General features: G+C 34.4%; 5 protein-coding genes and 1 non-coding gene across 6 annotated transcripts; 5 read left to right on the forward strand and 1 right to left on the reverse strand.

Annotated features, from left to right (window-relative positions):
• Positions 1–11155: 11155 nt before the first annotated feature.
• On the forward strand, positions 11156–11262 carry LOC133792881 (small nucleolar RNA R71). The gene has a single exon (XR_009874352.1). It is a non-coding gene; the product is annotated as a small nucleolar RNA R71 (small nucleolar RNA).
• Positions 11263–20287: 9025 nt separating this feature from the next.
• LOC133789411 (germin-like protein subfamily 1 member 17) lies at positions 20288–21839 on the reverse strand. The gene is made up of 2 exons (XM_062227252.1): positions 21646–21839; positions 20288–20977 (listed from the first exon to the last, which is right to left on the reverse strand). The coding sequence occupies exons 1-2, from the start codon at positions 21767–21769 to the stop codon at positions 20421–20423; spliced, it is 681 nt and encodes a 226-aa protein (XP_062083236.1). The 5' UTR covers positions 21770–21839; the 3' UTR covers positions 20288–20420.
• A 6201-nt stretch (positions 21840–28040) lies between these two features.
• Positions 28041–29306, forward strand: LOC133791333 (uncharacterized). Its single transcript, XM_062229258.1, has 4 exons — positions 28041–28661; positions 28744–28881; positions 28969–29175; positions 29283–29306. The coding sequence occupies exons 1-4, from the start codon at positions 28056–28058 to the stop codon at positions 29304–29306; spliced, it is 975 nt and encodes a 324-aa protein (XP_062085242.1). The 5' UTR covers positions 28041–28055.
• LOC133789412 (uncharacterized) lies at positions 29276–30659 on the forward strand. The gene is made up of 4 exons (XM_062227253.1): positions 29276–29906; positions 30027–30111; positions 30242–30346; positions 30433–30659. The coding sequence occupies exons 1-4, from the start codon at positions 29317–29319 to the stop codon at positions 30568–30570; spliced, it is 918 nt and encodes a 305-aa protein (XP_062083237.1). The 5' UTR covers positions 29276–29316; the 3' UTR covers positions 30571–30659.
• On the forward strand, positions 30630–31162 carry LOC133791334 (uncharacterized). The gene is made up of 3 exons (XM_062229259.1): positions 30630–30758; positions 30838–31026; positions 31136–31162. Exons 1-3 carry the CDS (start codon positions 30630–30632, stop codon positions 31160–31162), a joined length of 345 nt encoding a protein of 114 aa, XP_062085243.1.
• An 8515-nt stretch (positions 31163–39677) lies between these two features.
• Positions 39678–41987, forward strand: LOC133791335 (protein FAR1-RELATED SEQUENCE 5-like). The gene has a single exon (XM_062229260.1). It carries the CDS (start codon positions 39678–39680, stop codon positions 41985–41987), a length of 2310 nt encoding a protein of 769 aa, XP_062085244.1.
• Positions 41988–72089: the final 30102 nt, after the last annotated feature.

The following is a 72089-nucleotide window of genomic DNA, read 5'->3' on the forward strand; positions in this document are numbered from 1 at the left end:
ATCACTGAAGTCAAACTCGACTCATGGCTTGGTAACTATTTGTGTAGTTATGTGTATATATGCTTAAATATAGTATATATGCTTTACCTGTGTGCATGAGACACCACGTTAAACCTGTGCCTTGAAATATTATATCCTCAGTAACTGTGTGCTAATTAGTACTGAGATTGTTGGAACATACTTATTAGTATGGTTGTTTGTGAACTATTATGTGATACATGCTAAGTGCTAAATGCTATAAACATGTATCTGTTTGTATAATTGTATGACTGTGGAATATGATAATTGTCTGCTTGTTCTTGGACCATAAGGCAGCAAGAGGTTTAGTTATTACTACCTGACTGGTCGTATTGATCATTGTTTTAGCAAGGTATAACAGATAAGAATGAATCCAGAGCAGACAGATACTTCAGCTGGCCAGAGTGACCAAGGCCAGAATAATAATAGTCAGGGTCAGGAGAATGACCAGTCTCAGATTCCACAGCCAGCTCCTGTAAACTGGTAGCAATTAGTTAGTGATCTACAGGCAACAGTGTTGAGACAGGGGGAAGAGCTTCATCTCCTGAAATAGCAGCAAGCCCCTGCAGTGGCCAGTGTATCAGAGGCACCTCCTGTGTCGGTGCCAGCAGTAGAGCAGCTGCCTGAGGTTGGAAATAAATGGGAACCTCTCTATGAAAGGTTCAGGAAGCAGCAACCTCCAATTTTTGAGGGCAGTGCAGATCCTGCCAAGGCAGAGCAATAGATGAGTATGATTACCACTATCCTTGATTTCGTGAGGGTAACTGGTAATGAAAGGGTGGCATGTGCCACTTATATGTTTCAGGAGGATGCCCAGATTTGGTGGGAGGTTATTACCCAGACCAATAATGTTAATGCCTTGAGTTAGGAAGAGTTTCAAACTCTGTTTAACGAGAAATACTACAATGATGCCATCAGGGCAACTAAAGCTGAGGAATTCATTAGGCTACTTCAGGGAAGTTTGTCAGTCACTGAGTATGCCTTAAAGTTTGATCGTTTGACAAAATTTGCCATGGAGCTGGTGCCCATTGATGAGACCAGAAGAGAGAGATTTCTTCAGGGGTTACAACCCAGATTAGCTTGTGATGTACGTATTACCACTGTGGCTGGGGTTACTACCTATGCACAGGTGGTTGAGAAGGCACTCATAACTAAGAGTGTAGAGAACAAGATCTGGCGAGATAGTGCAGTGATTAGTGGTGAAAAATACACATTTATTGATTTTAATAGTCAAAATAAATTAAGTTTTAATTAGTATTTTCATAGAATTAATATGATTTATTTTATAAATGAAAATATTTGATTATGATTTAATTTATTGTTATTTTGTAGGAATTAAAAGTTGTATTTTGACACTTTGAAATGAAAAAAAAGGAAACAATTAAATCTGAAACACAAAGAGAAAAGAAATGGCATTCTTGATAAATTGTTGCTCTGAATTTGGCCCAAGACCCATCATTCCATCAGCCCTGCATTGACCCACATATATGCATATTATGTATAACGTGACCACTCATCACAGGCCCAAGAAAGCTGAGGCCCAAGAAGGCCTTGCCTTCTTTTGCAACTCCATCCAATACAGCTGAAGCTTCCCCAACGCCAAAGCCAGACCTCCTCAACAGCCTTGCTCCTTTCAACGCCCCAACAGACCAAGCAAGGCCCAATTTAGCTGAAGCATATATGAATCTCCTCCCAGCCAGCGCCTACGTGGCGTACTCCCATTGGCTGGGGGAGGGTCAATGGACCAGCTGCACCAGCCACTTTCTAGCCCAACTTTTGATGCATTTTGGGCCTTGCAAATTACCACTTTGAGCTTTAAAGCTCATCTTTTTTGGTGTTTTTGAAAAAGGGCATTTTGACCATACACCAAAATAACTAGGTTAATATTTATAATAAGATTTGATTTTTCAAAATCATATTTTATTATTAATATTTCAGATTTATTTTGTAAACCCCAAATTGTTGTTTAATTTCTTTTTAGTCCTTTTCTCCATCTATAAATAGGGACTCTCATTTCACATTATGTATGTAATTTTTAGGTAGCAAAACTCTACCAAATTTTAGTCTCATTTCTCATATTTTCTCTCTAGAATTTCATGAGAATGTCTAGCATAATAGGCTAACCTTCTTAGGAAGGTTAGGATGATCCTATATGCACTATGACTTTATTTGGTATTTTTGATTCACCATGTGCTTAAAGTTTATATATTTTAGTGATTTATTTTCTTTCATCTCTACTTTTTCATCTTATTATCTATATTTATGTTTACTAATAGTATATAGATTTTGTCATGCACTTTCTATGTATTATCAAATTAGTGAAAATAATATAGATAATATCTTTATCATTTTCTCCATCTCACTCATATATATGTACTTTTGCTAAAATCTATATAGAATTAGTCATGCTCTTTCTATGTATTTTATAAATAGTAAAAGCAATATTTGTGTTAGGTTTTATGTCCAATCTTTTATTGCATTATTGCCAATGGTATAATGTCATTTTTAGATTTCTCATAAGATTTATCTCATCATTCCATGGTAAAGAATAATAATCACTTGAATACATTTTTGTAAAATATATTTGTGCATCAATGTCAAATCTTCCAAATGAATAGTTGGGATGTGAACTTCTTATTTGTGTAACTTTTGTGAATCAAAGATCCAAATAAATAAGTATGCATATTGGTGATTCTTGATCATTCCTACTTGTTACCTATTGTTACATCACATTTTAATCTATCTTTATTTCTAATATTTAAATTTAAAAAACAACAAAAATATCACTTGTTCTATTTTCTTCATATTATTTATCTCTAACATTTATTTATTGATTAACTTGTTTCTTTACCTCCTTGTGGAATCGACCGCCCATCTATACTACGACAACCGCTAAGTGGAAGTCACGTTTGGGCGTTAAACATGCAGCCAGAAAGGATTTCAGGAGGACAAGTTCCCCATTTGTGGGTTCTGGTAGGGGTATAGGCCCCATTGAGCAGAAGAGGAAGGTTCCTGACACCTTCCCAGTTCCAGGTCTTGATAGGTGGCCCCGTGGTATCTCAATGGGTCGTCTAGGTGGTAATGAAGCCTGGAAGTCTTACCCTGAATGCCCTAGATTCAAGAGGCGTCATTTGGGAGAGTGTAAGGTAAGGGTCTGCTTCTCTTGTGGTGTAGTGGGTCGTCTTAAAAAGGATTGCCCTAAGGAAAGAAAAGAAGAACCCAGGAAAGAGGAGAGGTGGACAACGAGAGAGCGAATGCAACACCCTGGATAGCAAAGACCGTTACACTGTGTGTTTATAAAGGTGCAAGACTTGCTAATCAAGTCATTTAGGTAGAAACGTGTTACTGAAACTATATTTGAACTAGGGTTAAAAGATTTTGGTTACAAAAGTTACATTTCACATAATTTAACATTTTGTACATGAGATCTCAAAAGAAATAGAGTTTAAAAGACAGTTTACAAAAATTCCAGGTTATTGTTTACCCAAAATGGCTGCGGATGACATGGCAGGAATTTTGTACATGAGGGTAACACTTGTCAGCGTCATTAAGAAGGGGTGTTGTTCGTCTGTCGACCAGCTCCTCGATGCTTCATCAAAGCTTAGTTATTAGACACGACCAGGATGGTCGTATGATTCAGTTTATTTCCTTAAACGATTGTAATCTTGTAATAACTACGTTGATTATTTCCTCTTTATTACCTTGATACGCGGATATTAAGGAGAGTTAAGGCCCATTGGCCCATGTAACCCCCCTTGAGCCTATAAATATACATGAAATAGCTCAAGGAGGGGACTTTTGATCTCTAATCTTTTTCCTGAATATTTAGAGAGAGAGCTATAGTGTGATTATCCATCGTTTTATTGTAATTCTCCCAAGGTTTGTGAAACTCAAGAACCCTAATTCTTTGATCACAGCTTTGAGATTCGATATCAATAATAGCACTAAGTGGATGTAGGTCATTACCATTCGTTGGGGCCGAACCACTATAAATCGTTGGTGTTTTCTTCTTTACCATTAGATTAAACTCTTAATTGTCGTCTCATTTTCTGTCGTTTTCTTTGACTCCGTGTCATTGGGCAAATCGAGGGTCAATAGTTATAAAAATGTATTGGCCACTCTAAGGGAAAATCAGACATTTAGGCTTCTCCCGTCTTGTATCACTCCTCGGCCGTGGCGGCCGATTAGCTGACTATGTACATTCAGCCTCAAAGCTCTCTAACTCGGGTCTTCACCTTGCCCTTGCCTTTATCTGCACCACGTAGCACCCGTGAGCCGAGGCCCAGCAAGAAAACCAGATAACAGAGCATAATCATCAATCAATCAATCAGATAACTTATAGAGCATAGTCATATATTCAGCAATCTATAATATTCACATAATCAAGCATTCATCATACCAAGTTCATCAAATTAACATTAATAACCAATTCATATATTAACCAGGGTCGACGCCCTTAGGTCGCATCCCCTTTTTATCCCACTGACTCTGGCCACCGAGCTCAGTGAATATTAAGCTGTCCTTAGCTACCAGTGGCCGAGCCGCGCCCTATGCGCAAATATTGATTCTGACACTCTTAGGCCGTTTATCACATGTCCCCATGGCATAATACCATCTCATGACATCACATATAAATATAGGGAACCCTTAGTCCCAACATAATCACATAACCGGGTGCAGTTTTCTTACTTTTAGATTCCGATAGCTTGATTAGTGAAACCGAACCTCAAGCACGATCCCATCTGAGCCCTGGCGTACACCTAGTCATAGCCATGAATTAGAACCATCACTAAACTTCAATTCCATAACCTAACCTCGGGACCAATCCCGAGCCCTCGGGAAGTCCTAATTCCACCAAACGGGGTGGTGGAATCAAACCCCGAGACCTCGGGCAAAAACCCTAAGAAATGATCCAAAAATCCACTTTTGAAGGTAGGGTAGCGCTACAGCACCACAGAGTGGGCGCTATAGCGCTACAAGTAGAGCCAAAAGCCCCCCAAAAACCCAAGCCTAGAACTGTAGCGCCCAAAGGCTAGCGCTATAGCGCTAGTCACAGAACCTTCAGCATTATGATTTTCTTCCTTCGATTTTCCTCGAGCCAAACCTTTATAGAACCCCTCCAAAACTCAAACATACACCAATTTTAGCCTACCAACAACCTAAAACTTAGCCACATGCACCATCAAACAAAGAAATCAAGAATTGAACTCAAAAACTCATAAACTCATCAACATAATCCAGAACTAACCCAGCAACTTAGATGATCAAGCTCATAATTTTCTCATCTTTGATGGGGAATTCGACCCTAGGCTATCCTCCAAACCTTCCTAGCTTTTAACTCCTCAATTCTTCAAGCTTAGTTTCCTCAACTTCCACCAAAAACCAAGTTTCAGAAATCCATTCCAACAAAACTCAGAAACTCAAGAACAACCTTAAAACCTTACCTTAATTGGGTGAGTAACTCCTTCTAAATCCTCAAGTTTTATGAAGGACCTTAGCCCCAAGCTCCAGCCCAAGTTCTCCCTGAGTTACAGCTCCAAAACTCCTCAAGAAATGGAGAAGAATGGTCTAAACCAAGAAAGAGAAAAGACCCATGTTTTTCCTACTTTCTTTCCTCCTTATTTTCTTTTCTTTTAGCTTCTACTTGTTTCTAAACATTCCACTAAGTCTGAAAAGGCTGAATATGACTTATCCCTTTTAGACCAAATGACCATATTGCCCTCCCATTAAAATCTAAACCTTAAAACATTCAAAGGGCATTTTGGTCATTGCTCCCAATTCTCGCTAATTCTTCGAGTGTCTCTAATAATTACCGCTTAAACCCCAACACCTAACCAATCACTAATTACTTTTCCTCAATGTCAAATGGTCTCCAATATATTTCTCAGATTCCCAGAAATACCCCCGAGCTCCCCCAAGCCGGGTCTAAATCCCTGCCATGACTTTTCCGCTAATCGCTCACTAGGATCGCCTTGAGTCACAAGCTACAAATATATCCAAATAATAATGTAGTCTCAACAATTTATCACAAATACTTACATTTATGCCCTCAATGGGCCAAAAATTACGAATATACCCTTTATAACCTAATCAGGGCCTACATGCATACTAATACTCATAATCATGCATCTCATATATCCAAATAGTCATATAAGCATGCTTAACACATAATTACACATTTAATCATTTAAATTCAAACATAATACAGTTGTGCCCTCCCAACACACTAATCAAGGCTCTTAAGCCTTATTAGTAATTTTGGGTTGTTACAACGAAGTCGAACCTTTTGGGTCGATTACTTCTTCTGATTGAGCAATTCTATGCGATTTTTGGGCTTCTAATTCTCAGCAGGTGTGCCTTAGTTTTTACATTAATGTTTAATTATAAAATTACAATCGAGATTAATGAGTATTATTTTATGTTTGAAGCGTATATCGAAGAGAAATAAAGAAGCTCGAGCAAAAATGACCATACCAGGAGGACACGGTTCCAAATCCATCGTTGCCCATGTTTATGATCACGTAAATTATAATAACCTATATCTTTACATTTACGAAAATATTATAAAGGTAACAATGTTTAAATAATTTGCTTTTTTAGATGGACCCGTCTACTGGCCAGCTTCCGGGCATGATCGACACATTCGAGCACATCCACAAGAAGAAGGATAAGTGGATTAGCGATGAAGCAATGACAAAACATGTAAGTTGCCTAACGTTAACTAATTTATGATAATTTAACTTTAAAAAAGTTTAGCAAATAATTAATAAATATTAATTATTAATTGGTTGGTGTCAATTAGTAATTATTTATTAATTATTAATTAAATTTTTAACAATTAAATCTTTATAATCTATGTGCCAATATTTTTATGATTAATGATTGTGGACTAAGAAAGAAAAAAAGAGCGTAGCTAATGTTGTTCCCGTATCAGGGAGCTTGTGGGCTAAGTTAGTTTGTTCATGAAAATCCATATCTAAATCACAAACATGCAAATATTGTTGATGTATATGTTTAGAGACGTAAATACCCCATTAATGGAATTAGCTGCACTTACTGTATATATCAACAATATCTTCATTTATTGTGATTTAGATATGGATTTTCATGACCAAATTAACTTTAGCCCACTTGCTCCCTAATACAGGAACAAAATTAATTACATTCTTTTTTAATCACTGGTCTGCAGTCATTAATGATAGGATGTTGGCAGATAGATAACAAAGTTATATTTTATATGTAATTATATTAAAAATTTCTAAGTTAGGTTTTCAAATAATGTTATATTGGAATTCGAGATATGTGCTTTTATTGTGCAGACTAAGTGACCGAGCGTCGAGCATCGCAGAGTACGACCCATGTATCATCTGCTGCTTCTTGTGTCGGCGATAATGTGGCCGGTTAGTTCCCGCCTGATATGGATATTGTCACGAATGTCCTTGGGCCCCGCTCGCGTTATAAGAAATGGTTTGGGGGGTTGCATAGGTTGAGGGAAATTGGCACAAAGAGGGCAACATCTTCATCAACTTCTCAAATGTCTGGGGAATTGCCACCTGAAGTGGACACCATTTTGCAGCAAACTCAGGACATTATGGAGGAAAATAAGAACCTAAAGAAGTATACGACTAAACTTGAGAGTCGTCAACGGCGTCAAAATGTCATGCTCAGTGCTTTGTTGAAGCAGGTTAGTGTATTGGCTCCTGGTTTTACTGTCAACTTACCAGAAGAGGATCCGGACGAGGAGGATGATGCTCACGGGGGCATGGATGATGAGGTGGGCAGTACACATTTGTAGAACTTTTTTATTTATTTAAAGTTTAATTGATTAGAGATTTAATTTACTAAACTACTTTTATATTTTCATGTTTGATAGAGATAATAAACATTAATAGTTATAATTTTTTTTATTTATTTATAAAATCTTAATTTTTATTTATTTATAATTAAACAATATTACTAAAAAATTAAATAATTATTAATATATTAAAAATAAAATTAGTAATATTATCAAAATAATTTATTTAAAAAATACTTTTACTGACCCAAAATTACGTTGGTAAAAGTCTCAACCTTTACCGGCGCAAAAATGCGCCACTAAAAGCAACATCTTTTGCCGGCGCAATATTGCACCACTAAAAGAAGCATCTTTGTCGGCGCAATATTGCGCCACTAAAAGAAATATCTTTGTCGGCGCAAATTTGCGCTGCTAAAAGTGTTTTCAACGATCCCGCGACAAATTTTTCGTTGGCTTATCCTTATTTTTCTCGGCGCATTTTTTCGTCGCTAAAAGAAACAATTGCCGGCGCAGTTCATTTTACGCCGGCAAAAGTCACATTATCGACGGATGTACGCCGTCACTTTTTGCTGACGCAAAAGCGCGTCGGTAAAGCCCAGGGAGCTTCCTCCATATCTTTAACATTGCGCCGGCAAAAGTCATGTTTTTTGTAGTGGCATAAGAAGTCGATCCATGGAGACTTGGATACTTTTGTTTTGATCTGTTGGCAACATTTTCCTTTGAGTGTGCCATGAACTGTGGAGTGGTGAAAAGGTCAACTAACTTCTGCCAACTCTCGTTGTCCACGTCCTCTGGTGGATTCTTTTTAGCTGTCTCGATATCATCATACCCTCCATGTTCATCGAAGTGTCTTTTCTTGCGTCATTTTCTATCCTTGTAGCGATCGTGAAACTCTCCATCAATCCTAGTCTCTATCAGTCGCCACCCAAGGAGAGCATGGGGAAGAATGAAAAATTCCTTAAAAAAATGGTTAGATTTTTGAAATTATAAAAAAAAAACATTACATGTGAATAAGTTGATAAATTTACCTCAAGCTTTTGCATCAATCCTATCTTGTGCTCATCCGGAACACTCTGCCATAAGTCATAATATAACGGGACATGATGACCAATAAGGTTACCAATAAGTCTCATGAACAATGTCCCAAAATCACCAACTGCTTTGTAGGTTCCCCCCTTCAGATCAAATTGTAGAGCCAACAGACCTTTATTGTCGTTGACGAGCTACTACAAATTTAGGGAGTGAAAATAGGCAACCAACTCTTGACGGTTAAGTTCCCTCCCTATCCTATAGCGACGACATGTCGTCGCTCCAGACTAACATATTTCACTCTTTTTTTTCCACGAGGACTCTACAGCGATGACAAATCGTCGCTATAGGGGTGCAAATAGGCAACCAACTCTAGGCGGTTGAGTTCCCTCCATATCCTACAACGACAACACGTTGTCACTATAAACAAACATATTTTCCTCTTTTTTTTTTGAACGAAGACCCTACAGCGACGACATGTTGTTGATGTAGAGTCAGTTCTCGCCCCTTGTTCCCTCCAAATTCCTGATACCCTGTCGTCACTGTAGGGTACCAGGAATTTGGAGGACCTGGTCGTGTGTTGATGACAACCCTACAAAAACGACCCTACAACAACGACATGTTGTCGCTGTAGCTTATTTTTTTAATAAATTAAAAAAAGAATTTTTCGTGGATTTCGACTACATATAGCGACGACTTTGGAGTCATTGAAATAGATATCGTTGCTGTAAAGTCTTTTTCTTGTAGTGAAAACATACAATTAAAACCAAGAATTTTTGTTATCTACACACTTTTTATATAGAAGAGATATTAAATTAAAAAAGTAATTATATAAATCATTTTTATCAACTATTATTTTTAAGGAAAATTGTTTATATTGATCAAATCCAACTAAATAATGCTACTTATACAACACTCATATAATTAAAGAAGTGATAATGAGAAAACTCGTGGGCAATACGTTTGCATTTGGTCTGATCAGACTCTCATCATTAGGTATCCACTTTCCCATTCTAAATATTAAGAAAATAACTGATTGTATTCTTTCAACTAGTTGGTTCAAGACATAATAACATCTAAATTTCACACTAAAAAAAATGACCACTTAGAATCGTTTTAGGCAACTATCATCAAATGAATAAACACATAGAGAGCTAATGGGAGGAACTAGTAGACAGCAAATACTTGATTATAAATCCTAAAATCCATGAGTTGTTTAGATGGATTGGATGCAAATAAAGAAGTAACCAAACTTTGAGTAAGTGTAATTTTAGGTGGAGTTTTTAATTTTAAAAACCCCAAACACTACATGGGAAATTTAGGCTACTAAGTTACAAAATATTATCTCCAAGAGAAAACAGAGGCTTAAATTGGTGGAAGAAGATAAGTGTGTTAAAGGAAAATACTTCACCTGAAGTGTACATGTTAGAAGACCTCAAAACTATGTGGAAATAATAGCTAATCCCTATAAAGATAACCCTTTGTTTAAGCAAAAATCCTTGCTCAAAAACGTAGAGGCAAGTTAAGTCAAAGTCATATATATTCCATCATATATTACCACATAAACTTTGCTTTGATATTGAAGGAGTTAAAATACAGAGCTCAGTAGTGGGAACAATAATCGTAAAAAAAACGACAAGAATAAAGGAAAACGACAATAAATTAATTAAATGACATTAAATGGAAAATGACAATAATCGTAAAAATGACACTAAACTGGGAAATAGCAAATTACACTACTGAGGATGTTGGTGTGCATGTTGCTGTGGATATGGTGGTCTATTTTGGACATGTTGATATTGTGGCTAAGGTGGATGATAAGGTTGTAGAGTATTTTGATTATTGGACCAGGAAAAATTAGGATAGTTCTTCCAACCTGGGTTGTAGGACATGGAATTTGGATTATTAGGTTGTCTCGGATAATTCCCTATAGCTTGTACTTCTTCCATGGGCATGTTATTCATATCTAGAGCAGGGCATTGGTTGGGTGGATGGTTTGTACCACACAATTCACATAGGTTGTGAACTTGCATAGCTTAAGATGGGAGTGTAGTCTTTTGTAATTGCTTTGTCAAGGCTGCTACTTGAGCAGTAAGCATTGATATGGCATCCAATTCCATCATTCCAGCCACCTTCTTTTGTTGTCCACTTTCAGTTGGCCATTGGTAATTATTCATCGCCATCTCTTCTAATAGCTCATACGCCTCATTAGCACTGTTACTCATAAAAGCACCTCCTGCCGCAGCATCTATAATTGTCCTAGTTGTTCCATTCTACCCATTGTAGAAATTATGCACCAACATCAACTTTTCTATACCATGGTGTGGACACTTCCTTAATACCTCCTTATATCGCTCCCAAGAATCATACAGTGACTCTCACTCCATCTGATAAAAGTTATTGATCTATCCCCTTAGTTTTGCAGCCTTCGCTGGAGGAAAGAACTTAGCAAGGAACTTCTGAGCTAACTCCTCTCATGTAGTGATAGAATTCGCCTGTAAGGATATCAGCCAACTCTTTTCCCTATCCCTCAGTGAAAATGGGAATAGCCTCAATCTTATAGCATCATCATTCACTTCATTCATCTTGAACGTAGCACATAACTCCAGAAAATTAGCTATGTGTAAATTGGGGTCCTCCGTTGGCATACCTCCAAACTGGACAGTTGATTGGACCATTTGAAGGATTGCGGGCTTAATCTCAAAATTGTTTGCAGCAATGATTGGAGGTCTAATGCATGAATGCACTCCTGTAACAGCAGGAAGTACATAATCTCTCAATATTCGTAGTCCTTGCTCCCTTGGAACCTCTGCAGCCCCTTGACCATTATTAGCACTGTTTCCCAAATTGTCAGCCATGGTAAACTCCAATCTCCTGTTTGTTTTCTGGTTCTGTTAGCACGTTCTTTCAATTTCCAGATCTATTGGTATAATCTCCTTTTGTCTACTGCTTCGCATATACCAATGATTTATGAAGCACAATAGAACCTTGATCCAAATAAATATTAAACAGAAATAAAATAACCAAATTAGAACAAATAACAATTAATTGTGATCACTACAAAAAAACCTTACTTTTGCCGGTGCAAATTTGTGCCGGCAAAAGTCAAGAATTGCGTCGGCAAAAAGCCACGACGTACCCCCGTCGATAATGGCACTTTTGCCGACGCAAAACGTAATGCGTCGGCAATTGTATCTTTTGGCGACTAAAAAATGCGCCGGGAAAAAAATTTGTCGCGTTATTGTGGAAAACAGTTTTAGCGGCGCAAAAATGCGCCGGCAAAAGATGATTCTTTTAATGGTGCAAAATTGCGTCGGCAAAAGATGTGTCTTTTAGTGGCGTGTTTTTGCGCCGGGAAAGGTGGATATATGTAGTGACAAATTTTTGCGCCGGTAAAGGTTGAGATTTTTGCCGACGTAATTTTGCGCCGGTAAAAGTATTTTTTAAATAAATTTTTTGTTAATATTATTAATTTTATTTTCAATATATTAATATTAATTAATAAATTTTGATTTTAATATATTAATAATTATTTAATTTTTTAGTAATATTATTTAATTAGAAATAAAATTAAAATTAAAATTTTATAAATAAATAAAAAAATTACAACTATTAATATTTATTGTCTTCACCAAACATGAAAATATAAAAGTAGTTTAGTAAATTAAACTTTAAATAAATAAAAAAAAGTTCTACAAATGTGTACTGCCCTCCTCATCATCCCCGCCCCCGTGAGCATCATCGTTCTCGTCCGGATCCTGTTCTGGTAAGTCGACAGTAAAACCAGGAGCCAATACATCAACCTGCTTCAACAAAGCATTGAGCAGGACATCTTGACGCCGTTGACGACTCTCAAGTTTAGTCGTATACTTCTTTAGGTTCTGATTTTCCAGCATAATGTCCTGGGTTTGCTGCAAAATGGTGTTCACTTCAGGTGGCAATTGCCCAGACATTTGAGAAGTTGACGAAGATCCTGCCCTCTTTGCGCCAATTGCCTTCAACCTAGGCAACCCCCCAAACCCTTTCTTATAACGCGAGCGGGGTCCAAGGACATCCGTGACAATATCCATATAAGGCGGGAACTGACCGTCGGCATTATCGCCGACACAAGAAGCAGTAGATGATACAGGGGCCGTACTCTGTGATGCTCGACGCTCGATCATCTTAGTCTGCACAATAAAAATCACGTATCTCGAATTCCAATATAACATTATTTAAAAACCTAACTTATAAATTTTTAATATAACTACATATAAAATATAACTTTATTATCTATCTGCCAACATCCTATCATTAATGACGGCAGACCAGTGATTGAAAAAGAATGTAATTAATTTTGTTCCTGTATGAGGGAGCAAGTGGGCTAAAGTTAATTTGGTCATGAAAATTCATATCTAAATCACAATCATGAAGATATTGTTGATATATACAGTAAGAGCAGTTAATTCCATTAATGGGGAATTTATGTCTCTAAACATATACATCAACTATATTTGCATGTTTGTGATTTAGATATAGATTTTCATGAACAAACTAACTTAGCCCACAAGCTCCCTGATACGGGGACAACATTAGTTACATTTTTTTAATCTTAGTCCACAATCATTAATCATAAAAATATTGCACATAGATTATAAAGATTTAATTGTTAAAAATTTAATTAATAATTAATAAATAATTACTAATTGACACCAATCAATTAATAATTAATATTTATTAATTATTTACTAAACTTTTTTAAAGTTAAATGATCATAAATTAGTTAAGGTTATGCAACTTACATGTTTTGTCATTGCTGCATCACTAATCCACTTATCCTTCTTCTTGTGGAGGTGCTGGAATGTGTTGATCATGCTTGGAAGCTCGCCAGTAGACGGGTCCATCTAAAAAAGCAAATTATTTAAACATTGTTACCTTTATAATATTTTCGTAAATGTAAGGATATATGTTATTATAGATTTGCTTCAATGTTGTTTAGCAGGGTATTAGAATACAGGTGTGGGCTAAGTAAATTGATAAATAGTCTTGGTGATCGTATTGAAAATACGAGTAATTTACGTGATCATAAACATGGGCAACGATGGATTTGGAACCGTGTCCTCCTGGTATGGTAATTTTTGCTCGAGCTTCTTTATTTCTCTTCGATATACACCTCAAACAGAAAATAATACTCATTAATCTAGATTGTAATTTTATAATTAAACATTAATGTAAAATCTACGACATACCTGCTGAGAATCAGAAGCCCAAAAATCACATAGAATAGCCCAATTAGAAGAAGTAATAGACCCAAAAGGTTTTGACTTCGCTCTCTCATTATCCACCTCTCCTCCAACCTCTATACCCAGTGTTTCTTCATCGTGTGATGCCAATCAGTCAGATGCTTTTGCATTTGTCTTACCATGGCATCGTTGATTACTGGATTGTCTTGTGGATAAATAAATTTTTCCTAAAATCACAATTAAATTTGGAATTTTTTAAAATATTATGAAATAGACAAAATCTTTAATAGTGAGTTATTAAAGATGTAAAAAATGCTTACAGATAGCCTCTGCCGAATAACTTGGATATCAGCTGGTTTTACTTGTTCCCAAGCTAGTGTAGATGGGGGTACGGTGTTACGCAAATAACGAGCCATGGAATTGTTGAACCACTTGCTGTACGTTTGAATAGCTTTTCCAGTTTGTGCATCAAACTCTACTTTCAAATGACTAACTTTTTTGGTGGCCAACTTCTTCTCGATATTGGCACCATAATAAGCTCCCCTGCCCCTCTTGGAGCCATCACCTGTGTCATTACTTGGTTCAGGCATTCTACATTAAAATATTCATTAATTAACTAATTCAAATTATGTATGTCTGTTGTTTTTTGTTATAAAATTAACATTTTTTTTTACTTATGGTCTTTCTTAACCTACCCTATTTCAACCTAGTGGATCCCTTGGAGATAGTAAGCAGTCATGTACTTTTCCACATTAAACATCTTGCAAAAATGAGGAATAGTAGATGAATACATTGGCTATCCCCAAGGCATCCACTAGGTGCATGTCTATTACTTTTTATATATATATATATATATATATCAAATTAACATTTTATTACTTATGGTATTTCCAAACCTACCCTATTTCGACCTAGTGGACCCCTTAGAGATAGTAAGCAGTCATGTAGTTCTCCACATTTTTTCAAAATGTTTATCAAACATCTTGAAAAAATGAGGAGCAGTACATGAATACATTGGCTATCCCCAAGTCATCCACTAGGTGCATGTCTATTGTTTTTTGTTATAAAATTAACATTTTATTACTTATTGTCTTTCCCAACCTACCTTATTCTGACTTAGTGGATCCATTGGAAATTGTAAGCAGACATGTTCTAATACTCATTTTTTCAAGATATTTGATGAAATATCTTGAAAAAATGAGTACCAGTACATAAATACATTGACTATCCCCAAGTCATCCACTAGGTGCATGTGTACGGATATCTTATACTACCATTAATTAATGATAATAAATAAATTTTTCATTGAATTAAATAAAATTTTACATATATTTGTTCAAATTACATATCACTGTCCTCATCATCACTAACTACAACATCATTACAGACACCACTATTACTATCACTATCGACTAGAACATTGTCGTCATCCTCATCGTCTTCATACTCGGCCAACGTGTCGTCTTTAAATTCAACTTCATCATCGACAACAAATTCATCTGAACATTCGCCAACCAAATCATCGATGTTGTACACTTCAGTGGCATTGACATCAACCCGATCATACTGAAGATTATAAAAAATTGGAAGTTCTACCCACAATTGAAATGAAGAAGAATTAACTTCTTGGAATATTGGTATATCATTTGTGGTCTTAGTTTCATCAACATCAAAATTTGAGAAATCCTATACATTCCTCGGAATGTATTCATTAACGAGCCTCCAATCATCCTCATTTTTCACATCTCGAAGATAATACACCAACTTCGCTTGAGATGCGAGAACGAAATGATCATCTTTATAACATTCTTCCTTCACATATACGATCGTAAAATTGGATTCCACTTTAATTCTACTTGTATTGAACCATCTACATTTGAATAGGACAACACTGTAACCCATCAAGTAGGACAATTCAATTACTTATTCCAGAACTCCATAGTAGTTCACTCCTTCCTCACTTGACACCATTACACCGCAATTTTGTGTTTTAAGCTTCATATCACAACCCTGAATCACAAATTTCACACCATTCACTATCATACCTGGATATGAGAACACGGTGCCGCTTGATTTGTTTGCGAGAACATACAATTCATTATTCACTTCAGTAGGTGTTGACTCATGCAAACCGTTCACCTATCAATATTAACATTGAAAGTTAGTTTTGGATTGATTAAGTGGGGTTTCAGAAAAGAATTGACTAATATACATACTCTTTCTCCTTTCAAAACAGTGCACAGTCATGCTTGCAAGCATCGATGGACTCATATCCCAATCCAATACATCGCAACTTTGCCTTCGCCTCATAGTTAGACTTAGGTAAAATTGTTCCGTCAGGCATAGCGTCGACTAACAATTCCATCAAACCATCAAACTAATGGTTGCTGCACTTGTTAATAACTTTCAGATGCATCAACTTCACCAAGAAGTTCAACGCAGAATACTTTCGGCAACCCGGGTACAAGTCACTTGGCATCTCCTTAAATAAATTGTCATACTTGTCGCGATGTTGAACATCATCTTGGGGAGGATCATTATAGTTTCCAGCGAGAACATCATCTTTGGCGTAAACATCCTCCAGGATATCCGCTATCTCATCTCTATCATGATCTCGTACCACATCTGGTGGCGGCGGCAGCGCCTCTCCATGGTAATGCCACACTTTGTAGGACTGTATGATGTCATTGTTGAATAAATGCATCGAAATTGCATTTATAGGCTGGAACTTAACATTCCCACATTTCTTGCACGGACAACGAACCAAACCCCGACCGTTCACCTGATTTTTAGCGATCTCGAAGAACTCCTTAACACCATTTCTATACTCCAGAGACCAATGATTCCTCGCATTGATCCAGCTTCTGTCACTCGCCATCTTTAAGCGAAATATTTCAGAAAATATTAATAATTGTCTTAAAATGAGGGAAATGATAGTCAAAATATTTCATGACTGTTTGTCTCCCTAATTATCACTAAGTGATAATAATATCCTATCTCTGAAAAAAATAATTATTTATATTTACCAAAGAAAATGTAGCTAATTATTAATTTTTACAATTTTTTTAAATCATTTACTTATTTATTACTTTTCTTTTAAAATTAATTTAATTATACATTAATTTCATTTTGTAATTTTTTTATTAAATTCTTCAATTTGTATTTGATTATTTACTTAATTAATAACAATTTTATTATATTTATATTTTACTTAATTATATTTTATTAAATCATTTATATTTTTAACTTTTTTCAATTACAAAACATCTAATATTAATGTTAAAATTAATTATTAATTATTATGATTGGTAATTTTATTTTATTTAAATTATAGTTAAAAATTATTTTTTTGAAGTATTTTTTAATTATACTTAAACTTTTATTAATTTTACTAACTCTAATAAAATTTGGGTAGCATAATGTCTATATTTCAAACTATCCCAAAAATTTAAAAACCTACAAATTAAACACATATATAGCCAGAATATTCCCAGATCATACAAAATATATATATACATTAACAAATACATCAATTTACATATAAAAATATTTAACCACAAAAAAACATATACCAAAACTGATTTTTTTATTAATACAAAAAAAATTATTAAATACATATTTACAAACATATCACATTTAATATAAAACAATTTAAAAATATAAACATACATTATTAATCTGATTTTATTTTAAGTTCATACTTTAACTAAAATACATATATCACAAAATACAATATAATAAATATTAACAAGAAAAAATAAAAATATTATAGTGGGTAAAATGGCTCCGCTTCGGCAGTGGCTTGGGGACTCCATAGAAACAAAAAAAAAATTCAATACATAAATAAAATAAAATACAAAAATATATTATAAAACTTATAGTGGCCATGGACAACTTGGAGGAGGAGGGTGGCGGCAGTGGTGGCTCGCGGTGGGGCTAGGGTGGGGTGGCTGTCGGGGTGGGTGGGCTTGGGTGGGGTGGGGTGGCCGTCGGGGTGGGTGGGCTCGAGGTGCGACTGGTGGGGGTGGTGCGGCTGGGGGGTGGTGGAGGATTGAAGAAAGAGAGAAGAGAAGAAGAAAGAGAGAAAAAAGAAAAGGAAGAAAAAAAATGGGGAAGAAGAGCTCGGGCGGCTGCTGATATCGCTATGACTTTTGCCGGCGCATTTTGTTGCGCTAGCAAAAGTCTAAAAATGCACCGGCAAAAGTCAGTATTAAAACCCTAGGTCAAAACGACACCATTTTAATAAGTCCAACTTTTGCTGACGCAAAATTAGACTTTTGCCGGCGCAACAAAACGCGCCGACAAAAGTCCCACCCACCAACCTTCTTGAAAACGTGCATTTTGTTAAATACACGTTTGACTTTTGCCGGCGCATTAGGTGAAATGCGCCGGCAAAAGTGTTTCATTTTAAAAAAAAAAATTCGATAGACCTTTGCCAGTGCAATTCGGGGTTGCGCTGGCAAAAGTTCTTGTTTTTGCCTGTGCATTTCACTAAATGCGCTGGTAAAGGTATTTTTTGCCGACGCAATTCCGAATTGCGCCGGCAAAAGTCTTCTTTCTTGTAGTGGATATTGGAAATTAAGTCCCCGACAACGGTGCCAAAAACTTGATCTACAAAATTTAACACGCAAGTATACGTGGTCGAATCAAGTAATATATGATAAATATAGTGTCGATCCCATGAGGACTGATTTCCAAATACCACTAATTGTTCTTTAACTTTCTATTTGGTAAATTAAAATTATGATGAAAAGAATAAAATTAAAGTGAATACTCTAACTTATGAACAAAATTTAAATAACTGGAAACAAGACAATGAATAAACTAATAAAAAATCAATAATAAAAAGCCTAGGAATTAATTTCATCAACTGTTCATTCTATTAATTTTAATAATCAATTCAAAATTTCTTTTTTCTATTCTAATAGCAGGTTAATATAATCGATTCCTATTCTTTTTCAAGATATGAGATCTCAATCTATATGCATGTTTTCTACATTTCTGTGATAAACTTGAACATATAGCAGACATTAAACATGGAAACCTAATTACTACACAAGTCATACAGGTACTTTCGTCCAATATGCAACCTATGTCTATACAATGATAACATATTTAATTCTCATCTTTCGAATTTTGAATCAAAACAATTAAATCAAGTAAATAGTGATCAAGTATTTACTAGGATTAAAGAAACATCATATAAATTAGAATAGAAAAGAAGTATCAATAGAAAATCATAATAAAATTTAATAGAAATCCCATTGACTACATTAATCCCTAGATAAAAGAAATTAGTTCATAAATAACATGATGAAATTAAACTTCAAATAATTGATCATAAAAATCAACCTAATGAATTAAGATGAAACAGAAAACTAATTACAACAGCCTCTTCTAATCTAAGGTTTATGAAACTAAGACTCCTCTCAAAATCGCAGACTAATGTTCCTTAAATAGTCATCCAAGATTCCAAGTGAAAAGACCATTTTGCCCTTAAAAAAAGTGGTTTAAAATCTGAAAAATGCGTTGCTAGCGCTGTAGCGCCATGTCTTGAGCGCTGTAGCGCTATAGTCAGAGTCAAAATACCCTAAAATTATTTCACTGGCGCTATAGCGCCCTTGATGTAGCGCTGGGGCGTTGCTCTGCTGTTCTTGATAGCTCTTTGGCGCTGCCTTTGTAGCACTACTTCCAGACTCAACAACTCCTTCATGTCCTTCCTAGCGCTATGGCGCTCCTTTGATTGAGTTGTAGCGCTATTGACAGCGTCAAAACTCGCACATATCGACCCCGAAAAACACGATTTTCTTCAACTTAACTATATTTTCTTCCATTTTTACTCATTTTCACTCTTTTCACCAACTTAGTATGAAAAACCTGAAATATGAACAAACAAACATAATTCTGCAATAAAATAATCCTAAATTAACGAAAACCATCATAAAATTAGACCATAAACGAGCCTAAAACTCGTTAATCAATGATAATTTTTTGATTAACTTTGTTAAAGATTTATGCCTTTATTGTAGTGTATTCGTATGCATATATAGTAATATCAATAGAGTTAAATAATAAGTTTTGAGATTCAATATATATAAGAGAATCAATGATAATACAAACAAGACCAAAAACTCAAAACACAAACGAGAGAAAGCTCTTTCATATACATACATACATATATATATATATATATATATATATATATAAAAAGAAGTTTCTCCTTATTCAAAGACCGATAGTTACACAAAACTACATAATCAACCAAAACAACATTAACTATGATCTTATAAATAATAATCCAGCTCTTATTATTATTATTAACCTTTCCTCTTCTTTCTGACAACACAAACCATGCATCAATTACTGGACCAGAACTGCTTCTGAAGGTTTAGCACAACATTCTTGTCCAAACGGAAAGCCCTAGCAAGAAGATAAGGATTGATGGGAGGCGTGGCTCCAAACACAGCATTAGCAATGGTGATGACTCCAGGGTTTTGGCTACTAAGACCGGCAAAAGCCACCGCCGGAGTCTTTCCGATATTGAGCTGGAAATGAATCAACCCTATTGGGAACACGAACACGTCACCCTTGTTCAGGATCTTCGTGAACAGAAGGTTCTTACCGTCAGCTTGGTTCGACGTCACGAACCCCACGTACAGCGTTCCCTCCACCACCACCAGTATCTCGGAGGCGCGTGGGTGAGTGTGAGGGGGGTTCTGGCCGTACGGAGCGTAGTCTATACGCACCAGTGAGACGCCGAGGGTGTTCAGCCCCGGGAGGGTGTCCACGTTGACGGTGGTGACGTTGGATCCGACTGGGTTGGTGGTGTCTCCGGCCATGTTGAGCCCTGAGAAGAAGAAATCTTCTGGCTTCACTAGTTTTGGGTTTTTGCAGAATTTTCCATTCACGAACACTGTTCATCATCATCATCATCAACAACAATATTATATATGTGTTCTTTACTTATTTTTGGTGTAGTCTTTTGTAAACCAAAAAACAAATTCATTTTATCATATTTCATAGTTTATAGGAAATATACATATTATTTTAATGACATATTATTTTGTTTTTCCATTAAACCAGCTTACCAATATTGTAACTTTTCTCAAAAAAAAAAAAAAGAAGAAAATAAACAAAAATTATTAGTGGAAAGAGATACAATTTTGAACTACTCCATTTATATGTATTTCAATAATAGAGCTTAACTTTGTTCTATAACAAATAATAAGGTGTATCTCTAGTTTTTAAAAATTAATGAATTATAATTACATCATTTAATAATATTGATTTAATTTCTTTATTACGTATATTATAGTAAAATAAACATTGTATTAGAATATGAATATACATATTTTAGTAAAATCTCCAAAATTCCACTCCCACTTACCAAACATGATCTATGCTCATTTTTTATTTATTCATAAAAGTAACACTTTCAAAGGTCTTATTTCCTTAATTAAGTAATTAATTAATACCGAATTAGACATATTATTCATTTCCTCATTTTTAAAACACACACAGAATAATAATAATAAGAAAATAAATGTCAGCAAATAATAAAATTAATTAATAATTACTTACAGGCCTTTTTTGGATCATCTATCGCCACACAGAAGTCCTGAAGAGGGCTTGGATCATAGGCAGAGATAATGGAGGCTGCCACAGCCAATGTGGCAACCACTAGTAAGTAATGGATGCCCTTCATTTTATTTTCTCTAATAATTACAATAATGTATATATAAAGAAAATAAAATGCTATATATATATATGTGTAATTCTTGCTTTGGTTGAAGAATTATATATTGATGAGAAACAATGCACCCGAAATCGTCTATTTATAGAGATATATATTGAGTAAGAGCACTTAATTATTACTATTCTCTATTAATTAACTAATATATATAATGTGTAGCAGATAAGATAACGACACTAATTAATGGTCATTTTTTAATTAATTCAGTAGTTAATAACTATTAAGGAAACATACCATTGTTTCTTCAACCACTACACACTTACACATATATTTCTTTATATAGTTGCTCGTGCTTTGACTCTTGACTTTGATATGAGTACTATTTGAACTAACATGCATGGAATTTCAATATTATTGGTCTTTAATAATTTACTTTCTTATATATTTCTTTTAAGAGAGACCTTATATAATTAAAAGAGAGAAGGGATGATATCTTATATTTTTTAGTACTACAAATTTTTTTAGTTTTAGTCCCAATAAATTTTGTGACTAAAAACAAAAAATTTGTGACTAAAAAAAATCATCTTACTTGTGCTATCACTAAAAAGTCCGTACTTGAAAGTATTAGTCACAAAAATCATAATTTGTTGTCACTAAATGTATTTTTAGTTACAAACTTTATCACTAAAAATAATAAGTTGTGACTAAAATTACATTAGTGACAACTTGTGATTAAGTATGACTTTTTAGTCACTATTGATTTTTTTTTGTTGCTAAAAATGATATTTAGTCACACAAAATATATGGTGTGACTAAAAAGTTGTCACTAAAAGTTACTTTTTTTTTTTTTGTAATAGGGTATACTAAATCAATTTATATGAAATGAATGGTTTAAACAAGAACGACTATTATAAAAAAGAGATATATCCTCATAAAACTGGACAATAAAGCAAAAAATGTAAGAATTTGAGCTCAAACAGTCTCAGCAAATGTGTAAGAGATTTTACTTAAACACCGATATAAACCACGTACGTAAAAATAAAATAAAATTGATAAGTTATAGAAATTTGTATTCACAAAAAATATATATATTTAAACAACTATTATTTATTCCCTTCATTTAGCAAAAAGATTATTAATAATTACTAATAATAAAATAATAATGTAATTGATAAAATATGTATATAGTTATTCAAGAAGTGGAGGAATTTTTGACAATATAAGTTATTTATTTTGGATGAATAAATCCATTCTTCTTTTTGTAATACTTTCCACTTTCTATCATTATAATAATAATAATAATAATAATAATAATAATAATAATAATAATAATATAGTCTTTTCCTTAAGATTAAAAAGAAATGGAGGAAATTGTACATTACATAACTATGAATTCATGTATGGAGTAAGATGGATGCTACTCTTAACCACATTATGTTTGGTCGGAGTTAATGAAATGTAAATGAATTAATTTTTATCCCATTTTTTTTATTGCATTTTAGAGTATTTGAATGTTATTGTAATAAAATGATTTTTCTATCATTTTAGTAGAATAATTATTCTATTTGAAAATTGGAGGAAGTATCATTTCAATACAAGATTGAAAAAAATTTAATAATTTTTTTTATCAATTTTGTTTTTTATAGTAATTTTTATTCAATTTCATTATTGTTCATTTTCCCAATCTCATTCTTATTTCTTCATTTTTCTTCCCTCCAACAAAGCGTCATTTAAAAAACTCTAAAACTTCATCATAACTTGTAAAACCTAATTACTCATAAAACTTAATTAATACACTCCCATGAAAAATCCTCTCCACAATGGATCTAATGAGAATAATTAACCAAAAATACGGTTTAATAAATAGCTCTCCAATAATGACTGATATAAATATATGTATGTGGGACTTTCTTAAGTCCCTCGGTTCATTTTCAGGACTTAGTCCTGTGTTTGATTTTCAGCCTTTAGATTTTTTGTTTTATAAAATGGAGGGTGTGATTTAGTTGTTGGGTTTATTGGGTGTGAAAGTACTGTTATGGCCTTAGGGACCCCTTAGTAACCGGTGACCTTTTGTTTGTGTTTGATCGGTGATTTTGGCCGTTTAGCCATTCTTCTCCTTTGAAAAGCTAAAGTCCCTCCTAAACCAAATCATAAGTTTGGAAGGAAAATTTCCTCTCATTTAGTCCATTAGTCTCCTTGAAGAATTCGGGCTAGTTTTTTTTGTTTGGAGTAGTGAGGATTTGGATTGAGTTTGGTAAAATTTGCTACTAATTTGGAGGTGTTTTATTCTACATGCACTGTCGCTTGCGTTGAGTTTGAAGGACGGAGTGGCCAAGCATAAATCCTTGCATCTTTGTGTCGAGTTCTTCGGGTAAGTTCTTATACCACATTTACGTGATAAGTTTTGGGGATTAGCTAATTAGGCAAAAATTATGTTTGGCTTCTTTGAATTCTGGGTAATGGTGCACTCGATTATTCAGTGGCCGAGCATATATAATGGTGACCACCTTATGTTTGAATTTTAGTTTGAGAGAAATTATAATAGCAATCATATGATTGTGAAATATAACAATGCGTGATCAAATTTATATTATCAAAGTTTTTAATGCATTTGTTTAATCCAATTCTAAATTCTATTTTTATTTGTATCCGTTTTAAAAGTGCTTGCATATTGTTTGATAAAATGTCTCAGTGAAGTATTTATTGGAAAAGTTATGAATTTCTGATTGCTATAAGGTCAATTAAAGATGCAGTTGGCACTCGTCAAATATGCATATGAATTTAAGTAGAGGGTCTGGAAAAAATTAAAATAATTTACGGAAATAGACAAGGTAAGAGAATCAGTGTACTGAATAAGAGACTCGTAGAATACTCAAGTAATTTCTGACCTAGCATTGTTATGTTTAACAAGATTATGTTCACAGATGTCACTAGATGGAAGAGATATAGTCATGGTGTACTATGAATGTGTCATCATTGGAAGGTAATTGATGATAAACTGAAATAGATAACTCTGTCAAAATGAGTACAAAAAATAAAATAAAACACCATTGTGGAAAACTAAGGGCCATGCATCAGGTCCTAATCACAAGAAAAGTAGTTATTGACACTTTATTTGATAATATTGGATGCCACTTGAGATTAGCTCTAGTGGTGTGTGTGAGATTAAGGGGCAGAGTTGAAGTCTGTAAAGATATATGTTATTGAAAAAATGAGAATAAAAAATTGTTAACCTGTTTTCTGTGACCAACCAAAATGTTAGAAGTAACATATAATTGGCTTAATTGGTTTTGGCAACATAACTCACTGGTAGTTTCAGCAGTGATTGAATCATTGATAGTTTACTTTGTCACTTCTTCGATAGGTTTTAGACAAATGTAATCAGTTGATCGAAGTATTATTTTTTTCATGTTAAACAACTGATTTTGGAGGAAAATATAATCAACTAAAATGTGTTTACACCTTACTTATTGTGTTCAAGTTTTTGAGAAATTGGAGTAGATTATATTTATTTGCCAGGGGGTTGTTGTACTGAAATCTATTTTGTCTAATGCACTACCACTCCATTAACATCTTTGTTTATAAGTATTTAAAATATAAACAAATCTAAATGTTAAAGCATGACAAGTATTGTTGTAGCATGGAGTATATTAATTATAATACAAGGTATAATTTATTCTAATCACGTAGTTTGGTTTTTTATGTGTGGTGCATTTATAGTTAAACTATGTGATAACTTGAAAGGACTCGGGAGTTCCCAAGAGTTGTTTCATTTTAATTACAGAGATGGCTAGGTTGTTGACGTAAGTGCATAGGAATGTTTACTTAGCGTAATTTTTTTTTTTTTTTTGATAAGAAGAAAAATATATTCCACTAAAAAATCAACTTACAAAACCCCCTGTACCAGAAACGAATATACAGTTACAGCTTTACAAAAGTTGAATAAAATCAACCATACTCTTCTCAACAGCCTTTAGTTTAATGCTCCTAATATCAAGTAATATGGCTTTAAGACCCATAAGAATCAAAGAATTCAATTTCAAAACAGTACAAGAATAAGACTCAAAGATACACCAATTCCTATTAGACCAGATGATGTACACTGTAGCAACAAGAACAACAGCACTAATCCTTTGATGAAGCCCCCTAGGTCTCCCATCCATCCACTTCATCCACTCTGAGTATTTAGGAGGCCACATCAGATGACCCAACCAAGACCGAACCTGATACAACACCTGCTGAGAGAATGGACAACTAAAAAACAGATGATCATGCGACTCCATATCCAACTCACAAACAGGACATAAGCAAGACTCAATTTGAATATGGCATTTAATCAAGTTGTCTCGAGTAAGAAGGTGACCTAAAACCACTTGCCAAAGAATAAATATATGCTTAGGAATAGATAGCTTCCACCAAACCACCTTATTATAATGAACCTTCTCTTTCTGAACCAGATGCATATAAAGACTAGAAAAATTCAACTTGCCTTTGGAAACCGAAGGCTTTAATGAATCATGAGAGAAAGGATCTCTCAGCTTAATAAGCTTCCTCCAATACCAACTAACATCAGATTGTAGATTATAAGACCAGAAACTATGCCCTTTGAGATAGATATTAGCTACCCATTTGACCCATAAAGAGTCCTGTTTAGATTAAATAGCCCAAATATATTTGGCCATCAATAAAATATTCCATTTAGATCCTTCTTTAAAACCAATCCCACCCAAACTTTTAGGCAAACACACCTGATCCGATAATGATAAATGCACTCTACTACGGATGCCTTTAACTCCCCAAAGAAATTTCCTGCATAACCTATCAATCTCCTTAATAACTATTTGAGGGAGGAAAAATATACTCATCCAATAAGTCCTAATACCCAACAAAACAGAATGTATGAGTTGAGATCTTCCTGCAAAAGAAATATGTCTACTAGACCAAGTATGTAATCTATTTTGGATTTTTTTAAGAATTAAACCACAATCCTCAGCCTTCCATTTAGTTGGTGTTAGACACAATCCCAGATATTTAAAGGGAAGGATCCCTCCTCAATATTCAAGCTATCCAAGATTTTTTTCCTTTCATCCAAATGAACACCACCAAAGTAGATGTGAGACTTAGATAAGTTCACTGCAAGACTAGAAACCTGAGTGAATTTTCGAAAACCATAATACAGAATCTGAACTGAAATATAGGAACCCTTAGAAAAGAGAATGAGATATTATGGGCCAACGATCTTTGCTTAATGAAAGCACCCTGATTCTGATGAGTAAGAAAAGGAAGAAGAGTAGACAATCTCACACACATCATCTTCGAAATACACTTGTATAAGGTGTTACAACAAACTATTGGTCTATAATCTATTGCTGTGGAAGGAGTATCTTTTTTAGGGATAAGGGTAATAATTGATCTGTTAAGGGAATTAGGTAAGCAGCCAGAATAAAAAAAATGCAGCACAGCAGTGGCTATCTCATCCCCCAAATCTTTCCACATATACTTGAAAAACCCCGAACCAAACCCCTCAGGACCAGGACTTTTAACAGCATGAATACTAAACATGGCCATTTTTACATCCTTCTTCGAAAGAGGCCTAATCAAACTAAGTTGCTGGTGTAAACTCAAAATGTTGCCAACCTTAAAACAATCCAGTTGAATCCTAGAAGTAGCAGAGCTAGGACTGCCCAGAAAACCTTTAAAATGGTTAATAAAATGATTAAGCACATCATCATAACAATCAAGAATCTTGCCATGTTCATCCAAATAAGCAGTGATTCTATTAAAAGCTGACCTCTGTTTTAAAGTAGCATAAAAGTAAGATGTATTGTCATCTCCAAATCGCAACCAAGTAAGTTTGCTCCTTTGCCTAAGAAAACTGTCATGCATCTTTGAATAGTGTTTAAACTCTGAACATGCTACTTGTTCTGCTTGCTGTAACTCTATAGATTGAGGTTGTTGTTGCAGCAAATATTGTGGTTGTTGAAATTTTTTCTTGGCTTCTAAATATCTATCTGTGACATCTCCAACTTTCCTCTTCTTAAACTAAATCAACACTAACTTCAATCTGTTTAGTTTCTGAATAATTCCCAGCAGATCAGATCAGAACCCCTTAATACAGCAACTTTTAAGAACAATCTCTCTGAATTCCTCATGTTTTGTCCTCTGTCATTGGTAAATTTTATGATAGGCGAATGGTGTATTTATTTTTATGAGTTTGTAAATGTTAAGTCGTGTTTGACTAATAAATTTCCGTTTTTTATTTGACAGGTTAGTTTGGAGTGATTAAAATAATTAAAAAATGGCTGAAGCAAAGAAGTTAGATTATAGATGCTCACCTCGTAGGGTATTTTCTGTTATTTCCAAACTCAATGGGGATCAAAAGGAGGTAGTGAAACAAATGGGATTTGGGGCACTTTTGGGGATGAAAGATTGTGTCGTAAGAAGGAATCTAGTGACATGGTTGTTTTCTCGGTTCAACACCCAGGACGGGTCTTTGGAGGTTCATGGGAAACAATTTAAATTGAACAGTCAAATATTTGGTGCTACGATGGGTGTTAAGGATGGTGTTGAAAATTTATTTCATGGTAGCAAGAAGAAGCATTCGAAAAAGAAGGTTGAAAGCACTGCTGTGCAAGTTCTAGAGGCGAAATTGATAACAGGTCAATCGGCGGACATGTCCTTCGTTCGAGACTTCTTGCTCTTTATTGTCTCTGTATTCTTGATGCCTAATACGTCTGTAAATGTTGCTCGCGAAGTGGAGGATCCTATAAAGGCCATAAATGACATTGCAGCGGTTTGTCGTGTTAACTGGGCATCACTGTCGTACAATTATCTATGGAAGGCCCTTCGACGGCATCAGAAAAACAAAGGCATGTTTGTCGGAGGATGCATATATTTTTTACAGGTACATGTTCTTTAAACTTAGCAATTGTAATTGTTTTATGAGACACCATCGTATAACAATTTTGTTTTTGTGCATGTTGTAGTTATTTTGCTGTCATCACGTTGTTTGGAAGGAAGGATATGTTGATAGATCCCTCTGCCCTTTAAATGTGTGGTCTGACGATGATTTCAAGGCTATACTGGATTGGGTACAGGAGCATGGGGGGTTTGAATCAAATAAAGTAAGTATATGATTATGTAAATAATTATTTCTTGTTTTCGAAATATTTTGTTTGGTTGAATTAATAAAATTTTCCCATGTTTTTCAGATTCCAATGATAGAGTTGCAGGACGGTGCTGCAGCATCGAAGATGCCTGCCACGCTCACCTCTTTGTGTGATAAGGTTGAATCGATTGAGAACAAAATTATTGAAAAGGAAATAGAAATGGTAAAATTTCATGAGGATTTGAAGTTGCAAATGACCAAGGAATTCAAACGATTACGTAGGAGTTTGAGCGGCGGAATCAGTTCAAGGGTGCGTGGTGGTGGTGTTCCCAAGTATAGTAAGGGAGAGGAGCCTCGGGATTCAGCCATATTAATTAATGACCCTATCGTAGCAAACATGCAAATGGATGAGAATAGGCTATTGGAGAAGCTTTCGATTAGGAATGACCCAATGTTGTTGGAGTGCGGTATAGGATTTCGGAATGAACCTTCTTATGGAAACTACTCACCCTCCTTCAACGAAAGCAACCTGGGGGAAGTGAAGCATGACTTCATTAATTTTGAATTAACATTTTCACCACGGAAGGAGTTGTTCAATGAGGTCCCAGGAAACACTGACCCAAATGCTTTTTCCTGTGAACCATCTAATTCAGAGAATGGGAAGACCATGGTTGAAATGGACAAGGATTTCAACGAATCTCTTGCTAAAGTTAGACCTCCTGAGAAAGAAAAGAAGGAGGTGGAGAAAGGGAAGGAGAAGGATATTGTGGATGAAGTCACGACTCATGAACCTAGTATCCCGGGGATTACGGTTGATCATGTTGTACATGAAATAGAGGAAGATGATAATGAGAAGATCGATCCTCCCACTCTAAGGAGAGAGAAGGAGCTCTGCAAATTGGACAACTTGTTTCAGAATATGATTCACACATACAATGAAAGCAATTACTACCAAATTGGAGCATTCAAATTGCGGAGGCCGTTGGCCCTGGCGAGTTTCGAAATCGCACTTTTCATTTTTGACTTCAGTTTGTCTTTGACGTATGTGATACTTTCCCATCTTAAATCAACCATTTTTTATGTCTGACAGAATTTCTACATTGAAAATATTGATGTTGTTAGGTTTACTTTTTTTACATTTTTCAACCCCGTAATTTTCAGTGAGGTGTTGGTAGTAAATCCAATGGCAAAGTTGGAACGTTGGTACTTTAGGAGCCTTAGGCCTGAAGCTCATGTGGACATGAAGGTAAGTACCCAGTTTGTACATAGTTCACTTTTATTAGGATGCCCAAAGTATCTTATGAAGGGTTACGCCTTACATTTGTTGGATAAGGTGGGTTTGGATAAATGGCTTTATACTTAATTATGTTTTGCAGATTATTGATGCTTTTGCTCATGTACTACGATTTACACATAAAGAGAAGTGTGACAAAATGGAGGATATGAGAACTCTAATTTTGCCCACCTTTCATCCCAATTTGGTATGTTGTAACGTATGTTTGATTGCCTCAGTTGAACATTGATAACGTAGTTAGTAGTTGCTCATTTTCTATTAATCTAATAATAGGAAAGTGGTCATGGTCGGAACTTTTGGGAGATGGGGGATTTTGGTTTTCTTGGTGTACCTGTCGATGTTACTTTGGTTCTAAATAATGCCGAAAAGGTATTCCAAGCCTTCCTTATGCAAGTTATTTATTTTCTTTGAATAATTCACTTATCTAATCATCTGTTTTTGGGTATGAGTTAACTTAGATCCTAGTGCCTATGAAGGACATCGAATACAATCACTGGATACTGGTTGTATTGGACATTAAGAGTTCCTGTGCATCGTATTGGGACTCCATGTCCACTGCACGCGCAAAAAGGCACAGGATACATATGCTTAGCACACTGGTATGCGTGTCTTGTCAATTTAATATCATTGATGTTAAATAATGGATAAAGTATATGTACTATTTAATTCTTATTACAGTTGAAGAAGCTTGATAAGTTGCTGTTGAGGACGATGGATGATGTGCATTCTGGCCGACCTGTTTTTGAAGTTTTCAATATAGTGCCTGCCGGAAAACTCCCGCAACAGGACAATGGACATGATTGTGGTATTTTTGTCATGAGGTTTATGGAGTACATTGCATCTGGACAATCTCCTCCCTCGACCTATGTAGGTCTCTTGACCTTTTATTTTAATTTTTGGTTAAACAACCTATGCACTGTGTTTAGATTACCGCGTTACTTTCTTAAATGTATGCTTGCCTGCTTCTACTTTGCAGATAGTCGACCATAATGAGAGATTCTGATTTGCAATTGATATTGTCTTATCAGAATCCAACGGCCTATTTTGGGATGTGATGCATGATGCAACCGCTTATTATGGAGTTTGTTCAAGCAAAGGTGGTGAATCATCAACCTTAAAAGAAGGTAAGTGTCTTCCCCCAAGACGTGATGCTTCGCCTCCAACGCTTTCAACAAAAAAGTCTAGACAGCAACACTGGTCGAACCGCGGAATGAGAAAAAAGAGGAAGTCAATGAACTAAACTTGTATTTACATATTTTGTCTTCATACTACCATGCCATGTTTAGACCAATTAGCTATTACACTATTAATTTCTTTGTGACTATACAATAGTTGGGCATGCATGCTTCTCACATTAATGTGTGTTATGTGGTTTATTTTTTGATTATTCACTCTTAAATAGGAAGGCATTATTGGGACATATAATGCGAGTATCCATCAACCATATTAGTAAAAACCCGATCTCTGTTATGTGTACTGCTCAAAAATGCAAAACATAATCCTGTCCTTTATATTTGCTGGAAAGATGGTCATGTACTTGAACTGTCAATTTTCACACTCTATTTCTCGTTTTACGTGAACTTGCACTTTTCTTACGTAGCGTATCACATATATTACGTTAGTGCGAACACTTAATAGGAGCTCAGTACATTCATTTGCACTCTCTCACTACTTGAACTGAATTGCGAACACGCTCAATTTGCTAAGAGGTTTCTATACATTAGAATAGATAAATTGTATAGATTTTAACACCCGAAATCGGTGAGGACCACGATAATGGCCTGGCTTAAATGTTAAAAGTTCAGGAAACTAGCTTTTGCAGATGCAGGCTCCAAAATTAAAGTGGTAATTGATACAACCTGATTCCTAGTCTTCATTGTTCATATTTCTAATCATTTGGTTTGTATAATTACTCCAATTCATGTTTTTTTCCTTATTTCGTACCAATAATGGAACTAATTTACATATATGTTGAATGTGTAGTGCATCCACTTGCTTTGAGGACTACTTGCTGGGAATTTGAAATTGTTGTGGAGGTAAAGGCAGGCTCCAACATCCCAAAAAATACCTTGCTTGTAATTTTACTTAAATGCACTACTGCAACCATATTAAATATGGTTTGTGGTATATATCCTTCTGTATGTTGTACTGATGTTTTTGTAATATTACATAATTCTTGGGGAAACAGGTGGGTTGACTTGTACATAGCAGAGATTTAAGTTAGCTACAAAATAATTTGGCTCTTTTTTTTTTGTTTATAAATTTTTTTATTGTTACAGAACCAGAGATTACTAAGAGAATCTGACATTAGGAGAGTGAATAAGGAGGAAGTACTTCAACAAGGAAATTTTGAACGTTCTTCCATGATATACGTTAACGGTTAATAGGCTCTGGCAACATAATGATTGCTTCAAGTTCATGAGTATGGTTGTCAACTAAAATTAATGACATTCGTTGCTTATGTTATACTACTGTTTCTTTCAAAAAATCAAATTGTATCATGTAAATATTAAAATTGTTTACTAAAAAGGGGAGTACTTGAATGAATCATTAATTGAATGAATGTATTAATTTTGAATTTTATACATCTTCTTCCCTAGCAAAACACAGATACATTCATTGACTAATAATTTTTTCTTTAATTATAGTAAATCTCTATTTTCTTTGAAATGTAAACTTATTGTTTACAGTGTTATTGAAAAAAATATTAAAGAGTAAACTCATTGTTTACAGTTTACAAGAAACCAATATTTGCCTATGCAATTGTGTAAAACTAAAAGCTTGACGGTTAATGTTAATTTTAACAATTTACTTGAAAAAATACTTAATACCTTGTTTATGTATTTTTTGTTTTACGATTTCGGTTGGAAAATTTCTAAAATAGTAAACTCATTGTTTACAAATTTGTTTAAACTGATGATTAAAGACTAACTAGTTTGTGAACTTTGTGATTCAACGAAAAACAACATGTTTTTCTTTCTTTATCAAGTTAGTAATGAGGGTAGTTTTTGAATTGTCTCTTCAAAAATTAAGATTTATTTGAAAAAGGGTACACATGTTTAATCAATGTGTCAAATGGGTATTCCTGGCCATTTCTGTAAATGGTGTATGCGCCACGAGAAAAGCTGAATTACATAAAAACTATAATACCCAAATGTGGGAAAGTGATGATCTTTAAGAGTTGGTGAAGATGCAGTTAAAATATGGATTTTTGGGTTTATACGGCCGACGCTCAATTTCAATGAGTAGCACAAAAAATAAATTACAAAAAAATTATTTTTTAAAGACCACCATCATTGAGGTCGTGTGTATGAGGTAACATGATATACAAAAACCATTGAAGTCAACTTTTTTAGTAAAAACGGAACAGGTAAAACAGAGCCTTCGTACAAGATATTGGCCATTATTACAATATTTGTTTCTTTTATTCTGACATATCTTAGAAGAGCATGAGCTTAATAATACTACATCCACCCACCCTAAAAATAGACTCACCTTTCCTTCTTATGGGGTAATGTGAAGAACAGTTCTCATTATGGGCTCCCGAAATTGTCCTGTCCTATCAATATACTAGTAAACAGATACACTCAATTTCATTTCGATAGTGAAAGTAAAATATTTTCAAAGTTAATGTCAAAAAAAGTGTGATGAGTCCATAAATAACAAAGGAAAATAAAATTTAATTAAATATAATTTAGAAGGCCAACTTACAAACAAACATTTTAAAAAAATGTCAGCAACTTTGGAAATAACAGAGGCAACAAAAGATTAAAAATCGTAACTAACATTTACTTTAAGGAAACAATGAACATAACAAGTAATAGATTAAGCTACTAACTCAGGTACTGGTCATCCTCTTCCACCTCAAATTGGAGAGTTCACGGCCCACAATATTATTCAATCTCTCATCTAGGTATTCTTGGTACCTAGTAATTGACTCTGTTTTAAGTTGCAGCACTGCTTCGGAAAGCCTTTCATAATCTTCCATCCACTCGTCCTTCGAGTACGAAGCATCCCGTGTCATTTCTTGTAAATTATTTGACTTCTCGGCAAACTCTGCCTCTAGCCGCAGTATCTTCTCCTTCATTATTATGTTTCGTTCCTCCAAAACACGTTTTTCCCTATCAATATTTGAAATGTGGTTCTCCTTCTCCCCTAATGTAGTCAGGAGATCGTTAATGTAATCGACCGGATCTGCTGGGAGTGTTGTTATTTTATAGAAACTGAATTGTTCCCAATCTGGGGGGTCTGGTTGTCGTGGTGGGAGGTCATGTAGAAACTCTAAATTGCAGGAATTGATTGAAGAATTTGAATCCATGACCGAGTGCCCTTTGAAAAATTTAGTTTCAATAACTCAATATAGTCCCACCGCAGTATATCAAGAGAGATAATGATAGAGTACAGTGTAAATGACAACCCACTATCCTGTATTTTCGGTTTATGTTGATCGGTACAAGCTAATGAAAGCCTGATGAAAGTGATATAATGTGGGCCCATGACCACCAAATGTGATCCATAGTAAAATTGTGCACGCAACCTTTGGAAACAAGCTAAAATCAGAAACACAAATAGATAGTCAAACGTGTGGGGCCCTATATAATGATTTGTACTTGTGTGTGGATCCAATATTACTCCTGTACATTCTATTTACACTCTATTTACACGATACTAAAACATGAGAGTATGGCCCTCATATATACGGAGATTTTTATTTTAAATTGAAAATAATCTATGAATTATAAGTTGATATTAAGTATGGCCCACTAATAAAAGGTTTCTGATATACAAGAAAAAAAACGTGAAAATGGAAGTCAATTCCGTCTCCTTTCTTATTTTTCTCATGTACTGTGCTCCAAATAACTTCCCACGTAATAGCACTCGCAACTCACGTGACCATGACGTGCTGAAACGCAAATTCTAATTCTTCCCACATAATACGTGACTGCTTCCTTATGTTTCTAATAATGGCATACTTTATGTATTTTGACTGATGTGCAACCCTATTTTTGATAAGTGACAGTGCATTAACAACTCCACCATTTACAAAGGAATGTGTTTTCTATATGTATATATATGTGTGTAGGGATCATGTTGACCTCAATTAAATCTCCACCACCCTACTTGTATACTTGGATATCCTCTTTTTCTCTGTAAAATGGACTCCACACCTTTGCCAATGAATAACATCGTTAACTTCCCGTCGTTTGATGACAATCATCTTGAGCAAATGCAATACATTAACCGAATTGTGCATGACAACGTCAGGCTGGCCACCGAGCGGAACGAATGGGAGAGGAGATACAATGCGTCCAACATCCAGAACACTCTCCTTAAGTCTGACCTACACTCCATCAAGATGCTGGTATTAGAGCTGAAAGAGAAGTCGGTTGCAACAGAGATGGCCTGGAGAAAGGAAATGGAATTTGTGGCAGCCGCGATCGATGAGCTCCGGAGTGGCTATATCAACATGTACCCACTATACGTCCAAACTCAGAAGCCACCTAATCAATAGATATCTATTTAGTTATATCTACTCAGTTTGGTCTACACTTACTATAAATGGAATTACTAAATATGTATCTTTTCAAGTTTTAATGGCTTTACAAGTCACTTTGCTGTAAAACGGTCTTTTGGATCGTACTTTTGGAAACTCTTCTCTTTTGTGTACCCCCTACTATGATGTCTAGGCGGGTTTTATCAATGTGTAAGGGGCCCTTGCATGTGTAATGCAAACTATCCTCTATGTATATATTAAATGTTATGGTTTTAGTTTTAACAAGTCTTCTCCAGCTTACTTCGTATGTATTGTGTAACACCGAGTAATACCCTTTATGGCCGATTACTCCTAGTGTTTCTCAATTCCTATGGCTTCTAAATGAAGGTTCATTACTAGATGGCATCTACCATTAAACAAAACTATGTACTACCATTTACACATTCAAGAATAAAAATCTATATTTGTCATGTAAGAGCCCCAACAATTGTCACCATTCCCATTTCAACCCAACAAAGAGGATTCCTGTAAGTCAATCACTACACTTAACCTTTGTAATACATTAATTCGTTTTACATCGGGTAAGTAACCATTTGCTAACATGTATTTTTCCAGAGTATCATGTTGGTACAAATAATGTTCATTTGGTACAATTGAGATATTTGGTACCCTGTATTTTTAAAATGTACATATTTAGTACCATAAACTCAAATTTAATTAATAAGTTTTTACCAATTTAATCAAATTACAATAAATTTAATCATACGAGCTACATATTATAAATAACTGCTGACAATTTAGTGTTAATGGCAAAATTTTATCAATTAGGATACCAAATATTTATGTTTTCAAAATACGGGTATGTATTATTGCAAATAGAATACCGAACGATATTTTGAAAAAAAAAATAAAAGAACCAAATGAGTAAATTCCATTTTACATCTACCACCCCATATTTTTAATGCATTTACTGTGATGTCACCTTCTATTGATTGTTTGAGTGTTTATTAATTAACAAATTATAATTATGGAATAACATGAATGTTTGTTCATTTAATGTATGGATGAAATGACACACCATTTACCACCAGGTGTAAGGAGAACGATAATTAATGTAAGGCACAGTTGCGACAACAAACCAGAACCACCACATTAAATGGCTCATTCAATAGCAGTATATATATGAGCCATTCACATGTTTTTTGTGAACCAAACTGATGTTATGCCTCTCTTCGCCCTTGGATGGCAAGATCTACATCTAGTATCATAGAAAGTCACAAAGTCAACCAACGTTTACTTGTTAGTATATAGTTTATGAGCTACTGAAAGAGGTAATTTTTATGTCATGCTCATCTAAACAAATTTACGAGAAGATATACTTTATATGATTTGTAGTGTTCATTTGTTTTTAGGTGCCAATTTTCACTGATGGCTTCATTATTTTCTGCACCACTCGTAATGTTCAACTAACACTCCTTATTAAGGTATACGAGCTGTAATAAAATCAATAAATCCATTCCCATGTTATATGTACATTTTCTATAATCGATCCCGCCATTTCAGAATAAAATGAAAGATATTGCCTTAATTAATTTGCCTATTAATAAAGTTGTATAGGATCTTCTTTGGGGCAGATTGTCAGGGGAATATTGTGTCCTTTGATTTAGCTACCCGTAATTGAGCAGGTGGAAGAGTAAGAAGGGATGCAAGTGTTCAGATAGCATTGGGCCACAATAACTTAAAGGTACCACTGACCCTTACTGTTCATTTAATTTGCTTGAAACATGGAAGATGTAAGCCATTTCCATTTGTAATCACGAAACCATCGTTTTGTTAAGGGTTTTGTTTCACTGTTACACATTATCGTTAAGGTTGAATATAGCATCCTTAACCAACAAATTTTTTGGCGGGAACCAGTTTTGAGAATGAACAACCCCAGCCTCCCAGTATATATAACACTCTCGGTTAGTGAAACCCGCCACCCCCAATCCCTCGCCTTGTACCCTAGTTTTTTGCACTGAACCATTAAAAAAACATGGCATCTTCTAACTTATGCGTCAATCTATTCCCAAAGGAGGTCGTAGTTAAAAAAGAGCCTGAATCACCAACTCATCAATTCCCAATTCCTTTCCATGTTGAGTCCACTCCCCCAACACCACCGTCCACTAAGAACACTGAAATGACAACCCACTCCGCTCCTTCCTCGGTTAACAGGTCAGCGACGATGTCGCCGAGTGATAATGGTAGTAAGAAACCAAAGACTAAGCCTGGTTTCCGTGGTAAGTGCAAAAACTGTATGAAAAAAGATCTTAAGATTGATAAGCTTTCAACTTTCAAAAACCTTGCTGCTAAGAAAGCTTCAACTTTAAGGGTTAATTCAATGGACATTAAGTCTTTCCTTTTCCAACAACGCCAGATTATAGATCATCTAGGAACTATGGTTAAGCATCAAGAGACCATTAGCAGTGAGTTGTGTGTCGAAGCTAACGACTCAGGAATTAGGACGGAGATCATAGTGCTTGACTGATATTTCACATTATGATGCTTTTGGTTATAAGATCCAGTTGCATTATGACCTCACTATGTTAAATTTCATGTCATCAAGTGTCTTGCAAATGCATTATTGTTTTTTATATTACGTACGCACTCGTATTAGGTACTAAATTTACCTAAAACACTATTTTGGGTAATCCAAGTACCTTTTATTAGTAAGATAGTTGCAATGCTTTGTAGTAGGTGATATATCCTTGTTAAGGCTATCTGTATGTTATGTACTTGATGTCATTCACCTTTTAAATTAATCTTACTTCGTACAGAAATATTAGTTTGATGAAAGTCCAAAGTAATATCGCATAAAAATTACACACCCAAAGTATTTGCACTCTGATTTACATTTTTTGTAAACTATGACCATTTATGTATAAGATTTGATATGGTTAAATTATTACGAAATCAGAAAGATCACCTTGGGCACCAAAAAATTGGTAATTTATCTCCCAATTTTTTATTGCATATAGTGTAATAGAAACCCATATGACATAAGACAGAGCTATATGTATAAGCCTTGTACATAAGACCAAATATACAGTTGCTAACCTGAAAAAAAGAACCAAATAATAATTCACATGCATTCATGCTGTAGTCACCCATCCTCTTTATACGTAGGTGTCGTTTGTTAACACTTGTTATTTAATTAATTAAAAATGTAACAATTAAACAAAAATTATGTTTGGTAACTATTTTTTAATTTATTAAATTTTATTTAAAATTTATTAAATGTTGATAAAATTATTATTTTACTTTCAAAATTCGTTTAAATAGTTTATAATTTTTCTTAATTTTTTCTTCCATTAAAATCAACACCTAGTATTGTTAAAAATATATATATATATAAGTTACGTGTTTACTATTTTTTGTTTTTAAAAACAGCAAACAAAAATAGTTACCGATCTTCTTTCTATTTGTTAAAAATAAAGAAATAAAAAAAAATTAATATTTATATTTTTGTGTTTAATAAATTTAAAAAATAATTTTTTTACCGAACAGGGCCCATAGGAAGTAGAAGATGTGAACATTATCCGTAGTTTTGCTCTTTTTATTTCCCACTAAACTGAAAAGTGAAAAGTGTAGGAGGGAAACACCAACATTTTACCCAAGAAGTAACACTGTCCAATATAAGTTACCGGGCCGATGTACATTTTAAGATCACAGATATAAAATTTTCCATTTTGCCTAATTTAAATGAACCCTAATTAAGAATTTGAATATAGAAATTGAAATATATTATATCACGTTTTGGCAAGTCGAAGATTAATTTAATAAAAGTCCTTTTACTAAAAGAAATTAAGTTTTGAACAACATCTCACAAATTTTTAAAAACAGTAGAGGGGAGATATCCTAAATGTCAATATTTAACGCCCCGAAATCTATTAAATCACGACTTTCATATTACTGAAATATTTTTTCTACTTTCCTCGGCACTTACCAAGTTGTATTGTATTCAGGGATTTAATATCGAGAAAACATGGAAAGTGACATCTGTACAGTACCGGGCCAAGTTAAATTTTTCAATAAAGATCCACAAGAACTATCAAAAGAAGACATCGTACATCAACACCTTAATACCCTCCAAGAATGGGAAGATTTTTATTACACGTACTCTCAATGGATGGGGTTTAGTGTTCGAAAAGAAGATGTTCGCCGCGAGAAGGCCGATAACTCAGAGTGGCAAAGAAAATGGGTTTGCTCGAAACAGGGCTTCAGAAGAGAGAAGTGGAAAAACCTAACTAACCGAAAGAAAACACCCAGAGCCATTACCAGGACAGGTTGTCTCGCAGTACTCCGAGTAAACTTGGATAGGTCGGATAACACGTGGGTGGCGAAAGACTTTAACCCAGTTCATAATCATGACCTAGCTGCAAAGACAGAGCTACATTTCCTGCGATCCAACCGAGCTATACCAGAATGTATAGGTGCACAGGTCATTTCAATGAGACGATCGGGCATACGCACTTGCCATATATTAAATCATCTAGCACGAGAAAGGGGAGGACGTGAGTATCTTCCATTCATGAAAAAGGATCTTTATAATTGGATTGGTCGCCAAAGACGACAGGAAGCAGAAGAAGGGGAAACAGACGCTGAAGGTGCACTCGGTTGCCTAGAATGCCTCGGTTTGTGTGACCCTGATTTCTATGAAACACACACAATTGACAAGGACTTCAGATTGGCAGACCTGTTCTGGGCCGATGGAAATTGTCGTACAGATTACAATTTGTTCGGCGAAATCATGGCTTTTGACACGACATATAGGAAAAATGCATACAACAAACCATTACTAATCTTCGTCGGGGTGAACCATCATTTCAGAACAATTGTTTTTGCAGTTGCATTGTTATACGATGAGACGGAGGAGACATACATATGGGTTTTACAAGAATTCTTAGAGTGCATGAAAAACAAGGCACCGCATGTTATTGTCACCGACGGAGACCACGCTATGGCAAACGCAATAAAGGTAGTCATGCCGCAGTCAGTCCACCGTTTGTGTGCGTGGCACCTTCAGGCCAACTTAACCAGCAATGCACCTCACCCACTTTTCAAGGCAAAATTCAACGAGCTCCTTTATCAATATTGTACCGAGGAACAGTTTGAGGATACTTGGAACAATATGGTCTCAGAATTCCATCTTCAAGAAAGTCGCTGGGCAAAAACAACTTACGCCAACCGTAAAAGTTGGGCTAAGTGTTTCCTTCGGGGAAACTTCTTCGCGGATCTTACAACCACCCAAAGGTCCGAGTCAATCAATTCCTACCTATCGCACTTCCTAACGAGCAAACTTAAGCTTAGGGATCTTGTCGGCCAAGTTGATGCAGCCATACAGAACATTCGCCACACCGAAAGGGAGGATGACTTCATCAGTAACCACACTTCGCCCAGTATACCAACAAACGTCCTCCACCAGTACTACCAACAAGTTGCCTCCATTCTTACCAGGACCATGTACGAAAAGGTGGCAGAGCAAATCAGTAGTGCTCTTTCATACTCAGTTGACTCTGCAGATGTTACAGTTAACAGTCGATCGTACTACTTGACACGTTTCCCAGAAGGACTTGTACGGAGTCAAGTGAACTACGACACTGACCATGGACACATCAATTGTACATGTATGCTGTTCGAGTCCGATGGAATTCCATGTCGTCATATATTCGCTGTTATGAAGCACTTGAACATACCTTGCATTCCAGACTTTCTGTTTAAGGCTAGATGGAGGAAGGATGCTAAGAGCTATGTTGAATTGAATGGTTTCCCCCATTCTAGGGTGCCCGCTGATGTGTTGGTATGTACAAGATGGGGATCATTAACATCACGGTTCAATGCAATGGGATACTTTGCGACCAAGCAAAGCGACACTTACAAAGAGGCCATGAATGAGATGTCTCGGTTGGAGGAGAAATTTAAGTCAATGTGCTTCCAATTTTGTAATCAATCCGGTGACGCAAACATTGAGCAAAATGAGAACCACTCCCACCCATCTAACAGAGGGATCCGAGATCCAGCTTTAATTCGGACTAAGGGGAGGGAACCTAATAAAAAGTCAAAAGGAAAGGAGAAGGAGCATGATAACAAGGTGGCTAACAAGAGAAGATGCAGAAACTGCAACGAGTTAGGGCACAACAGGGCAACTTGCAAAGTTCAACCTCAAATTCAAATGACTCAACAATTTCAACCATTTTCTAAGTTTCCATCCACAGAAGCAAGTGTATGTTGTGGCTTCATCCAGCCTGGAGAAAGCAATGACGATGGCAATAATGACACATCTACACCATGGTAAAATAACATTTCTGCGAGTGGCGATATTCCTCTAAATGAAAGTACGATCGCCGGTAGTCATAGTTTTGCGACGCATGGGTGAGTAGAATATATATGTTTTAAATTACTTTGTTGTTTGTGTTAATAAGCTTTATTAGGTTATGAACTTCACCCATGATTTCATATCGTACTTCTTAAAGCTGAAGAAATGAAATAATTAAAATTTTTAATATTTCAATTATTACGAACTCATGGAGTATTATTTCATATTAAAGAGCTTATTTAATCATTATAATGGTAATTATTTAAAAAGTGTAGAGTCCAAGAACTTTACTTAGCTAGTTAGATAGTAGCACCAATAGTAATAGTTGTAGTATTTTTATGCCTGTGGATTTTGGTTCAGTTTTGGATTTAGTTGGACACTCGTGGTAACACTTGTACATTTTCTAAGTTTAACCTTTAGTTTTAGAATATTAATTTTAACCTAGGTTTGATTAATATGACTTGTTTACTTTACAAGCCCCAAGTAGTAACGGCCATTATAGTATATATGACATATATGATATGCTTATAGTATATGTTATGGTATGTTTTTAGCCTATGATATAATTTTATGTATATGATTTATGTTGTTAGATTTTTCTTCGTGAGCATTAGGCTCATTCCTTTATGTTTATATGTCCAGAAAAATAGCTTTGGTGGCGGAAAGGTTCTTGGCAGCTTAGGGGTTATGTATTGAGGCGGGATGGAATCGGTGGATTGAGCGTTTCGGTTCGATGATGAAGTGTATTTTAAAAATTACACTTTATATGTATTTTCCGTACTTTATTTTGTAATCCATTTACTTAAAGTTGTGATATGTTTTTATTTTAAAAACAATGGGATCCCATATCATACTTTAAATTTTATATAGTTTAACATTTCCTTTTTAGTTTTAAATAAAGTTATGTTGTTTTTATATGTAAGTGTTGGGTAGTGGGTCATTACAAAAAGCATTAGAGCTTTCCTTTCCAATTTATATTATAACCCAATTTCGAAGGATAATTAAATATACCGAGAAATGGATTCAATTTTTGTAACTCCTCATTTGTATCACCTAAAGGCATATATTTGGTTTATGTAGTCAACAAGGGGAGGATGTTGTATGTAACTGGGAAAATGTAAAAAATAAGATCCATGTATGAACGATCTGTAGAACAACAATTTTTAACAATGTAGTTGTGAATCCTTCAGTTGCCAGGGGTTCATAAATTTTTTTTTTTACCTGCATATATATATGGTCGTAATTGGGGGATGGGAGGTGCTGTTTGAGTATGGCAACAACCAACTTTACTTAGACTAGATGAACCTACTCTCTAGATAGGTGCACTGTCATGTGGTACTCTAACAATTTCTTCATGATGGGAAGGCTGTCCCACTAAGTGTCCTCAAGTGTAACTCTCACATTCATTTACAGTAATACTAGTGAACATAATTCCATAATAAGTTATTAATTATCATAAGTACTACAAATGCATATTATGAAAGTTTAGTCAAATAATCTGACAAACAAGGCATTGTGATCGACATACACCACCTCAAGAAACTAACAACCCAAACCTAATTGAACAACACTTATAAATTAACAAACCAGATATACTCGGTGAAACTAATGCAATGCAACGCCCACTTAGACTAACTTAGACAAGGATAGTATCATAAAGTTTTGAAGTTACTAACAATGGAGTTGTTCATCCTCTTCTACCTTCCTTTTGCAAACGGACGCCGACCCTGTTGTGCACTTTTTCATCTAGAAATTGTTGGTATCTAGTCAATGCCTCAGACTTAAGTTCGTCCACTACTTCGGACAACCTTTGGTAGTCGTCCTTGGAAGCAATCCTTCTCAATCCTTCTAATTCGTTGCACCGTTCAACAATTTCCGCCTCCAACTCCAATATCTTCGCTTCCATTGACTTGTTACGTTCCTCCAACATACCTTTTTCAAAATTGATTTGCCAAATCAAGAACTTCTTCTCCTCCAATTTATCCTTTAGATCATTAATGTACTCTAAAGGGTGTGGGGGGAGGGTTGTTATTCTACAGTGTGTGAATTCTTCCAGTTCCGGGCGGATGTTTTCTTGACGGGCGACCTCGGGGAAAACCTCTCGATTGCATGAGTCGAATGAGGAGCCAGAATCCATAGTAGATGGTTGGTCGTAAATAAATGGGAGTTTATAGTGTTCCATACATATGCACACTAATAACATAGTCCAAACAAGAGCATAGGACATGGATGGTGTACTCTAGAAGTCATTGAGAGGTGTAGGTATGCCTAAGTGCCATAGGCATTATGACACAAATTTTAAGTGGGACCAATACGAGGCCACACTATCATTTCTTATAGTACATTCCTGCAGCAGTGACATTTGAAATAAATGCAAGTAACAATGTAGGGTCGTGTTATGAGCAAATAAACAATGCACCCACAGAATTGGCCCCACTATGGATATTAAAATCAAATTTGGATATGACATGAAGGTATGGTGAGGGTGGGTAGTATTTGAGTCAAAGAAGGCATAACGTGTATAAATACTGAAAAAAATGGGTGGATCCCACGACAGTGTAGTCAATTTCAAAATACTGTTGGTAGTCAGTCAATCATTCAATGCTTGGCGGGTATTGTGGGATATATGGGTTCTCAATGCACAGATACACTAATGTAATTGTACTATAATAAGACAAAACTAATGGAAACCATAATAAATTTCCATTATATAAATCCAACACTGGTATAAACACATATGTGCATTGGACTTCTGTTTTGGCGAACATAGACATTAAGGGTAATATTTCGAAAAGATGATGGCCACCTCAGCCAACGATTAAGAGTTGAACAAACGTGACATAATTTTGGATGCGGACGCAGACACTGACGCTGGAGCCATACAAACGATGGATTCAGGCTGCAACACCATCGCAATGGATTTAACTCCTCCAGTTTACTTTCGAACCACCCAGGTGGCTGTAGGCATAAAATTAACAACCATATCCCCGTACCCGGTTGTTAAGAAACCTGACGTTGCCAAATTAGAGTATCCAAAACCCACTGACATTGAAAGTTTTATTAAGGAACAGATTGGGAAGTTTGACAAGGGTATGACGACGGCTCAGTTACTCCGAGCTAAGATTGAGAAGAATGGTTTGAGTAGCTTAACCGTCGGTGCTATGCAAGATGCACTAGACACTATGGTTTTGTGTTTCCAAGAGTTGGAGGATGTTGTGTACTGACAGAGAAAATTAACTTGAACTTAAACAAGCTAATGTAGTCGTTCTATATATAATGGATATTTGGTTTATGTAGTCACTCTTTTTCAGTAACCATGGTTTCCGATGTGGCCATATGGTTCTATCAAGTAAACATGAGTGTATGTGTACAATGTATTAGTATAAAGGATCATGTTGTGCGAACCCTTTTGTTATAATTAGAAAGCAAAATATGTGTAATGTTACCTATTTTCATATCTTTCAGCATCCTCTTGTTTTGGATTGAAACTGAAAACGGTTGATATTGTGTTTAGTATTTACTTAAAATACTAGAGGGAAGATGTTCAACTAATCTTTTGAGTGTGGTGTGAACTTAATTTGCAAAAATTTATTGTATATATATAGGCAAAATCAATGCAAGAGAGTTGATTTGAATTTCAATGGAGGGGTGAAAGCTAGTTGAGGAAAAAAAGTTTAACTTACGTTTAATTAAAGAGCATAAATGTAACAATGCACCAGGTCGAACCCCCTTCCCCGTGTAACAACTCAGATAGCACCTTCCCAGTTGTGCTAACAAAATTTCATGAAATCATTAGAATTTTATAAATATATATTAATACGACATGTGAAAGATATCTTTTTTTAAAATTATTGTCAAACAAATTATAGAATACAGTTATACATCATTAAAAATATAATTTTGTAGTTAGGAACATAGCTGCAAAATGCGGAGATTTTTTCCCAAAAATGATGTGGAGTTTCACTGAAACACTAATGTATCATAATTATTTAATACATTAGTATTTCAACTTATTAAAGAGAAGTCCCCGTTATGCTGATGCAACTTACTAAAGAGAAGTCGAGTAAAAATGAAACGGTAGAAAAGGTTGATTACTTCGTGGTCTTATGTAGTTAAAAACAGATGAAGGGCATGTTTATGTGAATTATATTATAATATGATGTTAAATGCATGCATTTGGGTCCACATTTCATCATAGGGGCAGTTTCGTAATTTGGCCAGCTGATGGCGTAATTATGTATATTCATGCATGTTCGTCATAACGGGATTAAGTTCGGAGCTCGGGGTGAGTCTCTGGGTAATTTGGTGATTACAGCATTGCTGGGGATTAACGGGTAACGGGATATGAATTATTCGTATTTGAGAATATCTACAATAATGGGAAGTTGAGGGTGTTAGTTATGATTAACAAAACGCATGGGAAATGACGGTTTTACCCTTGGGAGCCTTTACAAAACTTTAAATGAGTTAGGGGCAATTTAGTATTTTCACCCCTTCGATATGTTTAAGCCATTGGAGACTATGGAGACCTGTGTTCAGACATTAGATGAGCTGCTTCAGCTGGAGGTGAAGATGCATGGGGAGACCCATTGTAACGACCCAAAATCGCTAATAAGGCTTAAGGGCTTTGCTTAGTGTGCCAGGACGGCATTAATGGAATAATTGTGATTTAAATGAGTAATTATATGTTTACTAATGTTTATATGATAATTGATGGTATTATGTGGTAATGTAATATGAAATAAATATGTGGTATATTTGAGAACCAATTATTATGTGGATAGGTTTAAGTTCGGGCCTCGGGATGAGTCTAGGGGTGATTTTAATGATTACAGCTGTTTACCGAGATTTTCGGAAACTATATTAATGAATATTAGGTAAGACTAATGATATGGAATTTAGAAGATAAAAATAGGATTTTTACGTGGTTGGGGAGTTAACGAGCCTTAGTCCACGAGTCCGTTGTATTAGAGCTTGGAAACTCTTTTACAATGGAGTTTCTCTCTATGTTTTGACATAGTAACTGTATACAAGTCGAAGAGAGATCCCTTCTACAGAGCTCTGCCATCTGTATTTATAGGCTCACAGGAGCACGGGCCTTCGACCGGGTATGACCCGGGCCCATCAAGGATAAATACCCTAGGCTTCTATAATGGAAGCCCAGTACAAAGGATAAAAATACAAAAGATTAAGAGAGACTGAAGCCCACTGGGGCAGCCCAAAGCCTATGCTCCGCCCGACAAAATAGGCCTTTTGGTTTGGACATTATATGTTACGAGGCAGATTCAGTAGAGAAGATCGGTCAGTGCACTGCCAGTGCAGGTCTGAACCAGCGGCGTGCAATCCGGAGGTGGCCTTTTCCGCATGTGAAAAGTGGGGACAGCTCCCACGCGTCGTGCAGCGGCTTCAGGGTCATCGATGCCTTTTCCTGCCAACCTGGAGGACATGACCCCAGGTTCGTTTACCTCTGTCCCTCTTCGTTTACCACAGGCCCGGACCGTTTACCAGACTCCGGGATCATTTTGCGTATACCGCACCGTATCCCCAACTGGCCATAAGTCTCCCGGGCGACTGTCATGGATCATCTTCCTGGACACCATCCAGGTCCGGAACCACACTTGGCCCGTCGTCCTTGGTTACTCCCGTGCTAAGCAGGCCTGGGCTGGGCCCATATCCAATCGCCCAGACCATAGGCCTGGATCATCGTCCCGAGGCCACGACAGGAAATTGGGATAACAAGAGCGTTACCAGGAATTAAAGGATAACGAGATATTAATTTTTGGTGTTTGAGATTATCGAGAATAGCAGGAATTGGAGAGCGTTAATTATGATTAACGAACTGGGTGGGGAATACCAATTTTTCCCTTGCGAGCCTTTACAAACCTTTATTTGACCTAGGGGTATAATGGTCTTTTCACCCATAGGATTGATATAAACCATTTTAGGCTATGAAAGAGGTACGAAAACAGAGCATCTATAAGAGCCTTCCCATATCTTTTTCTCCTCAAGTTTCCTTTGAGATTTTTGAGCCATTCTTGAGGATTCAATCTTGGGAAGTAAGCCTCACGAGTTTGGGACAGTGTTCTTCCATTGAAGAGCATCATAAGCTTATCTTTGGGTACGTTTCTATACCTTGAATTCTCTGGTTGGCCCTGATTTGGTTCACCACCACGGCCAAGGATTTCTTAGAGGAACTAGGGGGTTTACCATATTTTTGCCGCTTAGGTCGGCGGGTTGTAAATTTGAAACAGTAATGACCTTGTTGAGTTGTAAATAACCTGTAAATGTTTTTATGGGCCCATGAACAGTTTTATGTATTTAATAAAATATATCCTTTCCTTTTTATTGTTTTCCACCTTAGTCTGTTAATAATACTTACAAGCACGTTTTTAACCAAATGACTCGGGTAGCAAGTCAAATTTCTGATTCACCGTAACTGTTCTGGGGTAACTAGGGCGTTACACATGCTGACGCCTTGCTGGAGGCTACATTCGACGAGGCCATCTATATGGCCTAGCTCCATGAAAAGAACACGAACCTCCTGCTTTACCCCGACCCCACCACGAAAAGAGCCGAGTTTGATGCCAAGGAGAAAACTGATGCGGAACCCTTGGACGATGAAGAGGTACACAGGGCAACTCCTCTGGCCACTTACTTTTTCAGGCTTGAAGCTTTTTCGTCATTGTTCCCTTCAACATCTTGTTGACGACCTCTATTTGCCTGTTTTCTAGAGGGAGATTAAGGGGACAAGATCTGTCAGAGTAGTGGCAGTGGAGTTCTGAACCGACGCCGTACATTCCTGATGTAACCTCTTCTACAGGTTATCTATGGGGACATAGCTACACACTTCTTGGGGTGATGTCAGTATCGGGGACAATTTATCACACCCAACTTCGACACCGGGTCCACGTCCGTTTACCAACATCCCTCTTCATTTACCAGGGTCCCGGTTCGTTTACCAGGACGCGGGTTCATCCATAGTCGTCCCGGTCTAATCTCGGACTTGGGAACCACGACCTCTTCATTGCATCCTGGGAGGCATCGGATGGCGCGATCTAGGAGTATGCAACACGCCAATGCGATGGTCTTGGCTTCTATTCCAGGATGCCCTTTCAAAATAAGTTAGTCCTAAGATTAGTCAGTGTATAGGATTTACACTGACTTGCCAATCTACGATATGATCTACTTACACATTACAGTGTTATGTTCTTTCCAGAACATTATACCAAAGTAGATAAGATCGGATGTATTTGTTACATCGGACTGGACCGATATTCACAGTTGATAAGATAAATAAACATACCGTTATTATATATTCTAGTCATATGATATAGTTGATCATAGGTCAATTCAATCTAAATTATGAGTGGTTAGTATTATAACTGATTGTATTATTTGAGTTCTTTGACTTGTTCGTTACCAGCTTACCCTAAGGACTAGCCCATACTTACATCTTCGGAACTCGATAGTATAATTGAGTGGGAGTGTTAATCATAGATATGAACATCTATAGCTTCTGATGAAGAAGTCAAACGATGGTTTCCTTTTAGTTTGATTCAAGGTGTTAAATGATAGAGATCTCATTTCAGTAATTAAATTAGTTTACTGAAATATCATTTACAAGGAACTAAGTGTTTTAAGGATAAAATACAATGAGGGGTAAAATGGTATTTTAGTCATATCTCATTGTAGACCGTCTATAGAGGATTGAGTGACAATTACGATTGTAACAATGGATAATTAATAGCGTATATATATTTGTTATAGAGCGTTCTATGAATTCAAGAGTGCAATTCCGAGTCTATAGTGGAGTCACAAGGAATTAATAAATTAGTAAATTTATTTGTTAGATTTATGATAACTTATTCGAGCTTTATTTCATAGGCCCATGGTCCCCATTGTACCTTGGATAAAATCATCTACATAGTCTCAATTAATTGATTTAATTATCAAAGTTGACCAGGTCAATTTTGGATAGTTTCACAGAGTTGTGTAATTTTGAGAAAAATAGAGAAATTATGGCAGCTTTATTAATTAAGATAAATTCGTATCTAAATTAATAAAAAAGTTTAAATCAAGCTTGAAATTATAAATAATTAATTAGATAAACGATTTACAAAATTATTTAACTAATTAAATTGATAGAAAATAATACAGACATTGATTTTAAGTCCAATGTGCTTATAATCAAATGAAAATTTTCACAGGCCTAAAGCCCATGATAATTTCGACCTACGGCTTTAAAATGGCTATTATTTTATTAATTTTCTAATTAAATTAATTGACCTAATTGAGTCTATAAAAGGAGTGCTTAGAAAGAAGTCAAAACATAAGTCACAACTCAGATTTTCTGATAGATTTAGATTCTCTCTAAACACAAGTCATTTTCTAAGCCTCTTTGTTATTTTCTCTTATTCTCTCTATATGTATCTCATGTGTTCAGAATTCCCCACATTAGTCTAGGTGGTTCTAAGGATACATTGGAAGATTGTGAAGAAAATAAAAAATCGGTTCAGTTTCTTGATAATACACTGTGATAGAGAGGATACAAGAGTTAGAGAAACTAAAGGAATGACTCTTTAATTCCCCTGCGTATACTGTAAGTATTCTATTCTTTGTTTCTCTTTCAATTCAATTTTGTAAACATGTTTTAGGCTATTATGTATTAATTTATTTAATATTAGATATACATGGAAATAAATAAAGATCCTGTATAACCTAATCCAACACGGAAATCATTTCATTTACCATTTCTTCAATTAGAATATCTTATTCAATTAATGTAATATCAACAAAGAGTTTTATACTATGTTTACAACTTTTCTTTTCACAAAATTATATCTTCACATTTACTTTGAAATATAATTAAAAATGTTGAAAATGTCACAATAACTTGCTTTGTAATTTATTAGACACTTACTATTTAAAAATGTAATAAATAGGCAATTTATTTTTTTAAATAATTGTTGGTCCCGTAATTTAAAATTTTTTCCTTTTGGTATTGTGGAATGTGGTATTTTGCAAGAATTTAATTAAAAACTGACATCTCCAGCAAAGATTTCGACCCATTCAAAATAGGTCTAGCCCATTTAACCAAAAAATGGACTACATATTTTACAGACTGTGGCATTATAAAATCAAATTTGGTGCAAGAAAAATAAACAGAATCATTCAACTAGGATTCCGAATGTTTCTTGCGTGTGTTAGTATCCAACCAGGTCCACATAGTAGCCATGATTAGCCTATTGTGTAGTTTTGGAGGTCACTATTCAGTTTCTCTTTCCCAACATCATCTCTTCATTTCAGTAAATCATATGTAAACCCTTACCATTCACATATTCCCCATCACAAACCTAACTGCTTCCCATTCCTAAAAACATGAGGTTCAAATGCTTGGCAGGCCGCCCCCCATTAACGACGCAAGACACACCCCATGGATCTCTTGAGCCATCTCCACCGACAAGGGTCGGCCATCCTAGTAAAAACAAGAACACTCTCAAGAGACAACCAGACAAAGACGTGCCTCCTCCACAAAGTTTACAAGATGACCTTGTCAAAGGGGATGCTTCGAGAAGTCAGCCACGACGAAGGCGAGGTTATCCACTCAAGTTCATGATTATATTATTTACTACGTTTTTTTACATTACCTTCAGAACTTCCTCTGATTTGAATAATTTGCAAATCGTAACTATTAATTTTGGTTTTCGAAGGCCGACCTCGCAAAAAAATGGTTGTTCTACCCGAAGGTTCGTCTGGTCGAAGGACGAAACAACATGGGAAAACAATCTCATTGTCGTCTTCAGACTCTGAGGTGTCCCACCAAGAGATGTACATGAGCAGGAACACCTTCCAAAATCTAACATTTAGCATGTTGTTTAATCTGCGAAACGACGTTGACGAAATTAGGAGTCGATGGTGTTGCCAATGTTGTCACAGGGAGCAAAAGGGAAATCCCAACCTAGTCGAACGCAAGTCTTCTTCTCCACCACCTCCCTCTAGTCCTAAGTAGTAAGGCATCAATGACTGGAACCGAAATGTATTTTGTTCATTGTGGTGTTGTGTTTATTGCAGTCCTCTATTATAGTTTTGTTGGATAAGGAATGAAACAATTAGGTTGGTAGTTTTATTTCAATATGCTATTTTGAAGTTGTTTTATAACCATGTACGCAATGAACCAATCGGCTATTATGAATGTCAGTTACTATGTTGTGTTGTTAATGCATTTCATGACATGGTTTAACTTACATTTTTTTCATCAATTTGAAATGCAACCTCTTCGTAACATTTTAATAGTTGTTTTTATACGTCACCGTCTCTTTTACGAATTTCTTTTGTTTTATAAAAAAAATCATGACTGAAATTTTCGATCATTTCCGGTTAATGTTGGCCAACTAATTTCATAGATTAATTAATTCGATTTGAGATATCAATCACAGGAGAACAAAGACATGTAACGAGTTATAATATAACCAGAATATATAAAATATTCTCCTGTAAATAATATAGTTGGTGATTCAATCATCCTAAATCACACAAATAAAACATTTGCACGTAATAAAATAGAATACTCTGAACAATTATAAAGTAGCAGTTTTTATTACGGGGTAAGAGTTATGAGTTACGCACTACAACTTTCAAATTACTTATCAGCTCTTACCCGCTAACGTATCTTCCTAATATACGTATCTGACAATTTAAAAAAAATATGGTTTTAAAGGCCTCAAAAATCGTAATTTACTTGGTAATTCACTCATTCCATCTCTTATAGTGATGCATTTATAATACATATCTGAGATGATCAAACCTTAACGTAATTATGATCCTCAAATTTACCATATCAGAGGATCAACTAATTATTGTACTACTTATTCTCTTCGGTCAAACAACACAAAAATTCAACCTTATTTGGTATTAACATAGTAATGATTAGTCTTATCACAAATCAGCTACCCTAATCTATTGTACTACTTCTATTCCTAAATTGCTCTATGACTGTAGGTCCATTTTTAGCTGGGCTGGACCGATATTCCTGGAAATTCGCCAATTTGTACCCACAAGTTAACCTGTGAAGTGTTTACGAATTTAACCTATCACTCAGTTTCCCAAAAAACAACGGTACATGCATCACCCACCTATAACACGGTTAAGCAATAAATATACATTTACTTTCCTCGCCAATTGTTGCCTTCTATATCAAATATGAAAATACTTCAATAAATTTTCATCTACAACGGGATGGAGTTCGTTCACACGCATAGCATCGTATGTGCTTCTCCTTCATCTTCACCAAGAAATAACGAATTCCATAACAAATTCCTCTCTTCACTACAACTACAAGTTGTCAAAAGTTTCTGTTCATCTGTGACAAACAGGTCAAAAGTGGTGGATCAATTGATGTTGCTTTCTATGCATGACAAGTAACTAGTTCATACACCATTTTTCATGTTTTATTATGCACAACATCTTTTCATAACTTTGCAAAGTACTCAAGAAATTTTTCTATAGTCAATCATAAAATTAAACACCCACCTTAGTTTAATTATGAATGTCCACAAGTAACGTTACCTATTATTTTCTATACCTCGCCAAATTTGATGTTTGAAAATGGAATTCAATCTTTTAACTCCAATGGTTCTTCACTTTGCAAGTGGGCTTGACTTTGGTAGCCCACATTTATCTCAAACTTATTGATAAGTTAAACTGGACTACTTCACTTCCTCAAGTGGGCAAGAAACAAACCGTAAACAAATTTTTAAAAATTGTGAAGGCTTGTGTAGAAAAATTTCAATAGTTTGATCATTTAGCTTGGTCACTAACTACTTAATGAGTATAATATAAAAAATTCAAATACTAACATTAACCTTATTATATGCTTGTAGTTTGCCTACGTCATTTACTCCATTAACTGAAAGTTTGAAGGGTGTTTATAATCTCAACCTCTCCTCCAAATGGCGGACCCACAAGACATAGAGTTGGAAACAAAAAATATTGAAATAGTTGCCAATATCAAAACTAAGAATTGTGCTCACGACCCACACAAAAACAAGATCCCAACACATTTGTTACATGTTTCTCTTGCAAAGTGTCATATACAAGTAATACGACTCCCATTTCCATCAGGGAGATATTCAAAATTTACAAATGCAGATGGAAACCTTGTCATTTTTGTTTTCGACGAAGGACAATGTTGTATATACGATATTCTCACATGTTTGGTAAGTCCTTAAATTCGTAAATTAATCGAAATGATTAATTGAACTTCTAAATTTTTAATACAAATGAACTCTACTCATTTTTACAATGATCGTTACCAAGTTAATTCATTATCGTTTTATTATGTGATTAATAACTTATAAATTGTTCACCCTTTTCATGTTGCAAAATATAGCTTATTTCAAGACAGTACTGCACTGGTAAAATTCTTCCCTCTGGAATTTGGAATCAAGTTACGATCACAACAAATGGATATTCAGATCGATATATACGTGTCATAAACGTGTCACAATGTACACAAACGGTTTCCACAAATTTTGGAGGATTTTCTAGTTGGGAATACCATCTATTTCAATGCCTCTCATCATATATGTACACAAAAGCACTAAAGAACAAGAACAACAAGATAATGAAGCATATCACTGCCATGTCCCAAGTCATCATCTACTGCTATATGGAAACAACGAAGATAGTTTCATTAAATTGTTTGATCTTACAAATGGGACTATTAAAATGAATTGTGATGTGGGACTTCTCTTACAACCACTTCTATTTTCAACACCAATTGCCTGGAGTAGCAATGAAGGAGTCATTCTACATTCAACCAAGAGACTACAACTATGGGATATAGGCCAACCTCAGCCAGTTCAAATGAGCCATCTCCCATCAATGGGAAGGCATGTCAGGGCCTTTGCCACTGTAAAAAATTCCAATGACAACCAAGTACAGTGCGAAAACTGGTCATAAATATCTCTTACCCTAGTCTCAAAGATAAGTGATCATAATTTCTTCTTAAAATAAATAGCTTCATTCATCATATTTAAACTTAATCATATTTGTACTTTATGAAATATTAAGGGGGTAACAATGAATGGTGTCAACGCCACATAATGTACTACTCAAGTGTTGTTCTTGTTCGACTCTAGAAGTCCGACTGTTAAAGTTATTAACTTACCCCAACAAATTGAAGATGTCTTCACCATTAGCCTCAACAGATATTCAGTCCTCCTTGGCATAAGGGCTTTCAAAATATTATCGGCAACAAGACAAGGTAGTGGATACATACTTATCCCAAAACAGTTACAATTAGATACAAGAATTAGGCAAGTGTGGTCGAATGGTGAAAAAGTATTAACACTAAACCAGATGAGTGTATACGTTTTTTATTACTACATCATAGATTACAAAAGCGTGGTTGGGGACGTTCTACTTACCCCAATACGACTCACTCATACAATCGACGCTTCTCAGTTGGTTGAACCAATTTTTCATGCAATTGATAAGAAAATTATAATTTCCTCATCCACTAAGCCACCAATGCGGTCTTCACTTTAAACCTATGTATTAAGAATATTTCAACTAAACTTATGATATTGTATTAAGAATATTTTAACACTTAATTTATGTAAACACTAGTTGCAAGATATTAACATGTTAGTGTCAAACATATATCAATCATCTCAGCTTACTGACTCTCCTAGTTAATCAACCATCTAAATAACATTTTTCCATACCTAATTTAGTTAGTGATTCATTCATCCCAATATTGAATAAATGAAACTTGTCCAGGGAAAAAACTTTAAAAAAATCTTATAAAACAACTACAAAATATATATCAGTTTTACTAACGTGGTTATTCTTGCGTCTCACTCAACATAACATATAAATAACTTGGCGGAAGCACAATGCTTACGTTACCAAAATCGTAAATATCTCTCAAATTCATATTAAGTTTACAATCAACTCCTTAAGTTTACGATCAAGTCCAGGGAAAAAACTTTAAAAAAACTTACAAAACAATACAAAATATATATAAGTTTTTTTTACGTGGTTATTGGTGCATCTCACTCAACATAACATATAAATAACTTGGCGGAAGCACAGTGCTTACGTTACCAAAATCGTAAATATCTCTCAAATTCATATTAAGTTTACAATCAAGTCCTTAAGTTTACGATCAAGTCCAGGGAAAAAACTTTAAAAAAACTTACAAAACAGTACAAAATATATATCAGTTTTACTTACGTGGTTATTAGTGCATCTCACTCAACATAACATATAAATCACTTGCTGGAAGCACAATCCTTACGTTACCAAAATCGTAAATATCTCTCAAATTCATATTAAGTTTACGATCAACTCCTCAACTGTACATATTTTTGGACATGGAATTACTTTTTTGCCCCTACTTTTTACACCCACATCACCAACAACTTTCTAACCGGTTCACCAAACCGGCCATTGCAAGTCAAAAACAAATGTGACAAAAAGACCAAATCCTATAAAATTTTGACAAATGGCACAAAGCTAGACCCCACACTGAAGGACTTAGTCCTGTGAGGGATTGAAGAATTCGCCTATGTTGTATATATATTATATTATAGTTCAGCCAGCTGTTTGTTTTTCAAAAAATGTTTTTATTTAATCTTTCGTGGTCCTTATTATTATTGGATTATTTTTATCTTCGCATATCTTAAATAGAGAGTGAGGTAATTCTACTTAAGCATATCTAATATCTTCGCATATCACTAATGTTAATTAGTGTAATGATAATTGTTCATAAAATTTATTAATTGTTCATTGTTTTTTAATAATGATTTAAAACTTTTTTGGTTGGACCTATAAAAGTCATGCTAGTTTTTTTTTTTTTAAGAAAACAAAATATTATTACTAAGCCAAATCGGCTAATTAAAGAGAATTACAAAGAGCAGGAAGATGCTCCTGTTTAAGAATACAATCAGCTGTGAATTCAGGCGCTGTAGCAAAAAAGTGAGTCACATGATTCGCGGATGGTTTTAACAAAGTAGATAGAGACATTCTTAAGACCAGAAAATAAACTACAACAGTCAGAAATAACCAAACCTAAAAGTGAGAACATTTGAACCTGATATTGAATAGCATGTACTACAACTAAATAGTCAGACTCAACTATAACATTAGCACAATCTTTCCGTTGGATCCAACTAAGAGCTTCCTTGATGCTTAGAGCTTCACCCAACACCGCAGTAACCTTGCCTCTCCTACGACCACCCAGAGCTTCAAGAAAGAGACCATTACTATCCCTCGCCACACAACCAAAGCCAAAAGTCATGCTAGTTAGTTCATACAGGTATATATCTATATAAATATATATATATATTTATAAAAGTCATGCTAGTTAGTTCATACATGTATATATATATATATAAATATATATAAAAAAGTCATACTAGTTAGTTCATACATGTATATATATAAATAGTAACTTTCATAACGCAAATTTTAACAACATTGAAGAAAAACATTTTCTTTTCTTTCCTTTATATTTTTCCATCTCTCTTAATTTCCCTCCTCTCTATCAAATATAGTGTTAGTGTAAAGGAAGAAAGAAATTGGCAAATTTATTTGATGAATATAATTTAAATGCTTTTTTCATTCCCATTTTCTCTCAAATAGAATATTAAAATTTAGTAAGTCGCTCTATTTCTTTCTTTTTCTTTGTGTTGTTCAGTTATTCTGATTAATCATTATATATATATTTTTTGAACAAATCATTATATATTTTACTCACACTCACTTTTTCACATACATTCTCTCTCAATCGTTATTACTATTTTTGTTTTCTAGTCTCTCTTTTGATCGAATAACTTGTGTTGAAAATCCTTCACCAAATAAAGAGAGAAGTTGTTGATAAAGTTTGATTATACCATACATTTCTACCCTGCATTATTATAGCTATTAACTAAATAATATATTAACACTATTGTTTCAGCAATTTTTTATTTGTTTTATAAACCAAACTTAATTTCTGGAAATGACAATTATGCTCTTATTATTAAAGGTAATAATGTAAATTAAAACTAAATCTACTTCTTTTTTAAATGCTATTATCCTTAAAAAATGAAATAAAATTTTGTTCTTCCAGCAGTATTAAATGAAAGTTGAAAGGAAGAAAGCAAATTAAAGTACTAATAAATATCAGCAACGACAACACAAAAACAAAAACAAAAAGTTAAAAGTTTACGAGCTTCAAAATCTCTAAATTAAATTTCCATATATAATCTATCCAAATGATCAAACATATCACCACATATTAAATTGTCTCTGATATATTTTTTTTAATTTAATTTTATGAGAGGAAAAATAAATTCCAATTTGTTTTTTTGGATATATTATCAAATAAAAAATATACATTTTCTTCTTGCAAAAGAAAGTTAAGTTTAATATAATTTTTATAAATATATTCAAAAAGAAAAGAGTTAAAATAGTTCATTTTAATAATTTTTTATATATCTCTTCTATATAATAAGTGTGTAGATAACGAAAATTCTTGGTTTTAACGGTTTTTTATTTTTTTAATGTTAACTTTAACGGAATATTTTTATATTTAACAGAATATTTTTATATTTAACATTAATATGTAAACACTTAAACTTTAATAAAATAAAATAAATAATTAAACAATTAAAATATGATATTTTTGAGATATTTTACAATAATAATTATTTAAAAATAATAAATAATTAACCAAATTAAAATATGATATTTTTCAGATATTTTACATTGATAATTATTTTAAAATAATAAATAATTAAGCAAATTAAAATATAATATTTTTGAGATATTTTACAATGATAATTATTTTAAAATAATAAAATCATACATTTTATAACTTAAATAAAATTTAATTAAACTTATACTCACTTATTAAAATAATATCATATTAAACATATAATATCATCTACTGTGAATTAGTAACAAATTATTTAAAAAAAAAACTAGCAAGAAAATTAAATTTAAAATCTACGTATAATATTTAATATTAGATATAATATACAATCTTTTGTTGTCACTCCCAAATTCAAAAACTAGAACAAACATAAACTTAAACAAAAATAAATAAATTATTTAATTAAAATAGGATATTTATTTCAAAATTTATATGAAATTAATATTAAATTTCAAACATAAATTTAATATTAAATTTATATTAATTTCATAAAAATAATTAATAAATTCTATAAATAAAACTAAGCAAACGTGCATACTGCACGTTATTTGTATCTAGTATATATATATATATACTTTTACTCTTCTTATTCTTCTCCTTCTTATTATTATTTTCTTTCTAAAATTCAAATCGTCAAAATATTCTATCACGAGAGAGAGGATATGGTAAATAGGGGTGGGCATTTTAATCAATGGGCCGACCAAATCGGCCAACCCAACCTGTATAATGGGCCGAAAAAACTGAATTTGAGTAGCCTGAATTTTAATGGGCCATTGTTGCTGCAGGCTGCATTTGAATGGGTCGGCCACGGCCCAAAACTTTCCCAACCCAATTAACCCACCCTGGGCCGACTCTATATACTATATTAAAAATATATATTTTATACATATATACTTTCTAAACCCTAAAAGCTTAATAATAATACATTATTATTTGATTTATAGTTTTGTACTAATAACCCTAAAAAAACTTGTGTCATTGTATGCCTCTCTTTAGTCTTTCTTCTCTCTTCTCTAGTTCTCTTACTCTCATCGGCGGCAGAGGCAGCTCCAGGCGAAGGGTTATCGGCACCAAGCGGTGGCATCTCTGCTCTAGGAAGTCGACTCTCGACACCAGGGCGAAGGGCTCCAAGCTGTGCCACAGTGGCGTTTGGGCTACAGGCGATGGAAGTGCATCTTGGCTCCAAGCAGACAGTGGCATCTGGGCTACAGGCGATGAAAGTGCATCTCGGCTCCAAGCAGGCAGGTGGTACTTTTATTGCTTATTGTCATCTATATATATCGTCTTATATATATGTTGGAAAAAATTGAGTGAATGAGAAATTGATGCCTAAAATGGAAATGATTCAGCAAATCACCTTGATTAAAGATGATATTATATGAATATTATGTGATTTATTCTTATTGATTTTGGCAAATCACTTTAATCAAAATTAAGATATCAGAATATTGTGTAATTAATTCTGATTGACTGTCAGAAAATCACTTTGGGTAACAACTGATATTACCAGAATAAGTGTGATTAATTCTTATTGATTATCAGAAAATCACTTTGGGTAATTACTGATATTACCAGTATAAGGGTATTTAATTCTGATTGATTTTCAGATATTAAGATACCAGATTTGTTGGATATTTGGGCATTAATGCATTTGATTCACAAATTTTTCAACTCTCCATGAAGCCTTTAAAAAGAGGCTTCTCCTTTCATTCTAGGCAGATTGATACATAATATCACACACTTAGTCTTTTTCTCTCTTCAGTCTCTGTAGTATTTTTTAATGATAGAAGGAAGGTTTGTTTCGAGTTCGCCTAAGCAGACGCAGTGGTGCATTCGTCCTGCTTGATAGCTGTTGTATCCTGGGAAGTGGTTGCTCACGAATTCTCTAGCACCGTTCAGGTAGAGGGGGCAAATCTGCTTTAAGGAAAGCGTGTTCCGCGTGCCTCGGCTTTGGTTTATTCTTCCTATTGTACTGTTTTTCATTTCTGTTCTTCAATTAAATATATTAATATATATTTTGTTCTTCTCCACTATATTATTTCTAACAATCTTAAAGCAGATTTTGGACTCCTTCGGAGAAGACGAAAAGATTGAAGGGTGGAAACCATTTCTGATTTTTTCTTGATATTTAATTGGTGTTGATAATTTTTTTTTATTTTCTATGCTCCTGATTCTTTCTTTAGCTTGAGGTTCTATATTTTAGTTTTGATATTTACTTAACATTTTTTATGACCAGTTTCAATTGCCTCATTTATTAACTTATATTTGTGTATACAATGCATAAATGAGAATAATATATATGGAAGTATATGTATGTATTTTCTTCAATATATGTGCATCGGTTTTATAGTATTTCTAGTATATGATATATATTTTTTTTCCTTTAATACATATAGTAGCATACTCATTTGCATAAAGAAAATATATGTATATATATATTTATAGGTAGTGTATTATTTATAGATAGTGGGATTTTCGCTTAAAAAAAAATTATTACTGGTTGCATATTTGTTGATATATATATGCATAGTGGTATGTACTTGTTTTTTTTGGTATACATATATATTTTTTAGTATACATATATATACTTATATATACATGGAAATAATATATGCATTTATATGTCTTATGTTTATATTCTATACTACCTATCATATATATACTCAATACGCACTTTATATATACGCATAAAATCATATATATGTATATAAATGAACTTTTTTTTAATGCATGTGTATGCTGTTTTATTTGTTTATAAAGTATGCAAAATTAATCTATGCATATGATTAATTTTGGTTAATCAATATATATATATATTTATTGATACACATAAGTTACATATATATTTCATATATGTATATAAATAAATAAATATATTATGCATACTATATATACATATTATGGTTAATGGATATTTAGTTTCCATATGCAAATTTATATTATTTTACAATATAAATGTATATGTACTTATTTTTTTAAGTATTATGTAACCGTTCAGATATGACTGAAAATATGGATGTTACTCCTACTGAAAGCACTGGTGGATCTCCCCGAACTCTGGCTTCGACCACAAAGAACCAATCCTCAAAGGACCAGCCTGTGCAAGTTTCGGTTCCAACGATTCCTGAGAAACCAGAAAAATTCACTTGTGTGAATTTTAAGACCTAGCAGTAGAAAATATTATTCTACTTAACAACATTGAATCTTGTGAGATTCTTGAAAGAGGATCCTTCCACTGTTGGAGAGGATGAAGTCAACATGCAGTTGAGGCATGGAAGCATGCTGAATTCCTTTGTAGGAATTACATTCTGAATGGCTTGTCTGACTCGCTGTATAGTGTGTACAGTGTGAAGAAAATGGCTAAGGAACTGTGGGAGTCTTTGGACCACAAGTACAAAGCCAAAGATGCTGAAGCCAAGAAATTCTTGGTTGGCCAATTCTTGAACTTCAAGATGGTGGATTCCAAAAATGTGATAAGCCAAGTGCAAGATCTTCACTTGATTATCCATGGAATACATGCTGAAGGGATGGTCTTAAGTGAGTCTTTCCAAGTAGCTGCAATTATAGAGAAGCTACCCCCTGTATGGATAGACTTCAAAAATTATCTCAAGCACAAGCGAAAGGAAATGAGTGTTGAAGATCTCATTCGCAGACTTTTCATTGAAGAGGATAACAAAAGTGCTGAGAGGCGATCCTCAAATCCCAATGCTGCCAAGGCTAATATGGTGGAGCATGACAAAGGATCCAATGGGAAGAAGGCTAATAAGGGCAAGCCAAGGTCCAAACTAGGACCAAAAGGTGGAGTTTCAAAGAAGCCGAAATTCCAAGGGCTGAAATTCCAAAGGAAGTGCTTTAACTATAACAAGACGGGACATAAATCGTCAGATTGTAGACTACCGGAAAAGAAAGGAAATGAGGCTAATGCTGTGGAAGCCATGTCCCAAGAGATCACTGACCTAGACCTATGTGCTGTGGTCTCTGAAATAAACATGGTCGATGCTAATCCAAAAGAATGGTGGCTCGATACTGGAGCTACTCGTCATGTCTGTGTGAACAAGTCTGCCTTCTCCAACCTTAATTTGGTGGAAAATGGGGATAAGATCTACATGGGCAACTCAGCAACCTCTGAGATAAAGGGGCAGGGTACTGTGTACTTGAAGATGACGTTTGGAAAGAGTGTCAAGCTACAAAATGTGCTATATGTGCCTGACATTCGCAGGAATCTGATCTCTGGAACACTGTTGAGTGTACATGGGTTCAAGATGGTTTTTGAGTCCCAGAAAATTGTACTGACTAAAGCTGGTGTTCCTATTGGGAAGGGTTATGTCAAAGAGGGAATGTGGAAGATGAATGTAATGGCTGTTAATCCAAAGATTATTAGTAATAATAATATTACTACTTCTTCTGTTTACTTGCTTGAGTCTTCAAATTTATGGCATGGTAGACTAGGTCATGTTAATTATGATACTTTGCGTACACTGATTAACTTGAATCACATACCCATGTTTAATATTGATTCCAAACATAAGTGTGAAACTTGTGTAGAGGCAAAACTAATCAGGTCATCATTCCAAACGGTTGAAAGAAACACTGAACCCCTTGATTTAATTCACAGTTACATTTGTGATTTAAAGTTTGCTCAAACAAGAGGAGGTAACAAGTACTTTATTACTTTCATTGATGATAATACAAAGTATTGTTATGTATATTTGCTAAAAAGCAAGGATGAAGCTATAAAGAAATTTACTCTCTATAAGCAAGAGGTTTAAAATCAACTTAATAAGAAAATTAAGATGATAAGAAGTGACCGTGGTGGTGAATACGTACAACCTTTTGGAGAATTCTGTGCACAACACGGAATTATTCACGAGGTCACACCACCTTATTCTCCTCAATCCAATGGAGTGGCAGAACGGAAAAATCGCACTCTAAAGGACATGATGAATGCTATGTTAATAAGTTCGGGATTGCCACAGAACATGTGGGGTGAAGCCATTTTGTTGGCTAACTATCTTTTAAATAAGATTCCCAAAAAGAAAGAACAAAAGACGCCCTATGAACTTTGGAAAGGTAGGCTACCTTCTTACAAGTACTTAAAAGTGTGGGGGTGTCTTGCACAGGTTGTAGTACCATTTCCAAAGAAGATGAAAATAGGTCCTAAAACAGTTGACTGTATTTTCATTGGCTATGCGCAAAATAGCAATGCATATCGATTCCTTGTACACGAGTCTAAAAACCCTGACATCCACAAGAATACGATAATGGAATCCAAAAATGCATCGTTCTTTGAACATATATTTCCTTGTAAACCTAATGGGGACGAACCAAGCTCTTCTAAACAAACATTTGAGATCATGGATGAGAATATCCATGAGCAAGAAATAGAAGAGGAGAGTGAAGAAGTCCAAGTAGAGCCAAGACAGAGTAAAAGGGCAAGGATAGAAAACTCTTTTGGACCAGATTTTCTAACTTATATGGTAGAGGCAGAACCTCGTACATATAAAGAAGCTGTGAGCTCTACTGAGGGTCCTTTATGGAAGGAAGCCATAAGAAGCGAAATTGATTCCATCATGCAAAATCATACTTGGGAACTTGTTGACCTCCCTCCCGAATGTAAACCTCTAGGGTCCAAGTGGATTTTCAAACGGAAAATGAAAACATATGGAACAATTGATAAGTATAAGGCTAGACTTGTAAAAGGTTACAAACAAAAAGAAGGCCATGACTACTTTGACATGTATTCTCCTGTGACGACAATAAATTCCATTAGGATGATTTTGGCAATTGCTGCATTGCGAAATCTTGAAGTCCACCAAATGGACATAAAAACTACCTTTCTAAATGGGGATCTTGATGAAGAAATCTACATGGAACAACCCGAGGGTTTTGTAGTTTCAAGAAAAGAAAGGAAAGTGTGCAAATTGGTAACATCCTTATATGGACTTAAGCAAGCTCCAAAACAATGGCATGAAAAATTTGATAGTGTCATGATGACCAGCGGCATCAAAATCAATGAGTGTGACAAATATGTTTATATCAAAAATACAAATGATGGATATATTATTCTTTGTTTGTATGTAGATGATATACTCATTGTCGGAAGCAACCAACGAATGGTAAAATCTACCAAAGATATGTTGAACTCAAGGTTTGACATGAAGGATATGGGACTGGCTGATGTAATTCTAGGAATAAAGATTACAAGGACGCCAATTGGACTTAGTTTGAGTCAGTCACACTATGTGGACAAGATTCTTGACAAATTTGGTAAAAATGATTCTGGTGTGTCCAGAACACCAATTGACATAAGTCATCATCTGTCCAAGAATAAAGGCGATAATGTCTCTCAAGTAGAGTATGCTAGAGTGATAGGTAGTCTAATGTACTTGATGAGTTATACATGACCAGATACTGCTTACACTGTAAGTACTTTAAGTCGATTCACGAGTAATCTAGGTATTGAACATTGGAAGGCAATTATAAGAGTACTAAGGTACCTGCGGTATACTCGAAACTATGGATTGAACTATACCAGAGAACCAACTATTCTTGAAGGATATACTGATGCAAGCTGGATATTTGACATCCAAGATTCGAAAGGTACTAGTGGATATGTGTTCACTCTAGGTGGCGTCGCTGTTTCATGGACATCATCGAAACAAACTGTAATCACTAGATCCACGATGGAATATGAGTTTGTAGCTCTGGATAAATGTAGTGAAGAAGCAAAATGGTTGCGTAATTTCTTGGAGGATATTCCAGAATGGCCTAAACCTATGCCTGCAATATGCATATATTGTGATAACCAAGCAACAATTGGTCGGGCACAAAATGTTTTGTATAACGGTAAGTCTAGACACATACGTCGACGCCATAATACCGTTAGACAACTGATCTCAACTGGAGTTATCTCAATTGATTATGTGAAATCAAAAGATAACATTGTGGATCCGCTAACCAAAGGGCTAAACAGAGATCAAGTTGAAAAGACATCAAAAGGAATGGGACTTAAGCCCAAAGGAAATTAAGGTTGATATAAAGGAAACCCAACCTAGTTGACTGGAGATCCTAAGATCTAGGTTCAATGGGACAACCTAGTTATTGAGATCGAGTAGGATCACTGTGGGGGATTACCCCTACCCATTCCAATGCTGAAACAGTGATGCCCATTGTAAAAGAGGTTAAGCTCAAGCTTTTAATGACCCTTACGCATCGGTAGTGCGAGCAGAGTAATGCGGGATTGCTCTTAGATAAGAGGTCACCTATGTGAGAGAGAAGTGGGGCCGCTTCGAAGGAGAATTGTGGGGGCTTAATTCTCTAAAACCTCTCACAGAACCAGGCAGATGTTCACGACCAAAATGAACATAACCATGAGAACCGAAACTATGCCGGAAAGATATCTGTGTGAGATATATCATCATTTACACAAATGACAGAACAGTTCAAAGACATCGCGTCTACTGATCAGTTAGTAAAGTAAATATATTCTCACAAGGAAAGGTTCAAAGGCTAACACCCACCTATCCTATGCAGGTATCAATTAGAGAACTCTATCACCTTGTTGTGTCGAGTCGTGTCGAGTCTTTGTTTCTTAATGTTGATCAATTTCATTCATGTGGGGGATTGTTGGAAAAAATTGAGTGAATGAGAAATTGACGCCTAAAATGGAAATGATTCAGCAAATCACCATGATTAAAGATGATATTATATGAACATTATGTGATTTATTCTAATTGATTTTGGCAAATCACTTTGGTCAAAATTAAGATATCAGAATATTGTGTAATTAATTCTGATTGACTGTCAGAGAATCACTTTAGGTAACAACTGATATTACCATAATAAGTGTGATTAATTCTGATTGATTATCAGAAAATCACTTTGGGTAATTGCTGATATTACCAGTATAAGGGTATTTAATTCTGATTGATTTTCAGATATTAAGATACCAGATTTGTTGGATATTTGGGCATTAATGCATTTGATTCACACATTTTTCAACTCTCCATGAAGCCTATAAAAAGAGGCTTCTCCTTTCATTCTAGGGAGACTGATACAGAATATCACACACTTAGTCTTTTTCTCTCTTCAGTCTCTGTAGTATTTTTTTAGTGATAGAGGGAAGGTTTGTTTCGAGTTCGCCTAAGCAGACGCAGTGGTGCATTCGTCCTGCTTGATAGCTGTTGTATCCTGGGAAGTGGTTGCTCACGAATTCTCTAGCACCATTCAGGTAGAGGGGGCAAATCTGCTTTAAGGAAAGCGTGTTTCGTGTGCCTCGGCTTTGATTTATTCTTCCTATTGTACTGTTTTTCATTTCTGTTTTTCAATTAAATATATTAATATATATTTTGTTCTTCTCCACTATATTATTTCTAACAATATATACACGCATACACATATTACCGTGTGATTTATATATATATATGTTTATATATGCTTATTACTGTAAAAGTATTATTACTGATTTCTCAAAAAAAAAAATATATATGCATATTACTGTTATGTATATATATATATGCATATACATATTACTGCTTTTATATATATAAATATATATGTATGCATATGCATAAGCATATAATGACATATTATAATGAGATATATTTTGTTTTTGGTATTATTGTTATTTTTTTTTGTATTATTGTTAATTTGTATTTTTGTATTTTATATTATTGCTATTTACTAATTTATGCTATGTTTTTTTATCCTAGGATAAAGATTGGCAATTTGACATTGTCTGGAATGACGACTGGCCCTACAAACCAAGACAAGTCTTTCCAGCGTGCTTTGTCCTCACTCGCACACTTCCTGGGAAAACTTCCCAGGAGGTCACCCATCCCTAGATTACTCCAGGCCAAGCACGCTTAACCATGGAGTTCTCAAGTGATGGGCTACCGAAAAGAAGATGCATCTTCCTGATATAGGTAGTACCCATCAATCCATTTAAGCCCTCTTCAACTGTGTAGTCCCATACCTACACAGTCTTAGAATCATCACACATGACCTTCCCCAGGCGGTGTGGGATTGCACAGCTTACCCGGTCTTTCCCCTTACGGATCACGGGATTCTGACTGTCACAGTTATTTCTTTAATGATTTTTATTTTCAATAAGTTGTGAAGTTTGGATTTTGAATTGTAGACAACAAACTTAAGGAGAAGGCAACAACAAAGGAGAACACCAAGACTCCCATTGTCATTGTTATGTTGATTGATGGATTCAAGTTTTCATTTGTTTAAATTTTTATGAACTATCTAATCTAGTTGCTAAAATGGATCACTTTAATAATTTTAGGACTTATGTTTGAAATTTTGATAACTATAATATTTTGGTTTTAGTAGCAAAAAAATACTAAGACATGTTTTTTTAAATGGGTTATAACCCAACCTGACCCAACCCAACCCTTAATGTAATTAGTAGGGTCGGGTTATATACTAATTTTTTTTTTAAATGGGTTAGAATTCTCTAGGCCGATGTAATTGAGTTGGCTCATTCAAACACCCTAAACCTGACCAACCCAACCCATGCTCAGCCCTAATGGCAAAGACAGCGAAGAAGAATAAAAAATGAGGAAGAGAGAATATTGTGAAGCTCTTCGGAAATGAGAGAGCTATAGAAGCTTAAAAATAGTCTTAATTATAATTATATCTCTTCTATATAATAAGTGTCTAGATAACAGAAATTATTGGTTTTAACAGTTTTTTTTTTCCCGTTAACTTTAATAGAATATTCTTATATTTAACTGAATATTCTATTATTTAACGGTAGATTGTAAACATTAACTTAAACTTAAATAAATAATCAATTAAGAAAATTAAAATATGATATTTTTGAGATATTTTACAATAATAATTATTTAAAAATAATAAAACCATATATTTTTTAACTTAATATTATATTAAAAATATAATATATAATATTTTGTTGTAACTGCCAAATTCAAAAACTAGAACAAACATAAACTTAAAAAAAATTAATTAAAATGGGATATGATTATTTAAATAATTAAATCATATTTATTTAAAAATAATAAAGACATACATATCATTTTTTTATAAATTTGTGTGATATAGTTTGTTTTTTATTAATTGGAGCTCTTTTTCTTCATCGAATTCACTAAAGGACATTGTGAAATATATTAGAAACTAAAAATAATTGATGCACGTCTGTTTATAGTATGACTTTTTCTATTCTTATTTTATTTGTATTATTAATTTCTTTTTAAATATTATTGTATTTTATATATATGCTATGTAACCATGTAAATATATATATATGTCAATGTTGTGTTTAGATGTCATATATGTATAGATTATTGATATAAATATTTATATATACTATAAAACTATAATTCATTCTATTATGTATTATATATAGTTTTTACAACTTTAAAACTAAGCAAACGTACATTGTATTGTACGTTACTTCTACCTAGTAAATATAAAATACCCTTTAATTATGTAATTATAATTTATAATAATTTTTTTAGGTATTACATAAATAATTGACTAAAATTATGATATAGGTTATATATTTAGTTTAGATAGTTTATATTTTTAATCTTATATTCTACATTTACAAACGTCGTTGTTAGTAATATATTACAACGTCTTTTATATATCTCTTCTATATAATAAGTGTGTAGATAACAAAAATTCTTGGTTTTAACGGTTTTTTATTTTTTTAATATTAACTTTAATGGAATATTCTTAAGTTTAACATAATATTCTTATATTTAACGGTAATTAGTAAACACTTAAACTTAAATAATTAAACAAATTAAAATAGGATATTTTTGAGATATTTTACTATAATAATTATTTAAAAATAATAAATAATTAAACAAATTAAAATATGATATTTTTGAGATATTTTACAATGATAATTATTTAAAAATAATTAAACAAATTAAAATATGATGTTTAAGAATATCATATTAAACATATAATATAATTTACTATTGTTATACCCAAAAATTGGAGATCAATAACGTGGCAATAAAAATGACAAAATGCATCCTAGGAGACTCAAGAAAGTGGTCTTAGGAGACCCCAAGGAGAAAGTGCTTCTAGGAGACCCCAAAGAGTATGTGGTCTTAGGAGACCCCAAGGAGGATGTGGTCCTAGGAGACCCCAAGGGTGTGTCCGAGGTAAGCCTCCCAAGGTTTCCTAAGTGTTGGCTCGAAAGTGTCCAAGGTAAGTAGCTAAGGAGGAGGAGTCCCATGCAAGTCAAGAATGGAGACTTAGATTTTGACAAGGAGAGTGCCTCAGACTTGTCCAAGGTGAGATGCCAAGGAGGATGCCTCGGACCACCTTGGTCCGAGGAGAAGGTCATCATGTCCGATCGGACATGTCATGGAGGAGGTTGCCTCAAAGTTGCCCGAGGTGAGGTGCCAAGGGAGTTGGCTCGGACCACCTTGGTCCGAGGAGAGCCAAGCTTGTATCACCTTGGTCCAAGGAAAGCTTGAAGGAGTAATCAACATGCATGTGAGACTACGTCAAAGTCCCCAGAGCGACTTCAGCAAGAATTGGTCTAAGCACCCGGGAATCTCTCATTCCTCACTCAAATTGAGGAATCTGTTGTATTTTATATATTTTTTGTAATTTAAATATAAGATGAATAATAAAATATCCCTATCTAAAGGGGATATCAGTTGAGTATCTCAGGCCTATAAATAGAGGGCTTAGGGGATGAGAGAGGGGCTTCTTCTGCTTATTCTTTCTAGAGAGAGAAAATTGGGTCTGTGTATTCTAGAGAGAGAAAGTGCTGATATTTGAGAGAACTCTTGTATTTTCACAATCTGTATTGAAGAAACTCAGTTGGCTCAGTCCATCTGATCTTGAGTATAGATCTATAAATTACAACTCTAAGTGGATTAGGCTATTACCGACAATCGGGGCTGAACCACTATAAAAATCCTGTGTGTTATTTACTTTTCTTGTTTATATCGTCTGTTGTCGTTTACATTCTCTTGAAGGTTTGTCGTATTTGACGTTCTCACGTCGTTGGCTAAAAACGCAGTCAACAACTATGAATTAACAACAAATTATTTAAAAAAAAAAAACTAGCAAGAAACTTAAATTTAAAATCCATGTATAATATTTAATATTACATTAAACATATAATATATAACTTCTTGTTATCACTCTAAAATTCAAAAACTAGAACAAACATAAACTTCAACAAAAATAAATAAATTATTTAATTAAAATAGGATATTTATTTCAAAATTTATATGACATTAATATAAATTTAATAAAAATAATTAATAAATTATATAAATAAAACTAAACAAACGTGTATATTGCACGTTACTTGTAACTAGTATATATAAATATATATTTATATACTAGGAAATGTGATGCGCTTCGCGCGATTTTTTCATAAAATTTTATAAGTGTGTATATTTAAAGAATTTTTTTTTATATTTGTATGGTTAATTTTATAATTTGTTTAAAGATTTTTATAACAAAACTGTAAAGAATTTAGGGTATATAACCATTAATTTGTTTAAAAATTAAGTTAATTATTTATTACATCATAAGATTATAATATGAAAAATACATAATTAATGTTAATCTTTTTATAAGTAAAATTTCTATTTTTTTGTTTTAAAAAATTTAAGAAATAATTTTTTATATGTTAATTATAGAGTATTTGATCTTCTTGAAAAAAAAAATTATATGGAAATTGGTGGCTAAAGTCCCCGTTCTTTCAAAATTGAAGTATTTAAGTTCATGATCTTTTATTTTTTAGTAGTAATAGTCTCTAACATTCATGTTTAGTCCCCATTTTAACATAGGGATAACAGTTTGAGAAAAATGTGCAACAATTATATAACGTTAGAGACTTTTACCAAAAAAAAAAGATAAGAGACTTAAATACTACACCTGTAAAAGAACATGAACTTTTGCTGCTAATAATCCTATATTATTAGAATAATGATATTTTATAATATTTGAATTTATATTAATATAATTATTAAATATCTAGTCTTGTATTTAATATCTAGTCTTGTATTAAATATTATTATAATAATGATTGTTGACTGTCTTTTTTGCTATCAATCTAAAGATGAGAGATTAAAGAAATAAACAACAAGAAGAAACAATTTTCACGTGGTTCAAGCTATAAAAGAGCCATAGTCCATGAGTCTCTAGTATTAAGAGGATTGGAAGCTTGTTGAGGCAAGCTCCAATGAAGTTCTTTTAGGCAGTGTTTAGATTGCTCTAAGAACAAGGTCTTTCTCTCCCTAAAAAATTGAACCCCTTACAATGAGACTCCCAACCCTATATATGAGGCTAGGGTCAATAATGCTAATTATATGTAATTAATACATACTTTCCCCGTTATTGGGATATTAATATCACTTTAATGCATT

The sequence above is a fragment of the Humulus lupulus genome, chromosome 7 (assembly GCF_963169125.1).
Source record: "Humulus lupulus chromosome 7, drHumLupu1.1, whole genome shotgun sequence".
Lineage (NCBI taxonomy): Eukaryota > Viridiplantae > Streptophyta > Magnoliopsida > Rosales > Cannabaceae > Humulus > Humulus lupulus.

What these genes read in the sequence shown, in the direction of transcription:
- LOC133789411 (XM_062227252.1), bottom strand. Translation starts at nt 21,769, where the DNA reads ATGAAGGGCATCCATTACTTACTAGTGGTTGCCACATTGGCTGTGGCA. An exon ending in AGATGATCCAAAAAAGGCCT is followed by an intron (nt 20,978 to 21,645) that starts GTAAGTAATTAT and finishes GATGATGAACAG; the next exon opens with TGTTCGTGAATGGAAAATTC.
- LOC133791333 (XM_062229258.1), top strand. Translation starts at nt 28,056, where the DNA reads ATGGCTGAAGCAAAGAAGTTAGATTATAGATGCTCACCTCGTAGGGTA. An exon ending in GATGCATATATTTTTTACAG is followed by an intron (nt 28,662 to 28,743) that starts GTACATGTTCTT and finishes TGCATGTTGTAG; the next exon opens with TTATTTTGCTGTCATCACGT. An exon ending in GGGGGTTTGAATCAAATAAA is followed by an intron (nt 28,882 to 28,968) that starts GTAAGTATATGA and finishes CATGTTTTTCAG; the next exon opens with ATTCCAATGATAGAGTTGCA.
- LOC133791335 (XM_062229260.1), top strand. Translation starts at nt 39,678, where the DNA reads ATGGAAAGTGACATCTGTACAGTACCGGGCCAAGTTAAATTTTTCAAT.
- LOC133791334 (XM_062229259.1), top strand. Translation starts at nt 30,630, where the DNA reads ATGAAGGACATCGAATACAATCACTGGATACTGGTTGTATTGGACATT. An exon ending in TACATATGCTTAGCACACTG is followed by an intron (nt 30,759 to 30,837) that starts GTATGCGTGTCT and finishes TTCTTATTACAG; the next exon opens with TTGAAGAAGCTTGATAAGTT. An exon ending in AATCTCCTCCCTCGACCTAT is followed by an intron (nt 31,027 to 31,135) that starts GTAGGTCTCTTG and finishes TCTACTTTGCAG; the next exon opens with ATAGTCGACCATAATGAGAG.
- LOC133789412 (XM_062227253.1), top strand. Translation starts at nt 29,317, where the DNA reads ATGTTGTTGGAGTGCGGTATAGGATTTCGGAATGAACCTTCTTATGGA. An exon ending in GACTTCAGTTTGTCTTTGAC is followed by an intron (nt 29,907 to 30,026) that starts GTATGTGATACT and finishes CGTAATTTTCAG; the next exon opens with TGAGGTGTTGGTAGTAAATC. An exon ending in CCACCTTTCATCCCAATTTG is followed by an intron (nt 30,347 to 30,432) that starts GTATGTTGTAAC and finishes ATCTAATAATAG; the next exon opens with GAAAGTGGTCATGGTCGGAA.